Source organism: Chenopodium quinoa, unplaced genomic scaffold, assembly GCF_001683475.1.
Source record: "Chenopodium quinoa cultivar QQ74 unplaced genomic scaffold, ASM168347v1, whole genome shotgun sequence".
Taxonomy (NCBI): Eukaryota; Viridiplantae; Streptophyta; class Magnoliopsida; order Caryophyllales; family Amaranthaceae; genus Chenopodium; species Chenopodium quinoa.
This window is the reverse complement of record NW_018743979.1, coordinates 2,028,539-2,100,051: the sequence shown is the minus strand read 5'-3', so window position 1 is coordinate 2,100,051 and position 71,513 is coordinate 2,028,539. Positions and strand designations below refer to the sequence as shown.

The window sequence follows — 71,513 nt, the reverse complement described above, 5'->3', positions numbered from 1 at the left end:
AACGTCGAGTCGATTCAAGGAATCAATGAGACGATAAAATAAGTCAAACGACAAGTCAACGCACAAAGCCTTAGCCTCGCAATGGCCTAAGCCATGCGAGGGCTAGGAAAGCTAGGCTAGCAAGGCTACTAGCCATGTGCGTGCCTTGGCCGCAAGCCCAGAAGCCATGCATATGTGCTGGCTGGGCGAGCTTGCCGAGCACACTAACTAGCTGCGCTAGCCCACAAGCATGCGAGCAGACCTCGCTAGCTGCTGTTAGCACCGGGCTTCGCATCATGGCATAGTAGCGGCCAGCGCAACAAGCGACCCGCATTAATGCATGGCTTGCTGTTGCTGGTTGGCGCACCATGGGCTAGCATGGCATGCCCAGCCGAGGGAACAGGCGCCAGCGAGGTAGCCTTGGTGCCCAAGGCAGCCCGCCAGCTGGCCGCATATGGTTGGGGCCGGTTGTTTGCTTGGGGTGCAAGGGGAGTTGTGGTCTTCCCCTTGCTACCCTCATCTACTACCTCCCTTATGTTGACACTTGTTGTTTGACTATTACTTAGCTTAATTAATTTAGTTAGAATTAAATTAAAAGCTTATTTTCTCACTTTACCACTTCTCCTACATGGAAAGAATATTATGGGAAATGGGAATGCTTTGCCTCTAAATACCAACCTTGGGAGTTGGGAATTAATACACTTTGAGTAGAACTCAAAAAGGCATCTCCCATAAGCGTGAGAAAACCTTAGAATTCGCAAAACTCCAAAGTTTGGTTCCGTCTTGTCTAAGCTACGAGATAGGAACCTTGTTCAGGCACATGGGTGTGCGTAGTCGGAACATTCGCGCATGCGCGTCTAGAGATTTTCGTGGGTCGTGCTCGTGTTCAGGTGAAGCACGCTTCAAAGGTAAGATGGTCTTTTCTTCTCTCTCGCTCTCTCTCTCTCTCTCTCTTATATGTTTATATTGCTTTATTAATTGCATGTTTATTAGTTGTATTAATTATGGATGTAGTCCAGGGCGAGTTTTGGTTTCGTACGGTGCTCGCGCACCGTAAAACCCAACAGCGGTATCACGATCCTCTTGCATTTAAATTTTACAACTAAAAATTAATTAAGGTAGCACCCAGCCCGCAAGGCAAGGCTTCCTAGCAGCACCTGCTGATAACAGTAGCTCGCGCAAGCACGCTGCCAGCCCAGCAGCACGCAAGCATGCTTGGCATGTTGTGCGGCTGCCGAGTGCTTTCTGCGCTGCTAGGCTTGTGCGGCCAGCACACAGGGCCTATGGGGTTGTTAGGAAGCCCCCAACCCAAGCGTCAGCGAGGCTGCTCGGCTAGGCAGCCTAGCAGCACCCAGCCTTTAGGCTTGGGAGCTTGGCCACGGGTTGGGCTTACGTTTTATATGTTATTTTAAAACGAGGCAAGGCCTCGATTTTTGACATAATTACGTAACTTTTGACAAAATTTGACTAGATGTGCTCAATTAAATTTAATAGGATTAATTTAATTAAGATGAATGTGGGTTTTAGTGGGAGCTTCGTTAATCAGTTTTGAGATCGTTAAGCTTTAGTTATGTTTAATATTGCGTTAGTTCACATAATTGGATAAACACTTGACTAGTTTTAATTAGGCATGTTAATCGAATTAACAACCTAAGTTAGTAACTAGTGCACGCTTGTTTGATACAAGTTTTGTTTTGTTGCTCGTATTGTTTGTAAAAATTACATGGGCCATTCACTTTAGAAGTGAATGGTGAATGGAATATTATAAATGTTCTTATGCAGGTTTTTATAAAAGTGACTAGTATGGCCCGACTAGGATAGAAAATATGGAATGTGTTTCGTTATGTATTTTTGTAAATCTAAATACGAACTGCGTGCCGTTAAATATTTTTGTACTTAGTTTATTTAGATTACTCCTAGTTACTAGTACTTGCATGCTTAATGGTGAAATCAAAAGACGATGTATCTTTGGAGATGAAGCTTAATGGTGCCAATATGACCTTGAAGATTGAAGATTGGATGCTTCAAGATAATTTTCGAAGGCTCATGCTAGTTCATTATGCATTTATATATATTTTCTATATCGCTTATATATCTTGATATTTAGATGCATGTGTTAGGATTTCTTGTGTTGAATGATTAGTTAAGTTCACTTAAATCAAACCAACATAGAAACCCTAAGTCCCAAAGAAAATTGAGTTAACATTGTCATTCCAAAATGACACTTACAAAAACTTTGAAAGTAGGTGATGGGCTATGCCAAAGCAAGGCATCATCACTTTCTTAGGGACGTAAGGTATATTAGATACATGCGTTAGTTTTGCTTAAACTCAACAATATCGGTAAGGAGTCCTTAGATATTGTGGCAAACGAGATAAGTGTCATGAAAGCATTAGATGCGACGACTTATCAAACCAAGAATAGTTTGGAACTATTAGCAATTGGATTGCTTACCTTAAAATAATAAGTGTTAAGATAAGACAAAGCATGCTTAATCACTTATTGATTTTTGGGATCTTGAAATCATTTTATTCTCGCCTAAATGGGACAAACTTGGATATGTGTGAATAAAATGTTAGTAAGATTGAATATTGCAAGTATGCTTTAAATTTCAAACTTATTGGTTTATGAATGGTTATTCATTGTAATTCTTTTCATTTGTAGTATAATGTCTGCAACTAACACCAACAACAACCAGTTTGACAAGGAGAAATTGAGTGGAACAAACTTCCTTGATTGACAAAGGAATTTGAGGATTGTTCTTATGAAAGAACAAAAGGAGTATGTCCTTGATGAGGAGATTCCTCTAACTCCGAATGAGGAGGTGACACAGGCTACCATAAACCGGTGGATTGCTACCAACCGGGATGTCAAATGCATCATGTTAGCCATGATGTCCTGGAAGCTTCAAAAGACATTTTTGGAGAGGGACACAACTTTTGAGATCATATCTGAACTTTAGAATATGTTTCAAAAGCATGCTAGGACCGAAAGGTTCGAGACCCATTGGAAAATCCTTGAGAGCAAGCTCAAGAAAGGAGAACTCGTCAGCCCTCATGTGCTCAAAATGATTGGATTATTCGAGAACATGAAGAGGCTTGATGCGGGATACTCGACCGAAATGGAAATTGACATAATTCTCCACTCGGTGCATAAAGGTTATAACCAGCTCAAGATGAACTATAACATGCACAGCATGGAGAAATCCTCACGGAGCTTCACGGAATGTTTAAGTAGGCCGAACAAATGCTCAAAGATGAGGGGAAGCATGACATGCTTATGGACAAGAAGGGCAAGTCATTCAAGCGATTAGGCAAGAAGAAGGGCTATAAGGGGAAGGGCAAGAAGTCCTCTCCACCTATGCCAAAAGCTGCTAATGGGGATAAGCAAAAGAAGGCAGCTTTTTCTCCGTCCGACTCCATATGCTTCTATTGCAAGAAGAAGGGGCATTGGAAACGGGATTGCCTAAAGCTTAAGGAGGATAAGAAGAACGACACAATTGCTTCTAGATCAGGTATATATGTTATAGACCTTAACTTTGCTAGCAATGCTTCATGGGTATTAGATACCGGATGTGGCTCACACCTTTGTTCCTATTCTCAGGGACTAAGGAAAAGTAGAAAGCTAGCAAAAGGAGAAGTGCAACTTCAGGTAGGCAATGGAGCAAGGATTGCTGCCGTATCCATAGGAACACTCAGTTTGTCTTTGTCCCCGGGCCTTGTTTTAAAGTAGATGAATGTTATCATGTTCCAAACATCACCAGAAACATTATTTCAATTTCGGCGTTGGACGCCAAGGGTTTTGAATTTCGGATAAGGAACAATAGTTGTTTGTTTTATCTTGATAATGTTTTATATTATACGACACATTCAAAAAACGGTCTTTACGTGCTTTCTTTAGACAAACAAGTTTATAATGTTGAAAATACCACCAAAAGGGTTAAGATCGATGGGTCGAATACAACCTACTTGTGGAATTGTTGTCTAGACCATATAAACATCAAACGCATCAAGAAACTTCTTAACGAAGGCATTCTTGATTTATTTGACTTAGAGTCATTTGAAAATTGCGAAGGATGTTTACTTGGTAAGATGATAAAGGAACCCTTCTCCAAGTTGGGAGAAAGGGCAAGTGACTTATTGGGTCTCATTCACACGGATGTGTGTGGACCAATAAGCACGACCGCAAGGAATGGTTATCGATATTTCATCACTTTCACGGACGACTATAATAGATATGGATATGTGTAGACATCTGATTATGTCTCCCCAAAAACCAAACCCGGTGATGGGTACCTTTCACGTCATTGATTATCGAGCAAGGTGAAATGTTGAAGAGTCTTGTAAATTTCCCCTTTTTTAAAATGTTTTAATTCAAAATAATTCATTTCCTTTTTTCAAAAATCATTCATTCATGTCCTGTTTATGAAAAACGTCTAATCTAGTTTTTTCCATAATCTGGGTGCAATAATTGTGTAGTTGGATGGGGTATGAAAAGATCTTTCCAACGATATATTATAAGCCCAATTCCGAGTTAAAACGAGGAAGTTATGGCCAAAATACAAAACTGGGCCCAACCGAGCTTTATTTGCGGACCCAATGATCATGTGGAGAATCCATTAATATTAATTATATTTCTAAAACCATTAGAATTTATCTTAGGCTCTTATATAAATTTCAATATATATATATATATATATATATATATATATATATATATATATATATATATATGTATGTATATATGTTTTACGTAATTTGTTAATTCACAAATAAGTTTTACGTAATTTTTTCTAGAAGGTTCTAATTTATCCTATTTTTTGAAAATATAATGATTAAGAATTTTACTTCGGATAAAACAAGTGTTTTAATAGATATAATTATGATTTAATAAGGATATGTACGGACATTCGACTAACCCAATTTGATTGGAAGTCGGATTCCGTAAGAATCTTATCTTTTGAAAATCATCGCGATACTGCCATCGTTGTGCAATGGATCCATCTGTTGGGTTTCGTAGAGACCGTCTTTACGTGGAATAGAAACCCCCCAAGACCCGCCTCAATAATTAAAGCAATAAAGCATGCATAAACATAATTAAACAATAATTAAGAGAAGAGAGAAAGAAGTTATACCCTTGAAGTGTGCTTCGCTCGTAAACCAAGCTCTTACTTCGAAAGCTTAAAGCCTCACAAGCGTGACGGCCTCCAACGGCTCGTACCCACGACCCGACCCGAATGGTCTTCGTCTCGAGGGTTAGTCGAGACTTGACCAAAATAACACTAGAGTTTTACGAACTTAAAGGTTTTCTCAATAATTAGAGATGCCTTTTTGAGTTCCACTCAAGTTGATTTCCAAATGCCCAATCATGGGGTATTTATAGAGAAATGTAACTTGCACTCCCATTCATGATCAATGTGGGATAGTTTGCATTTCCAACTAATTTATTTAAATCAAAAATAAATTAAAAGATAATGTAATCAACAATCAACAAGTGGCACATGGAGAGCAGAGGTTAGGTGAGGACCATCACCAAAGGGGGGACCATTGCCTTGCTCCCCAAGGGTTGGCTCCAAGCCTTGGTCCCCACAACTCCGAATCGGCATCAAGGCCCTTGGCAGGTTGGCAGCCTACCTTGGCTACCAAGGCTGCCAGCTGGCGCATGGCACCAATGCTGGGCAGCCTACCTTGCCAACCAGCCAGCATAGCAAGCCTCAGCGCATGCGTGCTGCTAACGAACCACGCATGCTGCTGGGCGAGGCCCCAGCTCGCTGCTGCTAGGTGTGCTGCTAGGTGCTGCCATGCGAAGACACACGCACATACGCACAACCCATCGTGCTAGCTGGCTGGTGCGTAGCGGTGTGCTATGCTGCCACACGCAAGCACCTAGCAAGCTAGGCATGCTGCGCGCCAGTGCTAGCAAGGCCTAGCCTTGTGAGCAGCTGGGCATGCTGTGCAACAGTGCTAGCAAGGCCTAGCTGGGCACTAGCGCCTAGCACGCATGACATGCTTGGCTTGCGCCTAGCAATGCGAGGTGCATGCTACCTCGAGCTAGCCTAGCAATCACATGGCTAGGCCAATGTGATGCTACGGATTTGCTCGAACTTGTTGCTTGTTGAGTTTGCAACGCTCGATCTCGACGCTCTAGGCTCGATATCCGACGTATGTGTTCGTAATACTCTAGTGACTCATCGAATCCTTCGGATTGCTTCGTCGGTTCGGATCGGTAGTTCGTTTGGGTTCGACCCGAAGGGTTCAGGCAAGATAAAGCTGTAATATTAATTGTTCACTAATATTACTGATCGGAAGCGGCCTCCACCCTGGCATTCCGATCACTTGATCTCCTTGAAGAATTAGCTTCCTGATACTTCTGAACCCTCTATCAGAATAATACACTTTTTGGAAGGACACCATTCCTTTCACCATCACCCAAGCGATGAAACTTGTTTTATTCCGAGTTGGATTCTGACTTTCTGATCTTTTCGGTCGTTTTTCTCTATAAATAGGGGTCGTTTTCCTCTGTTTTTATTCACTAACAATCATCATCTCTTCTCTATCTAAGCTAAAGCTTATTCTTTCTCTTTCTCTCTTTATTAGCCTAGCCTAAATAAACACATACCATACGTCTTTTCCGAGACCCAGATACACCTAGCCAAGCTCGAAGTTGCCTTCGGCCTCGACGTGAAAGGTTGATAGTTATGAGGGTTTGGTCCAAAATCCATATTTTAATTAATATTACTTTGATTTATTTATTTGTTTATTTCTCTCTTGAAGTTACTAACGTGTATATTATTTTGATAGAAAGAGGTACGAGGCTTCAAAGTGAGTAATTTCATGAAATGTCACTGAGTACTTAAAAATTCACCAAATGCCATCGTGTTTTTCAGAATTCATCAAATGCCACTGACAAATAGTATAATGTCATGTCATGCCATTAATGAGGTCTGGTTGTTAGTTCTCCGTTACTGGGAATCTTAATTCACCAAATGCCACTGACTAATTTAAAATTTTCATGAAATGCCGTTACTTATGTAAATTATTGCACAATATACCTCTAAACTAATGAGTTCTAACGGCTAGTTAGTTTCTCCATTTTTTGAATTTTTTTTGGGGTGAACTAGCCATTGCACCCAATTTCTTGTATAAATGTGATACTTAGAACACAAATAGCAGCCCTCTATTTGCATATCCATTAGTTTGATATCAAACACATCCTCCTCAATACATGAGCATGCATATGTAAGAGTTCCAAACAAATTTTGCAATTGTGGTAGAAAATATGCAATTAGAATCTCGGAGTCAACATGTAATCCACAAAGGCTTTATTACAAGTGTGATTCATGTTATAGCTTCAAATGGTGCAAAGTTTTCAAGCCGGAAGAAGGTCAAAGTAGGGGAAGCTGTTATGATAAGGATGGGTCAAGACATAGCAATTTGCATGCTGAATTGAAGCAATTGAAGAAGAAAGTGAAGCAGTAGCAAAAAGTTCTCAATTCTGTTATGAAATTAGGTGTAGTGATATGTGTAATAGTTGTTATTGTAATGATAAAGTGAACTATATTGTAATTGCAATGAAATTGAATAAAGTGGTAAACTAAACATTCATTTAAGCTTAATTCTTCCTGTTTCAATCATGTGCACCAATAATTTGGTTTCTTATTCACATCACATCCCCAAAAAATTATAGAGAGCATGTCCAAAAAAAACCACAATAACACAGCACACAGTTGACTATTAATGTTTAAAAACTAGATTCCATAAACAATTCTGCTGGGACTCAATAGGAGAGGCGTTTTGGTGTTCATGCAGCTTTCTTTGCTTTCTTCTTGTTGTTTGAAGAGCTTGCTTCAGTTGCTGCATTCTTTTTCTTTGCTGCACATGTCAACATGTTGTGGCCCAACTCCTTGCATAAGCTGCACTTAACTGTGCTATGCCTCTTCCCCCTCTCCTTCCTTCATTTTGCCCTCTTCTTCTCTGCTTCTTTGGTCTGCCTGCAGATCTTTTCCCTGGTGGTGGAAGTATGTCAGGGAGGTTGAATGAAGGTCATTGACTTGGGTCAGGCATTGGGTGCATGTGCTCAGCATAAGTGCTTTTGTATGCCCTCCCTTTGAAATAAGGAGATACAAAATCTTCAGGTTGAAGCCTTTGGTGGTAAATCACCCTTAGCACATGTTTGCATGGGATCCCTGAATGTTGTCACTTCTCACAACCACAAGTTCCAATCCCTAGCTTGACAGGAAAATGCACATGTTGGTCCCTCACCTCAAACTCATCACCACCACATGGAGTTGCATAGCAGAACCTGGACTCATCAGATCTTTGTTGCAGGATCCTGGTTGCATACTCAGTGAGGTCCCTATCACCCATGGATGATGCTTTATCAAACCTTGGAGCCATCCTATTCATGCACCATTGCCTCATACCTGAAAAGTGGAAACCATTTAAAGGTAAGCAACACAACAGAAGCATTGTCAAACTGATGCTGGTAGACAATAAACCATTTAATTACCTTCAAGAAGTTTTAGAGCAGGTAGATCTCTATATGGCTTGGTGCAGGAATTGAATGATTCAACGAAATTGGTTGTGTTATGATCACAACAAAGTGTTGTATCAAACTGATGCCTTGACCAAACCTTAGTGATATTGTTCAAGTACTCAACAGCTTTTGGATTGTGGACATGAATCTTCCCCATAGCTTTATTAAAGACATATGGATTGTATGCATCAGCTGCAATCCAGAAGAGCTTGTGAAAAGATGTTCCACCAAATCCATTTGTCTTATAGTTACTATACAAGTGCTGACAGCATATTCTTCTGCTTGCTCTAGGGAATGTGTCATGAACTGCTGCATCAACCCCCTGCATGTATATTCAATCAACTGTATTAGATGAAATGTGCATGTAATTGATAAAACTTAATCTTAGTTGTAGTGATTTCTAGCTCACCTTCATCCTGTCAAAAATAAAGGTCCAATCATCTCTGTTGCAGCCCTCCTTCTGAAATAGACATTTCAAATTCCTCATAAAATAACCCCAACTGTCATAACTCTCTATATCAACTATGCCATAAGTAATCACAAATATCTCATTGTTCCCATTAATCCCAACTGTTGTTAACAAGATGCCCTTATAATATCCACTGAGATGGGCCCCATCAATGCCAATAAAAGGTCTGCACCCTGACAAAAACCCTCTAACTTGGGTAGCAAAAGAAAAAAAACAAGCCCTGAATCTAGGTTGCACATTTGCAGAGGCTTATGTCCATGTAACTAGAGCATAACTCCCTGGGTTGGTTTATTTGACCATCTAAGCATATCTAGGAAGAAGGGAGTATGCCTCTCCAAAACCACCATATATCATCTCCTTGGTCATAGCTTTCACCTTAAAAAATAGCCTTTTTTAACTTGAACTTTGAACCTTTCCATATAGAATCTTTGTAAAGACTCAACTGAAATGTCAGGGTTTGATTGAATATTTGATTGCAGATGTCTGCACAGCCAAGCAGAACTCACAATAGGGTTAATCTCCAGCTTGCCATATGTGTTATGCTCCCTTGTTAGTGTCTTAATTGCCCAGCTGACTTTGTCAGTCATTGTAGAAGCATGAATTCTCTAGTTGCATGAATCAATAGCACATCTTGCAATATACCTCTGTGGTCACTCTTTTCCACAAAAACACCAAAGCCTTCCTGTATACAGTAATCCTTGAATACATCCATGAATGATTCTCTATCTGCAAAGATCAACCAGGGCTCTAGTGTAATGGCTCCAAATTCTTGGTGAGTCCAGAATTTTCCATTCTTATAAGTCTTGTCCAAAGTTGAACTCCCATCAATGTAATCCTCAAACTGCTTCTTAGGAATGTCATCATATAAACATTAAAATTCTTCCTCTATAAAGTCAGCAAGATCAACATCATCATCATCTGGCTCACTACCAGATTCTATGTAATCATCATCATCACTGTCATCATCATTAGATCTATCATTCTCAGTACTATCATCATTGGTCTCAACCCTAGCTAGTAACTTCCTATTTCTTCCTGATCTCCTTATACTCACACCTTGCTCCTAACTTCCCTCGGCAACCTTTTTCCCAACACTCTTTTTTGTTCTGAAACCTGGGGGTCTAGATCTAGCCCCCTTCTTAGGTTTATCAGGACAACCATTTGTAGGTTTTGCACTGGAAGATGGTACTGTTGTAGAAGAAGGTACTATTTGGGTGGGGGGTATTGATTGGATTGTAGAAGATTGTGGTGTTGGTGGTGGAGATGTTGCTTGGTTTGGAGAGGGTTGTGGTGTTGGTGGTGGAGATGTTGCTTGGTTTGGAGGGGGTTGTGGTGTTGGTGGTGGAGATGTTGCTTGGTTTGGAGAGGGTTGTGGTGTATGTGGTGGGGATGTTGCTGTGTTTGGAGAGGGTTGTGGTGTATGTGGAGGGGTTGTAGTTTTCCTTTTCCTAAGTGTCATTTTCTTCCTAACAGTTTTAGTTCTGGGCTGGTTAACAGGAGAAGTGGGTTGATAATGTTTTGGTGGAGTTGATGGATGGGAACCATGTTCTGCCTGTGGCTGGGATGGGCCTGGGAAAAACTCATCAGCTAATGGAGTGTCAAAAACTCTAACATACTCAACTTCTGAGTCCTCAGCAACTACCACAGGAACCACTATAGCAACAGTGTAAGGTTGTTGTTCATCAAGCTCCCTCTGAGCTTTCTCTTCTTCAGCTAACCTCTTCTTTTTTTCCATGTCTAACCTATCCCTCTCAACTTTCTGTTTTAACCTTCTATGCCAACTAGCTTTAGCATCCTTAAACACCAAACCAAGACTTTCCCTTTCCTCCAACCATACATCTATTGTTTCCTTACCCACATTCCACTCCCACATTTTCAAAATATCACCATCAACACATAACTCCAGTTTCCTATTAGTTCTAGGTTTTTAACAAGCAAAGCAAAGTACTTAGGGAGCCATACATTTTGCTTGACAGAGTCCTCAAACATAAACTCAAACAAATCCATTAAACTAGTCCGGTCTATATCATCAATCAACACATCAAAACCACCATCTCTACAATGGACATTCAGCCACACTTTACTCATCCTATCAAAAAAAATTACCAAGTTACTCAACACACACACAATTCACATCCACACACACACACACATGCTAAATTATATAATATTCTAACACTTCACAAAATCTCATTTTAATGAATCAAAATCACATAAAACTGGTACCCTAACATACAAAAAAACACATTTGCCACAGCCAAACCCGTAATTCAGTAAAACAACATGATTTTAAACTTAACATCACAACATTTAACTCAACCAAACATTCCCTAACCCTAATTCGATTATCAAGAAAAATTAACAAAATCGGTACTCGAATTGAAGATCGATGGACAAAATGTTACCTTGCGTGCTAGTTTTGGGAGCGTAACAACACTTTTCAAGCTTTGATTGACTACCTCTGCTTCCCCTCCTTGCGAACAACTACTTCAGTTCCCCCAAATACAAGTGTAGTTACTACTTCGTGCTACTACCAATTGCTGATCAAAATTTAGACTTAGAAAAAGCTTCCACCTTGATCGAATTGCAGGGTTGACTGATGAAGACTTTGCATGAAGAACGGAGAAGGGTGAGAGGATGAAGACTTAGACTCCTTAACTTTTAATTATTTAAGTTATTAGGTTAATTCAGGGAGTCAAAAGGCTTTATGGAGCCACTAAACACGATAAGGGCAAAATCGTCAATTCCCAGTAACGGAGAACTAACGGCCAGACCTCATTAATGGCATAACATGACATTATACTATTTGTCAGTGGCATTTGGTGAAGTCTATAAAACACGATGGCATTTGGTGAATTGTTTAAGTACTCAGTGGCATTTCATGAAATCGCCGTATTTTAATTCCTAGTATCATGTTAGGATGCTTTTATGCTTTCTAGTATCAAGTTTGGGATAAAGCTTTGATTTTTATTGTTTAGTGACATGCTAGGATTTGTTATTAATCATGTTAGTATCATGCCTAGGATCTTGAATATTATTATGCTTCAATGATGATATTGATTATGATGATGATTTGTTGTGTCAATAATTATATGTTGCTTGATATTATTGTCATTTCTTGATCACGCCCTTTTCTGCAGGTTTAAAGTGAATTTGTACTTGAAATCACGCCTAATAAGATAATTAATAATTTTATTTAGGCTAATATGATTTTTATTCAAGTGATCTCCAATAATAGATTTATTTGTGCATTAATAACCAACCAACGTAGATTAAATATGCTTAGGATCAATATAATGATTGTATGTTGATCAAAAGGCGCACATGAATATGAGAAGAATTAAGTAGAGGCCTATTTAGGGCGGGTTCAATCTCTTTTAGGTTGGATTCGCACTATCATCCCCGAATATCCAGTCATTGTTCCGAACCACTATGGAGTTAGCGATCTCTGTGATCGTGAATGGGGTGTAACCTTCACACCTGTGGACGGTTTACAAGTTCCTAAAACTTGTTAGCGACTCTTTTGCTCTAGCTTCTTTCCCTTTGGACGCCACCATGCTTAAATGTATGATCATAGTGGGGCTCAAAGTTGAGTGTTGAAATATTCCCTACAATATGTCTACCTAATGTCGCACAGATCCGAATCTTTTGAAAAGTTTAAAGAATTTCAGAGGGAAGTGAAGAAACAGCTTGGCAAGAAAATCAAAGCCCTTCGATCGGATAGAGGTGGCGAATATTTGAGCTATGAATTCGACGATCATCTTAAAGAACATGGTATTCTTTCAAAGTTGACACCTCCTGGAACTCTACAATGGAACGGAGTGTCTAAGAGGAGGAATCGAACCTTGTTAGACATTGATTAGGGGGATTCTCCCTTAATCCACCTCTCGCCACGTGGACCAATCAGGGCCTTACAAGTGTCACCCAGTTGGGCTTATCAGGACCTGCCACGTGGCACGCTTCCATTGGTCCACTATGGACCTCCTATGCTGCGCCATGTGGCCCTCTCAGCCTTGCCTAAACAGGTAATAGATTGGGCCCAAATCCCAAGAAAGCCCAGTTAGTCCTAGGGTTGGCCAAAACCCTAGAACCTGGCACGCTTCCCAAGGCTATAAATACGGTCATAAATGCTCATTTATGAGGGAGAGACTGTTCACAAGAAACACTCAGATTACACAAATCCCAAGACAATCACACACCACACGGTACCGCCTGCTAGACCCGTCCTAGCATCCGCCACCTATTTACATTCTGCTTTACAAATCCTTCATCTACTAACTTGATCGTTGGAGGCGGAGCTCCCTACCCAAGGAGTCTCCGTTATCTTGCAGTTACAGGCGCGTGGTTCCAGCCTCGAAGTTGTAACTCTCCCAAGGGACACAGAAAACCCCGGAACATTTTGGCGCCGTCTATGGGGAGAGTACCTTTGAGATGGCATCACAATCTGTACCGACTAATGGTGACATGCATCCAAAGGACGACTACCAAGAGGACGAGCCTCACGTCTCTTCTGATCAGGACACTAAGCCTGAGATTGAGACTCGCACGGCCCCAGACGGGTAACTTGAGAGCTCGACGCACTACCCCTCGTGAAAGGCAGGAAAGGCAAGACCAGGCTGGTCCAGGCCAAACAGTCGGACCATCTGTCGACTCTCACCAAGCGGTCGACTGGACAGCTCCTGTCTCGAGGAATGATCTTATGACCATCATGAGAAGTTTCAAGGGTGAGATTAAAGATCTCATCAACAAGAAGACGGCTGTCCCCCAAAAAGGGCAGTCGAGCAAAAAGCCTTCCTCTTCAGGAAAGAAGAAGTCGCTGAAGGACCGTCAGGCAACCCCCCACCCTCGCCAAGAGGAGAGGCGGGTACCTCTACTCAATTTGCCCAAGCACCGTATCCCTGCCACATTGGGAAGGAAACCAATCCGCCTGGTCCATCCAGACGGATCAAAGAAATCCTACTCAGACGCCCGGCTGCTGATTCAGCAGAAAAGGAGCCAACAGCAGTCTGAGTCGACCTCCACTTCTGATTTTTTGACAGTGTACAAAACACTTCCATGAATCATTCAAGGTCAAACTATGAGATCCGGACAGGCAGTACCCACTCCAGTTCTAGCTCTCACCAACAACAGTCGGCACCATATGCTACTCAGCCGCCATATGTGCCGCAAACTCACTACTTTCTGCCACCTCCTCCTTTTGGAGGTCAGATGGCTAAGAATGTCCAGCCTTTGGACTGGCAGTTACGGCTGATCCAACTGGGAGAACAGCCAACCGCCTTCTCCAAGGAAACTTTACAAGCCGCCCAGCCGGCTAAAGTGAAAAATGTGTTAATAGGCGCCTACGATGGCACTGCTTACCTAGAGGATCATCTTATGGCCTTCACCAATCTAATGTACCTTCAAGGATTGGACGATGCCACATGGTGTAGATGTTTTCTTGCCACTTTGAAGGGAATCGCCCGACAGTGGTTCGGCAATCTGCCGGCCGGTTGTGTCAACAACTTCAGAACACTGGCCTATTTGTTTGCATCAAACTTTTCTATGAACATACCTGCCAGGAAGACGACTCTTGATCTAGGAGCCGTCCAGCAGTAAGAAAAGGAGGGATTACGCTCCTACATAAAGAGTTTCAATCTAATGAGGATACAAATACCCAACTTGCCGGATGAAGTAGCCTATACCGACTTCTTCAAGGGATTGAAGGACGGGTCGAACTTCAAGTTCGACTTAGTCAGAAAAAAAGTAGCTACTCTCCAAGAGGCAATGATGGAGTCCAAGACCTACATACAGGCAGTCGACCTCTGTCACATGGGAAAGCAAGGGGACCAGAAAAGGTCCGAGAAAAAGGAAAGTCGCTCACAGAAAGCGGCCCCCAAGGAAGATAAGAAGAGAAAAGATGTTTGGATGGTCGACTCCACTGGTCAGCCGCCCAGTAAGAAAAGAAAAGAGTTCACTCCATATTCCCCCAAGTATGAGTTCAACAAAGATAATCATGCTATTTTTAAAGAAGTTAAGGGCCGACTCTCACTTGAGAAGCCGGCACCTATGAAGGGTGATCCTAGCAAGCGCAACCAAGGCAAACACTGCCATTTTCATGATGACGTTGGGCATGAGACCAACAAATGTATTAGCCTCAAGCGTCTGCTGGATCAGTTGGCTGAAAAGGGTGTTCTGGACTCTTATGTCAACAAACCTAAAGGAAAACAGCCCCCCAAACAAAATCAGTCGGCCAGGCAAAAAAGACAGAAGCCGGCCGACAGCTCTGACACTAATGAAGTCACCATCTATACAATAGCAGGCAGCTATGCAGGGGGAGGACCGACTGTTCGGGGAAACAAGGATAGCATCAGGCAGTTGGATGTTAACTCTGTTAATCGGGGTGAGACCTCTGGTACCTCGTTTCCTGATGTTATTATTTCTGAGAAAGATTTTGGTGGTGTCCGACGGCCGCATGACGACCCAATTGTCATCGAGTGTAAAGTGGCCAACCAAAGAGTTGGCAGGATACTTATTGAGACAGGGAGTTCATCGGACCTCATCAGCCATAAGTGCTTGACCAAGCTCAAGTACAGGCCTGAGAGTATATAGCCTGTCTCCCATCCTTTGGTAGGATTTGGAGGGGGAGTCGTCCATCCAATTGGTCAAGTCGACTTGCCCGTCCGTCTGGGTGAGAGAGGTGAGGGCCGCCACATGGTCATTCGTTTTCTGTTTGTGGAAGAACTTACTGCCTACAACATGATCCTTGGGCGCCCCACCCTTAATGACTCCAAAGAAGTTATCATTCCATCCCTTATGTTGCTCAAGTTTGAGAAGGACGAAAAAATAGTCGGCTCCATAAGGGGGGGCCAGAGAATGGCCAAAGAGTGTTACCTCACTAACATCAAAACAACGGTAACTTCAGACGGCCCAACTGGCAAAGCCATTAAAGACACGTCTACCCAAGAGGCGGAGGTCCAGAAAAAGCATAAGCAATAGCAATCACTGGCTGAGGAGCGGCCGGATGAATTCCGCCCTCAGCCAGCTGGGGAGCATGTTGATGTCGCCCTCGATGACAGTCGGCCAGACCGAATTGTTAAGGTGGGGACGACTGCCCTGACTGAACTTGGCAATGACCTTCGCCAACTGCTGAAAGAGTTCCAAGATATTTTTGTATTTGAGGTGCATGAGATGCCAGGAATTAGTCTAGACCTGGCGGTACACAAACTAGCTGTCGACCCAAAAAAGAAACCGGTACGACAGAAGAAAAGGCATCATGGTGAAGAAAGAAATCAGGCGGCCGCCGCCGAGGTAAAAAAGTTACTTGACGCGGGATACATTCGGCAGTGTTTCTACCCAGAATGGGTTGCAAATGTTGTGCTAGTCAAGAAGTCGAATGGTTCCTGGCGCATGTGTGTGGACTACACTGATTTAAACAAGGCATGTCCAAAAGACAGCTACCCTTTGCCAAAAATCGACAGCTTAGTTGACTCAACAGCCGGCCATGCCTTGATGAGTTTCATGGACACCTATTCAGGCTTTCACCAGATCCCTCTATGGAAGAAAGATCAAGAGAAAACTGCCTTTGTCACAGAACAGGGGCTCTATTGTTACACGGTTATGCCGTTTGGTCTGAAGAACGCCCCGGAAACCTTCCAAAGAATGATCAACACTGTGTTTTTTGAACAAATTGGAAGAAATGTTGAGGCGTATATTGATGATATGATTGTAAAGTCAAAACTTCAAACGGACCATCTGGCAGATCTCCGAGAAACATTCGCCACACTCAGGCGGCACCGAGTCATGCTTAATCCAAAAAAGTGTGTCTTTGGAGTTGAGTCTGGGAAGTTTCTCGGATTCCTCATAAATCAAAGGGGAATAGAAGCAAATCCTGACAAGGTGCAGACGGTCATTGACATGCAGTCGCCTCGCACCATCCGAGAGGTACAAAAGCTAACAGGCTGCCTGACAGCCCTCAGAAGGTTTCTCAGTCGGGCAGGCGACAAGTGCCTCTACTTTTTCCAGGCAATCAGAAAGAAAGCAAGGTTTGAATGGGGACCGGATGCTGAGTCGGCCCTCCAAAAGCTGAAAGAACATCTGCATTCCCTGCCGAGACTCGTCAGTCCTTTACCAAAAGAAGTGCTTTACATGTATCTCGCAGTATCATATCATGCTTTAATTGTCGTCCTCTTAGCTGAAAGAGACGGCTGCCAACTCCCAGTCTATTTTGTCAGTCATGTTTTAAAGAATGTAGATTTGAGATACCCACTGGTGGAAAAGTTTGGACTCGCCCTGTACATGGCAGTGAAAAAATTGAAGCCTTATTTCCTGGCACATCCGGTGGTCGTCTACACAGACCAGCCAATCCAGCGGCCCCTGACGACCATGGAGTCGTCAGGGCGGATGATAAAGTGGGAAATTGAGATCAAAATTCTTGAGGTCACGTTGAAGCCCAGAAAAGCTGTGAAGGGGCAAGCCTTTGCAGACTTTATAGTTGAGATGACCCGGCCACCAGAATGTGAAAAATTTGACCAACTCTGGAAAGTCTATGTTGATGGGAGTTCCACAGCAAATGGTTGTGGGGCAGGTATTGTATGTCAGTCGCCAAAGGGCGACATGTATGAATATGCTCTTCGCTTCAAGTTTCAGACGTCAAACAATGAAGCTGAGTATGAAGCCCTTTTGGCTGGTATCCGCATGTGCAAAGCAGCCGGGGCAAGAAAAATAGCCGCCTGTTCTGATTCACAACTCATAGTCAGCCAATACAATGGGGATTATGAAGCCACTCATCCGGCTATGGTCAAGTACCTAGAAGCCGTGAGACAGGCGGCAAGCTCACTTGAAGATTTCCAGTTAACTCAGGTCCCAAGGTCCGAGAATAACCAGGCGGATGCCTTGTCCAAACTGGCATCCTCGGCCTCATGCGACACTCCTAGAATTGTATTCTGGGAAGTAATGGAAAAGCGGAGTATTGAGGAACACAACGTTGCAGTCCTTGATAGAAGCTCAACATGAATGAACCCAATAAGGACATACCTGACTGACGGCACCTTGTCGGATGATCATCATCAGGCGGCCTTACTAAAGAAGCGAGCGTCCAGTTTTGAAATGGTAAAGGGAGAACTCTACAAGAGAGGATACCTTAAACCCTTCTTGAAATGTGTTACCCCAGAAAAAGGGCGAGAGGTCTTGGAAGACCTACACTTTGGATATTATGCCTCTCACATAGGCAGTAGGTCGCTTGCTCAGAGAGTGAGGCGGCAAGGGTACTTATGGCCGACTCTGGAGGCAGACGCCATGGATCTAGTTAAAAAGTGCGACAAGTGCCAGAGGTTTGGCAAATTGATTCATCGTCCAGCACAGATCTAACGGCTATCCATAGCCCAATACCCTTTTCTAAGTGGGGCATGGATATTCTAGGACCCTATACGCCTGCATCAGGCGGCAGGAGACACATCCTAGTAGCAGTCGACTACTTCACCAAATGGGTGGAGGCCGAAGCAGTCAGGGGCATCAAGACTAAGGATGTCATCTCCTTCATTTGGAGGAATGTGATCACTCGATTCGGGGTGCCTATGTCCATGGTTTTTGACAACGGTCCCCAGTTTGAGACGCCTGTTCTCAAAACTTGGTTGAGAGATCAAGGCATTTCTTACTGTTTTGCATCAGTCGGACGGCCGCTAGCAAACGGCCAGGTCGAGGCATTTAACAAAATCATCTCAAACGGTATAAAGAAGAAGATTGAGAAAGCAGGCGGCCTATAGGCAGACGAACTACCACATGTTCTTTGGGCCATAAGGACGATTGAAAAGGGAGCGACTGGAGAAACACCTTTCCTCCTAACATATGGGGCAGAAGCTGTCCTACCCATTGAGCACTATGAGCAGACTCTCCGAGTTATGCTGTATAATGAAGATGCAAACTGGGAAGCAATGCGCCTAGCATTGGATTCCCTTCCAGAAAGTAGGGGCAATGCTGCCCTACGCCATGAAATATACCGCCTGAGAATGACTCGAATCTACAATAGAAGAGTACACAAGCGCCCACTCAAAGTAGGGGACTTTGTACTAAGGAAGATGGAATCAGTCGGCAGGGCCAATGAGTTGGGAAAACTAACTCCTAACTGGGAAGGACCCTACCGAATCTATGAGGAGGTCAGGGACGGCACCTACCGTCTGGAAACTCCAGAGGGCCGACCCCTACCTAGGACTTGGAATGTAGACAATCTGAAAAAATATTACTTTTGATGTAATCAATTAAAGTTTATTAATGAAAGATTCCAAGTTTATCCTCTTTTTACATGTTTCAAAAAGGAGTACACTCCGATTGTCTCAAGACAGGCGGATACCCTCCAGCACATGCTTACTAAAGGGCACGCCTGTTTGCCCACCATACGGCTAATCAACCCAGGCACCTAGCCGCTTGATTACGCTTAGTTTTTAAATTAATACGACCTGTCCTAATAAATAGCAGGCGTCCGACGACATGCCATTTGGATGAGATTCTTCGCAGAGAGCAGCTCCCATTTGGGTGGAATAATGCTCTATAAATTACTTACACGGCCCCTATACGGCTATCCACAAGGACAACGTCCGTTTTGAGACAAGGATAACTCGACACTTACATAAGTGTCAGCAGTTGACATCTGCGTCGGATAGCCGCCTGTATTACTTGGGATAGATACAGGAGGCGCCCCCTGAGTTAATTGTCAACAAAAATTGACGAATCAAGGGGATTAGTCGGCCATTGACGACTGATACCTCTACTACTCAGGATTAAGAGCAGCCACAATTGGTTAACGCCATAGTTAAACCATAGTTGTCCTCCCATACTTGGTCCGGAATCCTAAAAAGTTTAAGCAGTCCGCCTGGTCTTTGGCAAAAAGGCACTCAAACAAACATTCCTGCTAAAAAATACTAAATGAATCTGAGAAATCTAGAAGGACCTCTCGGTGTCCGACTGGATGTGATAGCACCTACTATGTCTCTCGTAAACATACTAAGGGGCTTGTGACAATCGATAAAACAGTGACTAGCCGATTGTTCTCTAAGAACTAGGCAAACCCCTGTGTCTTGAAATGCACTATAAGTTGGTTAATTCAGTCGGTACCTTACCATTGTGACTAAGTGCATTTCAATTAAGGCTAGTTATGTTTGCTACTAGAGTCCGTCTGTCTATGGCCGACTAATTACTCTCTTTTCAAGAAGTAACCTAGTCGTCCAGGGGCAAGGGCAGTCGGCATCAAGGTGCAACATCTTAGCTTAAAAGTTTAACATGGATGTGCCATACAAGCGGCTATTAAGTTGCGAAGTGCAAAATGTTTGGCAAATTCAACAAAAATAAAAAAATCGAAAAACAGCTTATGTAACAGCAAAAGACGACTCAACAGTCGCCAATTCATGTCAAATTAAAGCCAGACAAGCTGGAAAATATTCAGAATCCCTGGCCCCCTGGCCGGGTAAGGTTACATAAATACACGGTACGCAGGCTAGATCAAGTTTGAAGACAGAAAAGCTTAAACAGTGGGAGGGACCTCGCCTTCAGCAGCCGCCTTCTCTTGCTGGGGAGGGGACACTTGATTGCTCTGAACAGTCTCCTGTTCAGGCGCCTTTTTTGAAGACTCCCCTTCAGCCCCAACAACCGCCACTTCCTCTTCAGAAGAAGAAGAAGACTCGGACCCTTCCTGACCGTCGCCTCCCCCCATGACCGCCTCGTCATGCTCTTGAGTGCAAGCGGCAAACTGGTTCCCCCATGTTGAATAGTCGGCGTTTGGATAGAGGCAGTCCCGGGTCATTTTCATAATGGCGCTACAATCCTCCATCATGTCAGCGACCAGGGCCCTTTTCTCCTCTTCGAACCTCGACTTATATTTTTGGGCCAGTTGCTTTTCCTGGTTGGCCAGGCGCTGCTTCAGGCGGGCATTGCTGGTTTTCGGGTCCTCCGCCGCCTTCACAGCCTTGTCATGGGCGTCGGCCTTCCCCTGGTTCTTAGAGACTTTGAGCTTGAGCTCCTTTATTTTCTCTTTGGCCGCCTCCAGATCATCCTTGACTTGCTGATTCGCAGCCGCCTGTGCAAGCAATATGTCATTCGTCAAGACTTCATTTTGAAAAATAGAAAACATGGCCTTGTCCATGGTGGAGGCAGCGTGCTCTTTGGCAAACTTTACCTCTTTGTTCTTTTCTTGGATGGGCCGACGGAGATCGTGCACTCGCAGCATAGACTAATCAAAAACAAAAGAATAGTCGGTCAGCTAAAGGTTCGTCTCTCAAAAGTGAAGCAGAGTTTGTGAAGGCTTAAAGAATACCTCGGCCAACAGGGCAACGATGCCGTCTAGGTTAAGGGTGTCGAACCCTCTAACTGTTTCCTTCTCTTGAGAAGGGACCGCCTGCAGCATAGTCTTTGCTATGGCAACAAGGTCTGGCCGAGAACGATGATCGCCTGCAACAGGTGGCGGATGATTAATATCCGACTGGCAAACTTGAAGAAGTTCTCAAAGTTGTGTAAACAAACTTACCATCAGGCGCCTTCTCCTTGTTTTTCTCGGCAAGAAGTTTGTCCTTTTCCTGTTGCCTTCCCTTCTCTAAAGGGAAGTTGGCAGCAGGGGACGACCCATGTTTGGTCGCCACATGCTTTCGGGGACGAAGAGGGGTGCTCGCGTCCCCTCCCGCCTGCTTTCTGGCCTTCTCGGGAGGCGGTTGAGGGGTCGACCGGTCCTACAAGAAAACATCACAGTCGGTCAGTAGGGTTCACTAAAAAGCAAGAGATAAAGATATTGGATTCAATCATGAAGTCTTACCCCAGCCGGCTTGTTGGCTGGCGACTCCTTAGTTGGGCGTTTGCCCAAAACCGCCAAGCGGTACTGTGATTCCGCCTTTTTCGAAGCAGAGACCTTCTCCATTGCTTTAGCTGCATCAAGAAATCAAGAATTAGAAAAATAGACAAGTGACTAAGTCAGTATGGGAAACAGGCGGATAGCTACCTTCAGACATCTCGGTACTTAGCCCACAGGCGGCCAAGTACGTCCCATCATACAACCAGTTGTATTTGGGAACATATTGTTAGGGAACAAAAACTTTCTTCCTTGATTCAGGGTCCGCCTGAACGTCAACCTTAAACAAGCCAGCGTCTAAAATCTCGCGCTTGGCCTTGGAAGGAACAGGCGGCAGGTCTTTGCTGGCTAGGAAGGGTGAATCCCTATTCCACCTATTGTACTTAGCATTCTTGGCTTTGTCAGGGCAAGTGATAATGTAGAAGGTGGTTCGCCAGTCCTTCCACTTGTTCTCCTTACCCTGTGCCATGGCATATCCCCTATGGGATGTCAGCTGATACCAGCCGGATCCTGTTACTTTTGGAGTCCGACTAAGGTAATTCATTTGAGCAAACGCCTCGAAACTGGCGTCCACTTCATGCATTTTGCACCCGGCCACATAGCCGAGTATGTTGAACCAGGAATTGGGGGCCAGCTGCCACAACCCAATCTGGTATCCGTCTAAAATGGCCTCGACGGCCGGGTGAAGAGGAAATCGAAGGTCGGCCTTAATAGCCGCCTCATAACAACCAAAGCACTGGTCCCCATAGCTGGAACCAGTCGGCCAAACTACAGTATCTTCTCTATCGGAGACTGACACTAAGTAGTCATCCCCCATTACATGCTTGGAGATCAACTCTCTAAATCTCTCTATCATGACCTTCCGCCTCCCTTCAGGCACATGGTGAAAATAAGGGGCGTAAAAGTCTCGGTAGGATGCCATGGGCTCGGCCCAGTTCTCCCCCATCGCACACTTAAAGACTCTCTAGCTGTGTGAATCCTAGAATACATCTCTTCAGAGTCGAGAGAGTTCTGGCTCTCGCTAGTGGCGTCCGACTCGTCGCTAGAGTCCGACGAGTCATTGGGTTGCAAAGGTTCGGTTGGTGCCGCCTCTGTTTCAGAAGGCGACTCCTCAGTTTTGTTTTGGGTTTGAGAGGGTCCAGCAGGGACCGCATCCTTCTCAGGAGACGACTCCCCAGAGTCACGTAAGATTGAGTCGCCAGGTGTACTTGGGGTACCCGATCTGTGATCAGGAAGGTCATAATGTGTATAAGAGTCGTCTGAGTTGGTTATTCGGCCAGTAGTCTTGATTCTTGCCATGATGTCCTGCACAGACATGGAAACAGTCGGATGTTGTGCAAAGGACAAGGGTGGTCCTAGAAAAGTGGAGTCGGCACTCCTAGTCCTGGATTCAGCCGTCCCCGGTGACCGACTAATCGACAACCTAGGTCGTGCCGAGTGTCCTTGAGACACCATACTTTGTAAAATAAAAAGAGGAAAAAGATTCAAAGAATGGATGTTTACCTGAAGTCGAAAGTTAAAGTAGACTGGAAGTAGGCGCCCGAGAAGAAAGTAAGCGGCGGGGTACGACTGCTCCGTAAAATCGCAAAAAGCTGGGGTCCGAGAGATCTCTTTCTCAAAACAAAGTGAACAAATGTTAACTAAAGACTTGTTGACCAACCCTATTTATACGGAGAGAATGAACAGAAGAGCATTCAAATTCAAAAACTTGGGCGGGAAAATTCTCGGCCAAGCTATCCGTCGACACCTGTCGTCTCCTCATTGGACGACGCTTACCACAGGTCACACGTGCCACCTGTGAGGGGAAAATGATTAGGGGGATTTTCCCTTAATCCACCTCTCGCCACGTGGACCAATCAGGGCCTGACAAGTGTCACCCAGTTGGGCTTATCAGGACCTGCCACGTGGCACGCTTCCATTGGTCCACCATGGACCTCCTATGTTGCGCCATGTGTCCCTCTCAACCTTGCCTAAACAGGTAATAGATTGGGCCCAATTCCCAAGAAAGCCCAGTCAGTCTTAGGGTTGGCCAAAACCCTAGAACCTGGCACGCTTCCCAAGGCTATAAATACGGTCATAAATGCTCATTTATGAGGGAGAGACTGTTCACAAGAAACACTCGGATTATACAAATCCCAAGACAATCACACACCACACGGTACCGCCTGCTAGACCCGTCCTAGCATCTGGCACCTATTTACATTCTGCTTTACAACTCCTTCATCTACTAACTTGATCGTTGGAGGCGGAGCTCCCTACCCAAGGAGTCTCTGTTATCTTGCAAGTACAGGCGCGTGGTTCCAGCCTCGAAGTTGTAACTCTCCCAAGGGACACAGAAAACCTCGGAACAGACATGATTCAATCCATGATGGGTCTAACCACTCTCTTCCTATTTCTTTTTGGGGACATGCACTTCAAACCGCGGCACTAACACTGAACCGCGCTCCGTCAAAAGCTGTAAAAAAGACTCCATATGAATTATGGACGAAGAAACCTCCGCGATTTTCTTTTCTAAAGATTTAGGGTTGCGAAGCATATGTCAAGAGACTCATATTTGACAAGCTTGCACCACAATCTGACAAATGTTTCTTTGTGGGGTATCCAAAAGAATAAAGGGGTATTACTTCTACAACCAATCTGAGAACAAAGTATTTGTTGCTCAAGATGGTGTCTTTTTGGAAAAGAATCACCTTTCCAAAATGACAAGTGGGAGGAAAAAGGATGAGCAACAAAAGGAACCCAACAATCAAAGGGCTTTGGAAGCGCTTGTTGATAAAAGTCAAAGTCAAACCGACAATGTTAATGCTTAAGCTATCACCCTATGTAGGTCACAAAGGCCAAGATCTCAACCAGACAGATAACTTGGTGTCGTGTTAACTGAGAATCAAGAAATCCTAGGTATGGATGGTGATAAGTCAGTGACATACAAGCAAGTTATGACGAGCCCCAACTTTACTAAATGGCTAGAGGCCATGAAATCCGAGATGGACTCCATCTTTGAAAATCAAGTTTGGGACTTAGTTGATTTGCCCGAAGGTTACACACCTATCGGTTACAAATGGATTTTCAAGATAAAAACTGACAAAGAAGGAAATGTATATGTTTACCAAGCTAGATTGGTGGCAAAAGGTTATAGGAAAATTCACGGCATTGATTATGTTGAAATCTTTTCACCAGTCGTGATTCTTAAGTCTGTCCAGATTATCCTAGCGATTGCCGCATATTACGATTACGAAATATGGCAAATGGATGTCAAAATCGCCTTACTTAATGGGATTTTGGAAGAAACTGTGTACATGACACAACCCGAAGGTTTTGTGGTTCCAAACAACGTTGGGAAGGTATGAAAGCTTAAGAAATCTATTTATGGATTAAAGCAAGCTATTAGGAGTTGGAATTTGCGATTTGATGAAGCAATCAGTAAGTTTGGCTTTACCAAGAATCCAAATGAGTCTTATGTTTACAAGAAGGTCAGTGGGAATGGCATCGCATTCCTGGTCTTTTATGCCGATGACATATTGCTCATTGGAAACAGTATTCCAATGCTGGAGGTTGTAAAGACTTAGCTTGGAAAGTGTTTTTCAATGAAGGACTTGGGAGAGGCACATTACATTTTAGGGTTCAAGATCTATCGGGATAGATTTAAGCAGATGATTGGATTAAGCCAAAGTACTTATATTGATAAGGTACTGGCACGATTCAATATGGTGGAAACCAAGAGAGGCCACCTACCCATGTCTCATGGCATAACTCTTAGCAAGAGTCAGAGTCCGAAGACACCTGATGAGCGAGAGAGAATGAATCAGATTCCATATGCTTTTCTTATTGGATCGAACATGTACGCCATGATATGTACAAGGCCGAATGTATCGTACGCCTTGAGTGCTACGAACCAATACCAATCAGACCTTGGAGAAGCACATTGGATTGCAGCAAAAAATATCCTAAAGTACATGAAAGGAACAACAATAAATGTCTGGTCTATGGTGGAAGTAAGGGCATGGTTGTTGATGGTTATACCGACGCGAGATGACTTCAAGTCGCAATCAGGGTACATATTCTGTCTAAATGGAGGAGCATTCAGTTAGAAAAGTGCTAAGCAAAGCACGACTACAGATTCTACAATTGAAGTTGAATACTTAGCAGCTTCGGAAGTAGCTAAAGAGGCAGTTTGGATTCGTAAGTTCGTCGATGAACTTGGTGTTGTGCCCTCAATCAAGGGACCAATAGACTTGTATTGTGACAACAATGGGGCTATTGCTTGAGCCAGGGAGTCTAGGGAACATCAAAAGGTCAAACATGTCATGAGACAATTTCACATGATCAGGGAGTGGTATGCCGGAGGTGAAAACAAGATTTGCAAAGGTCAAACATGCCTCAAGTGAAACACAACAAGCACGTCGAGGCAATGGGAATTAGGATCGTTGGATAGTGGCTCTAATTTCCCTGTTCATGTGTTTTAATTAAGTTTTGGAGATCTTGATGTAAAACACTAAGTTAACCATTCATTTATGGAGTAATTTTAATTTTTGCAAAATTATTATTCCATGTCTATTTAATTGAGGTTTAGAATTAAATAATGAGTCCATTCAATTTGACAATATTTAAAATAGGGTATCAAGACAATGTCTTGGATAAAGAAAGAACATTGAATATCATATCGAAATTATTCCTAATCAAGGTCATTTGAAGGATTGGACGACTAATGACCATGTGAGATTAGTGTGTAGTATGATTTATACCACTGTTTCTTATGCTACAAGGACATGAATGTCATAAATCATTTGCAAAGGTATAAGTTTAGAACTATACCAGATCGACCTATGAGAATACTTTAAGAGATTTAATAATCGTCATAAGTATATTATTCATTATGGCTATTGGTACCTCTTTCCTCATCCATGAGTATTGTAAGTTCTCTTGTTTAAGTACTAGTCTGTTTTGATGTTGTCAAATGTCTGCCATAAAAGGGGACTATAAAGGCAACACTCAGGCGGCTAGGCCTTTTAGTAAAGGAAGCTTGACAATGCAAGAGTGGGAATGTTCTCCTATTAACAATAGGAAATATGTCTTTGTTGTTTACAAGGCCTCTCAAAGAGCGAGACTGTGAATATGCATGGTCGTGCTCAGATGGATTTTAGATATCATCTGTACTTGACAGCCGAACTCGAAATTTTGAGAAACACTTCTGGACGTAATAAGGATAACGATGAATCTTACCTTATAGTTCAATAAGAGGCATTAAGTGACATAGGAAAAGGGCAATACACATACAGCACACTTGTCCGGAAGGAAAAGTAGTAGATTGAAAGGAATGGTGTCCTTCAAACAAGTGTATTATTCCAATAGAAGGTTCGGAATTAATTATGAAAGCTTATTATTCAGTGAAGTCAAGTGATAGGATTGTCTAGCTGGAGGCCACTTCCGATCAGTAAGATTAATATAGTTAATCTTACAGCTTGCTCTAGACTATACCCAATCGTGTAACCGAATTATGGCGACGAATTAATTTGAAGGATTAAATACATCAATAAGGATTATATGAACTCAGACGTCGAATTCCGAGCTTAGAGCGTCGAAACCGAGCGTCGAACGTCGAGTCGATTCAAGGAATCAACGAGACGATAAAATAAGTCAAACAACAAGTCAACACGCAAAGCCCTAGCTTTGCAATGGCCTAAGCCATGCGAGGGCTAGACTAGCAAGGCTGCTAGCCATGTACGTGCTTAAGCCGCAAGCCTAACATCCATGCATGTGTCCTGGCTAGGCGAGCTGGCCGAGCACACTAGCTAGAAGTGCTAGCCCGCAAATATGCGAGTAGGCCTAGCTAGAAACGCTAGCTCGTAAGCATGCAAGCAGGCCTCGCTGACTATTGCTAACACCGAGCCTCGCATCATGGCATAGTAGCGGCCACTGCAACAAGCAGCCCGCATTAATGTGTGGCTTGCTGTTGTGGGCTAGCGTTCCATGGGCTAGCATAGCAGGCCCAGCCGAGGGACCAGGCACCAGCAAGGCAACCTTAGTGCCCAACGCAACCCGCTAGCTGGCCGCATATTGTTGGGGCTGGTTGTTTGCTTAGGGAGCAAGGGGAGTTGTGGTCCTCCCCTTGTGGTCCTCACCTACTCCCTCCCTTATGTTAACACTTGTGGTTTGACTATTACTTAGCTTAATTAATTTAGTTTCGAATTAAATTAAAAGCTTATTTTCTCACTTTACCACTTCTCCCGCATGGAAAGAATATTTTGGGAAATGGAAAAGTTTTGCCTATAAATACCAAGGTTAGGAATTTATACACTTTAGGTAGAACTCAAAAAGGCATCTCCCATAAGCGTGAGAAAACCTCAGAGTTCGTAAAACTCCAAAGTTTGGTTTGGTCTCATCTAAGCACTAAGATATAAACCTTGTTCGGCACGTGGGTGTGCGAAGGAGGAGGATTTGCGCGTGCGTGTCTAGAGCTCTCCGAGGGTCGTGCTCGTGTTCGGGTGAAGCACGCTTCAAGGGTAAGATGGTCTTTCCCTTCTGTAACCGTCATTCAAAGCGCGCCTACGTTAAGCATGTTGTGAATATGCTTAGCACTCATAGGAAGTGGGAATTAACATACGATTAGGGACAAAGCAAAGTAGGGAGCCGCCAACAAGTTTTTAAGGAACTTGTAAATCATTCACGGATCATTTAAGGCAACCACGATTAAGGGACAACGAAAGGCAACAACGATTGACCCGTGAAGGTTACACCCCATTCATAATCCATGAGATTACTGACTCCATATGGTTCAGAACCACGAAAGGAGGATCGGGGATGATGGTACGAAGTGAGTCATGGAGTCACATTCGCCCATATCGGCCTCTACTCGATTCATGTTGTGAAAAGTAATTCCTGCGATCTCAAAGGCATATAAACAAAGATTTAATTTGCTCCAAACTATATTAGGCTAAATTGGTTGAATGTTAATGCAACATATTATTCTAAAATATTATGATCACTTCAATTAACAACAAGATTAAAAAGGAACCTAAACTAGTCGTCCAAATTATCTTATTTGGCGTTATATTCAATTACATGTTCCCTTTAAACATGCAATATGGTGATCATTACAATAATAAAATCATCATTAACCTTGGAAGCAATTCAGCCATAATAACGTTAGTAAAATCAAATCATAATAATAGACCTGATCATGATACTAGCAATAAGAGTAATTAAGTGATTAATTACCCACGTTCCGTGCTTCTTTAAATCGCTACATCATGAATAAATTGTTAGTAACTTCAAGGAAAATAATAAATAATAATGGAAATTAAATTATTAAATTAAACTAGAGTTGACTTGGGGCCAAAACCTCAAACAGTTCTACATTTCACGCCTTGGCTTAAGTTTAGAACCTCGGGTAAAGTATGGACTCCGGGGAGTTCTTAAAGGATGTATGGTGGAAGAATAGGGTAGGCTAGTGTTTAGGCTAGAGCATAGGAGAGAAAGAGAGAATGATTTTTGGTGCCTCGAAACTGAGAAATCAGCCTCGTATTTATAGAAAAAATGTGAAGGGGAAGCACGAAACCCTAGAATAGAAATGCGGCACGGAGGAAAACCTAAAAATTGCCGCGTCACGAGAGAATTTTCCGTGACACGGCGCAATTTCACATGAAACGGCAGGAATTGCCGTGGCGTGACATTTCTTTGACGTGACACGGCAGGAATTGTCGTGGTGTGACATTTCTGTCGTGACACGGCAAATCTGTTTTCTAGATTTCCGTCCAAATTCATTTTAACCCTATTTCTTAATCATTAAGTACGTGATATTATTTATTAATCGGGCTTAATTAATAAATAACGAAATGGATTAAAAAGGGTTTGGGCTGAAATGTGAATTGGACTATGTTTGAATAAATGTTTGGACGGATCTATTGACTGATTTGCAGGCTATGTTTGACTGAATGTGGGTTTTAGGCACTCCCAAAATTAAATACTTGACCTGACCAATAATGGCAGTGAAAGGTTGTTCATCATCGGGTTTGGTTTTAGGGAGACATTTTTAGGTGTCTACACCTTCTCTCTCTCTCTCTCTCTCTCTCTCTCTCTCTCTCTCTATCTCTCTCTCTCTCTCTCTTATGTGTTTATTGGTTTATTAATTGCATGTTTATTTATTAGTTGTATCAATTATGCATGTGGTCCGGGGCGGGTTTTGGTTCCGCACGGTGCTCGCGCACTGTAAAACCCAATAATTACTACGGAAAATGGTACCCTGATTACAAATATTTCATTTCCTACCTTGTTGAAGTTGAAAAGTGTCATTGTGACTGTTTGCATATTCCATACCCAAATTATTATGTTTAGGATACCAAACAGGGAATAATTCCCCTTCATCAAGTCATCAATCTGGGAGTACTTCACCATCACAAGTACACCAACCAGGGGCAAATGGAGGGCAAGAGGAAGGAGAACTAATGGAAGAGAGCAACCATTATATAGATAGTTCCATTATGGAGATTCCTAATCCGAATCCACCCCCATCACCAGTTATTATTTACATTTCTTCTGATGATGATGAGGAGGAGGAGTTTTTCCAATTTAAACAGGAGCCTGAGACACCTGAGCCTATGGAAGATGACGATGACCTTGAATTTAATCCCAGAGTTCCAATTCTTCATAGGATTTCTAGATTTTATTTCTGGTATTATAGTTATTTCTTTTCTAATAGAGTAATAAGTGGCATGGCCACTGTGAGCCAATAAACCTATTGATTTTGCGTAGGTTATTCAACTCATTTTATTTCCAGTCATTTCCTTAATCATTAATAAAATTTACTATTCATTTCTTGCCAAATAATCCGTTTCGTTGCCAAATAATCCATTTCTTACTATACCACTCCACTTATCCATTTCTTACTCAAATACCCCAATCTTCCATTTCAAACTCTGGGAATCATGGGAATTATTTTATTTGTTATTGTTATGCTTTATTAATCAATGGTTGGTCAGCAATCAAAAACAAGTTGATTAAGCTACAAGTTGAGAGTTGTGATTCTTGCAACCTTAAATTAGTAATTTAAATTATATATGTATGCATGCTTGTTGCAATTTAAATAGGATAGGAGTTAAATGTGAGAGCTAACCATAACCTTAATTAATAGAGATCTCTTTTGTTTTAATTCAGGAGATGAAAGATGGCAGGAGCTAGTGGAGATAATAACAATGGAGGAAATGAGTTGAGTGAAGTAGTGAGGCAACTAGCTGCAGTGGCTCAACAATTGACAAGAAACTCGTCTACTAACGGGGATACTCAGGGTGAGCTATTTAAAAAGGTTGCTCAAAGCAAACCACCAACATACCTAGGGGTGTACACCGATCCAAAACCGGACTGGACCTGGACCGGACCTGTTTGGACCGGGGACCTGAATTGGGTAATTATGAGGACCGGGGACCGGACCTGAATTAACAGGTCCGGTTCCGGGCTAGACCTGAAAAATCAGGTCCGGTCCAGGTTTGGACCTGAATGGACCTGTTTTGTGATTTTTTCATTTTTTTTTTATTTTTTTTAATAAAAAACTTGTTGGACCTGCATATGGACCTGCGTATGGACCTGTTTTGTGATTTTTAGACCTGTTGCATAATTAAATAATTACATACAAACCAAAATTATTAATCACAAAAGTACAAAACTACATAAAGTCTATAAAAGTATAAAGTCCCAATTCTCAAACACCAAAAATACCAAAAAAAAAAACATAAATTCGATATGAAGTACTTTTGGCTATCTGAAACACAGGAAACACTCTCTTATTATCCTTCATGCTGCGCCTATAACACTCTGCCATCTTGGAAGCCCTTTTCTTTTCTCCAGGTTTAAGATCCCGCCTATTCGATATGAAGTACTTTTGGCTTTGAGGAAATTTTCCTGCATCATGGCCATCAAATTATAATACAGTAATACATACATGAATTCAAATTATAGACAAACTCTAATGAGGAATGACTAGTTTGTATTACCTTCACTTGAGCTTCCTCTTCTCTCCCTCTTTTCTTTCGTTATTACATGACTTACATCCTCAGTCTCTTCTTCGTCTTCCTTCCACAAAGAATAATCCTCTGATGATGAGTCACAAATCTCAATTTCTTCTTTAGCCACACTACCATGGTTGATGTGGAGATTACTTGTACAAGAGAATCTTCTTGAGATTGAATTGGAATTAATGGAAAAGTGACAACCCTCTTTCTCGCAACCACTCTTGTCAAACACTGACACCTCAAACGAGGAGTCTCCAACAAAACGGAACACTAAGAAGTCATTTGTTTCCACTCCATTGTCACGAACAAACTGTTTCCATCCATCTGTAAACACCAATGGCCTTTCATCATATGTACTCGAGAGTCTGATTTTCCATTTGTGTTTACTTGGCGCTATAAGTGTACACCACGGGGAGAGTTTCTCCTTGAAACACTCCATGAACTTCTGAGGAATATTCTGCAAGAAATGTTCACCAAAAAATTCAATCAAGTGAGCTAATATATATTAATAATATAAGTGCAGTTGCTTTCATAACATATTTTCCTACCATTTGGTGCTCAAAATCGCCATACATGACCTTGAAGAATTGGTGTTTTGTTGCAGGAAGTTCAAACCAATAATTATAATTCTCCGCAATTTTACAGCCTTCGCATTTCTTCCCCATAACTGCAGTGATAAATTTAGGTGACACCGAACATAGAAATAACATAGAAATTCAGACATTATTCATGTTCCCATATTATATGTCAGAATTTACTCAAACTCCTGAAGAATTGGTGCTAAATTGTAAGGAATTCAGACCAATATTTATAGATCTGCTATTTCTCAACCAGTGCATTTTTCTGCAATGATAAGTTTATGCAACAACGCTTATATAATGACTAATAACATAGAATTTATGCATCCGAATGCATAAAATCAACTATTCAATTTGAAGCCATGCCAAAGGTCAATGCAAAGTACTAGATAAACACTAGACTACTAGATGTTTACAATCTAATCACTACTTTCTCTGCTCTTCTGATTTTATTAAACCCTAAAACCCTAAACTTTAAACTAAAAAAAACCAAAAAAAAAAACATAAATTCGAAGATAAACCATACTTGTTATCAATTCTAAACATTAAACCCTAAAACCCTAAACTTTAAACTAAAAAAAAACCAAAAAAAAAAACATAAATTCGAAAGAAATTCGAAAATAAACCAAAAAAGAAAAAACATAAATTCGAAAACATTGAAGTAAAAAAAAGAAATTCAACATGCAAACATCAAATAATCATTATAAGCAATTGAAACATGAATAAACATATAAATTCTAACACTTAATTCATTATTTCGAATACAAAATACCCAAACATAATTAGATAATTTAGATTTACATTAAAAAAAAAATAACTTACCGGAGAAATGGAAAATCGCGCAGTAGCTGTCTCATGCGGTGGTCGGTGGGCGCCTGGGCTTCGCCTGAGAGAGTGAGGAAGGCAGGAGGTGTCGGCGGTGGGCGTTGCCGCGTTGGGCTGAGACTGGAGACAGTGAGCGTGACTGCGTGAGGGAGAGGGGGAGACAGCCTGTTTGTTAGGGTTAGAATGAAATGAAAGAGAACTGAAGCGTCACTCAAGCAGCAGCGTTATTTTGATTTTTGAATTTTTTTTTTTTTTTTTTTTTTTTAAAATACAATTTTTCCGGGTTTCAGGTCCGGACCTGAAAACCCCGGGTTTAGACCGGGTCCGGACCGGAACCGGGAACCTTGATTTTTAAGGACCGGGACCGGACCTGAATCAACAGGTCCGGGTCAGGTCCGGTCCGGATCAGGTCGGTTCAGGTCCGGTTTCAGGTCCGGTCCAGTTTTTGTACACCCCTAAACATACCAAGGTGAACCTGACCCCACTGTGTTAGAGAATTGGTTAAGGAAGTTTGAAAAATTATTCGAGACGGTAGGATGCCCAGAAGCCTCGAAAGTTGGTTGTGCTACTTACTATCTGAGGGGTGAAGCTGACCTTTGGTGGCGGCAAAATGAAGCTACCATTAAGGCACTACCTAGTTTCAACTGGACTATGTTTCAGGAGAAGATTAAGGATACGTTCTACCCTAGTTTCCTACAGAAACAAAAAACTAAAGAGTTTTGTAACTTAGCAATGGGAGAGATGTCAATGACTAAGTACTATATAAAGTTCATTGAGTTATCGAGGTTTGCTAAGGTATCTGTTGCTATTGAAAAAGCAAAAGCTAGAAAGTTCGAGAGTGTATTGACAACTGATCTTCAACTTAAGTTGTGTGGACAAGTGTTTGATACTTTGGATGAGGTCTATGGAAGGTCTGCACACCTCTACGCTTTAGAGTTGAAGAAAAAGAAGGAGTTAGTTGAGAAGAAGGGAAGGACAAGAGAAAGGAGATAGGACAGGACTTTGGAAATCATTAAGGTAACCAGAACAACTTTAAGAAGCAGAAGTACAACCACAATAACAGTAATAACTTCCACCACAACAATAACTTCTACAACAACAACTGTTAGGGTGGAAGAAACTTTAATGGAGTAGCTAAGAACTTTAACCAGGGAAGCAATAGAGCACAGAGGCGTTATTTCTATAAAAGATGTAAGAATGATCACCTTGGTAAAGACTGTGAGGGTAATTTGGTTATTTGTCGTGCTTGCAACAAGTTAAGCCATAGAGAATATGAGTGTTTCTCTAAGGATATTAACCAAAACAAACAAGGAAACAACTAAGGGGGCGCTTGGATTGGGAGTATTAAATTAAGGGGTAATAAAAGTCAAACTAAGCAAAATTAAAGTAAACATAGGAGAAGGGGAGCTAGTGATGATGTGATTATAAGAAGATTTATGTTGTGATGGTGTGTTGATAGGTGAAGAAAGGGAACTATTAATAGGTTACACTAGGGGGAGGGTGGGTAACCTATTACCCTCATTTTGAGGGTAAAATTTCCTCCACCCTTCTCTTTTCCTTATGTCACTACAACCTTAATTCATTCATAAACACCTTGTCTCCCTACAAGAATACCTCTAATCAACTATAATTTACCTAGTTTGACTTTTATTACCCCCTTAATTTATCACCCCCATTCCAAGCGCCTCCTAAGAGGTAATATAATAGTACTGAACATTCTCAGTCGTACTATGTGTTTCGGGGTTTTCTGATGTCCTGCGGGAGAGTTACAATTCCGAGACTGGAACCGGACGCCTGTACCTGCAAAATAACGGAGACTCCTGTGAGCTCCGCCTCCAACGGTCAAGTTAGTACCTGATTAAGGAGTAATTAATGCGGAAATTAAAGTAATAAGGTCTCTCTAGGTGAGAGTGTTTAATGTAGGTAATCTGCTTTGTTAGCGAGATCAGCCGGTTATTAGTGTGTTCCGTAATGTTTCTGTTCTGTTCTCCCCCTTAATGAGGATTAAGGGAGGTATTTATAACCTTGGGAAACGTGCCCATCCTAGGTTTAGGTAAACCTAGGGCCGATTGGGCTTCCCTCGGAAGTTGGGCCTGAGTGGCCGGTTTCTCCATTAGGCATGGAGTATGCCACATGTCGTGACATAACAGGTCCAAGGTGGACAAATAAGCGCGTGCCACGTGGCAAGCCCTGACAGTTCCAACTAGGGGACACTTGGCAGGTCCTGATTGGCCCACGTGGCGCATTCCGATTGGTAGGAGCAAAATCCCCTAATTACTATGTATGCTTCCAGTATAAAAGACTCTTAGTAGTAGTTAAAAAAATTCTAAGTAGTACTATTAGAACTTTCAGTAGTATAAAAGGTTGTTATGCAATTTTGCTTGTATCTAACAGTAATGTATTAGGACTCCCTCCTCTAAGCTAACCAAAGTTTTGACATTTTAAAAGGTAAAAAAAAAGAAAAAATGCTGCCAAAAAACGCAAGAAATATTTCCCAATCGAAACCATATATCATCATCATCTTGGGACACAGAAAGAAAGAAGGGGTTTTGGTTTTACAGAGTAGCAGAGAGGCCAATTTGATCTTGATCAACAATGGAGCAATGGGACACTACCACCAAATCAACCCTCACTAAAATCCCACTTCTCACCACTAAAGCCGGTCCTCGCGACGGCGCTGCTTGGACCCAGCGTCTTAAGGAGGAATACAAGGCGTTGATCGCCTACACTTCCATGAACAAAGCCAATGACAACGACTGGTTTCGAATTTCTGCCGCTAATCCTGAAGGCACTCGTTGGGTTGGCAAGTGTTGGTATGTCCACAATCTTCTCAAGTTTGAATTTGATCTTCAATTCGATATTCCTGTCACTTACCCTGCTACTGCTCCTGAGCTTGAACTTCCTGAACTCGATGGCAAGACTCACAAGGTTAGATTTTGTTGTCTACCCTTTTTTTTTTTATTTGGTGCGAATTGATTTGGGTATGTGTTGGATTTGGGTTTTTCATTTTGATCATGTTCAATTTTGTTTGTGAATTGATGGGTGTTTGTTGGATTTTTGGATTTGATTGTGAACATTTTAAATTTGGGTTTTTTTTTTTTTTTAATTTTGATCATGTTTTATTTTTGGGATTTTCTCTCCTTCCTTTTCGTTTTTGTTGTTTTGATGGGTGTTTGATGGATTGTTAAGTAATTGATTGTGAACATTTTAATATTTAGGCTCTTGTCCCCTTTGTTATTGTTTTGATGGGTGTTGAATTGCTGAATCTTGTAGATGTATAGAGGAGGGAAGATTTGCTTGACTGTGCATTTCAAGCCGCTTTGGGCCAAAAATTGGTACATTTATCTACTCTAATCTTCTTAGCTGTTTGTGTTTTGTTTGTGATTTCTAATTTACCTTTATGTTGAGTTAGAAACTGAATTAACTGCTTGCATTTTGATTATATCCTTTTTGTATCCCAGTCGGTTGGAATCATACTACTTTTGTGTAGAAACTTGCAATTGGTTTACTCAATTGGCTGAATAATCAGTTTGATGACATTAACTATGATGGATACTTCATTCGTTTAGTTAGCTTAATAGAATTTTAGTTGATGTGGACTAGGGCTGGAGCATTGTATTTTGGTTCATATTTTTTATGGGGTTAAATTGAATGTGGAAATTACTTCAAAGCTACAATCGCTTTTTGTATTTATATATTCTCATTACTCATAATTGATTAGCCTTCTTAACCTCTAAATGGCCCGTTTTACAATCACCTGTTACATGGCTTTCTTAGTTCTAAGGAAGATCTATGTTGTGTACATGTTTAATTATTTTAAGTACTATGAATGTGATTGTACAAAGCTTGATGATTTAAATTTCTTTTTTTCTGAGGAAAAGCTTCATGATTTGAATTTTTTTTTTTTTTTTTTTTTTTTGAAATAGTGAATGGCATATTCTTTGACCATACCTTAACTGATGGGTATATCACCTTTGGGTTAGATTGTTGCTTATTGCTTAGCATGGTTTGTTCTTCGATACTTCAAATGTTCAATCCCTTTATATATATGTCTCTTTCCAAATACATTTGAAAGACAATCTTCCTGTATTGCCATGCTGTCTTTTGATTATTTAGAAGGAAGGATGTTAGAGGAAAGAAATACGAAGTAATAAAAGAATAAAAGGACCATGAGAGGAGAGAGATATATAATAAAAAAGTATATAGGATTTCCAAAGTTTCAAAGTGTTACACTTAAAATCAATTGTTGATTTAATTAAAAAAACAGAGGGAGTATAAAAACTTTTGTCTCAAAAGCCTTTAAACTTCCATCTTTGCTCTAAACTTGCTTAGAAATAACTTGTTATGCCCTACTTTTGCACTGTTTAACTTGACTTTGTGCTAAATGTGCATAAATAAATGATGAAATAAACATAAATTTGAACGAAAAAGACAAAATCTGCTCAATTACAACCCTCCTTATAAATAAAGTTACATCCCTGTAACTTACCTCACTAAATGGCTCATGATAATTCTTTCTCATGCCATCTTTGGCCTCGTAAGAGGCGTTTGCGAACAATTGGTTTAACCATAAAACTAGCAATGTTCACAAGTCCTTATTGTGAGTACTAGGAACCTTTTAGGTTGCAATTGAGATTTATTATGAATATACTTTTTAAGTTGTGAGATATGAAATACTTCATTAACTGACTTAAATTTATAGGTAATGCTAGTTTGCCTAGTATCTTTAAAATCTCATAATGACCTATAAACTCCGGGCTTAATTTTCTATCTTCTCCAAACTTCATTACTTCATTCATGGGCAAAACATTAATAAAACTTTGTCATTGACTGGTACAAGTCCTCTTCGTCTCTATGTTTCAAGTTTGCATAACTCTTTTGTTGATGTGGAGAAGATTAAATCTTATCCTCCCAAAGCTTATTAATGTTTTCTAAGATTAATTTAGGGCCATTATACATTTTCACTAGTATCTAATCAACATAAAGGTATATGACACTAACATTTATTTAAGGCTTTTAACGGGTACCATGCCAATACTTGCATGTTTGATATGTCAATAACTCAGTGAAATCAAGGGAATCTTCCCATGATCCTTGTACACAATCTCTTAACATGTCTTATAAAATCTATATAGTATGCTCAACATGATAATTTTTCGTAGGACAAAATACAATAGTCATCTACAATTTGGTTCCCATTGCTCTTTCCAAAAAATTTCAAAAGTTTGAAATGAATCTCGAATCAATATTAGACACAATACTTTATGGAATGAATCTCGAATCAAAGATTAGACACAAAACTTTATGGAACACCATGAAGCATCATCTCATTTTCGTCATAGACCTATGTTAATTGTTCCATCCTTTTGAATATTTCTTAGGATATACATCGTAATTTTGGTTACTATATCAACTATAGCCCAAATGTGATAATTTCCATTCTTAATTCTTGGTAATCATATCACAAAATCGTTTTTCGTTCATGTAGGAGGAAGATTTTTGTGGATGACTATAAGGAATAATCACTTTTGGTTCATTTAGTCGACACCACTTATGAGATTAAGGCTTTGATTGATTAATTGATTGACATCACATAATCCATTTATATAGAATGTCATTTCCACTTGAATATATCGAATGGTTGCACTTTTCTTTGTGGTCTCTTGTACTCACTCTTTATCACCTTCTGACGTGTAAGACACTTTGACACCAACAGTATCATGCTTTATTTTTGGCCACCAACCACCTTTTTTAGATCTTTATATTGCATGTCATTATCTGGCCTTTCTCTATCACTCTTTGTATTTAGTTATCACTTTTTTTAAAAAAAATTCTTGTACCTCAAAACTTTTATCTTCGTGAATCTTGAGGTTCATATATGCCCCCAAAATAACCCTAGTAGAGTTAGTCAATACCCTTAGTGCTGTAGATTAAAGGAGATCAATGAGGGAGGAAGAAAATGGATAAAAATAATCGAGAGGCCTTTACTAGCTAAATCTTCATTTTCAAAAGGGAAAGGTAGTAAAGTAAAATGCGATAATTGTCAAAAGATCAGTCATGTGGAAAAAAATTGTTGGCATATGGGAAAGGCAAAATCGGCATAATGCTTCAAATGTAAAAAATTTAGGCATATGGCTAGGAATTGTAGGTTTCATGCTGATAAGAAAGAATCTATGGCACAAGTGAAGTGACCGTGGAAGAAAATTTGTTCTAGAATGGCGGGTGATTATGTGCACCATGGAGATAAGTGCTCTAATGTCCGAAGAGTATGTTGGTGAGACGTGCATCACAAAGTTGAGGAGATGTGCTTCAATACTATTGAATTTCGAAGCAAGGGAGTGTGATGAAGATAGTTGTGCTTCAAAGTAGCTTAGTATGTTAGCTTAATTCTAGGAATAGTTGTTGGCTTAGTCAAATTAGTTTGTTTTCAATTAAGATTGTAGGGCACTTATTGAGGCATGTGGTAAGCCACCCTCTAAGCACAACTCTACTCTAGGATTAAGTTGCCTTATTTCAGGAATATTTGATCATCTTGTAGCCTATTTAAGAGACACTTTTAATTCATGAATATGAGAATGTTGTAGTAGCTGTTTAATTCCAACGTCAACTATACTTGTTTTTCTTTCTTATTCTCAAACACTATCCACCACTTTTACTACTTCCAAGTTGAACCACTCAAAATCCTTGTAGTGTTTATCACTAATCACTATGTTCTTTGCCTTGTGGGTGATCTTTCGACTATGCACATCGTTAACTACACTTGCCTTACCCTCGTGGTATTAGTTATCCAAATCAATTCCTTTATCAACTATATTCAAATCCTTTTGAGTAAATATTATACTTTAATTATAAATCTTTCAAAGTCCGTTCTTAAATATAATGGCAAAGTATTTTCAAAGCAAATACGATGATAACTAACTTCAAATCATGAATGGGATAATTTACCTCAAACGTTTCATTTGTCATGAAGTATACGCACTAACCTTTGTGGTGTGCATCAATACACAACCTAAACAATTTTTTGAAGCATCACTATATACTTTTAATCCTTCATTCCCTTTGGTTAAAGACAATACATCACGTAGTGTAGTCAATTTGTAATTTTGTATGTTAATTGTTTTCCGTCGACACAAATGTTCTCCTTTTTCAAATAGTGGTCATAGGTGCAATGCTCAAAAAATTGTCCACAAAATGTCCATAATAGCCAGCTTAGCTTTGAAATCGAACATAAAGTACATTCTTTGGTGTAGGCCATCTTTCTTATGACACTAATTTTTGCAGGTCCACAAACACACCATCTTTTGAGATAATGCAACCTAAAAATGCCACTTTTTCTAGTTACATTATTATTAAAATTCCTCTTCTATGTAATCATTCTAATCAAAGTCGAGGCCTGCATAGCCATAGTTATTATTTTCATCCAAAGCATGATCCATGTAGAATTCACAGTTTGTTTGGGTAATGTTAAGGGAGGGAAAAGAAAGGAAGGGAGGTGAAGGGGAGGGAAGGGAAAGGAAGGGGAAGGAAGAAGGATGAGTTTTCCTTTCAAATCGCTCCATTGTTGGAGGGATCATTTTCTTAGAATTTAGTCCCTCCATTTCTCTCCCCTCCAATTCCCTTCATCCCTAATTTATTATCCAAATGAAAGAAACTCCCTCCCTCCATTTCCCTTCCCTTCCTTTCCCTCCATTTCCTTTGATCCCAACACACTCTCAGTGGCAAAATTTGGCCCATCATCTTCCATGTCCTCTACTTGTTATATAGGGAGAGGGTGTAACTCATGCCTCATTTGATATAATCACGGGTCATCAATATTAGGAATATTAAGTGCAACTCTAACTTAAAAGATGTGGAGATGCTTGCATAAGCTCTCCTTCCTCTTAAGACTGGGGTAACTAATGGTTCAACTTGCTGAACAGGCTCTGGAGTAGCGTCCTCCTACACTTGTGATATAGTTGGCATCAGCCTCTTGTTGAAGCCCAAATACATATATAATTGGTGTCTTTGTGTCCTTCCCGCCTCTTGATATTGTTGAATTAATTATTTGTTAATTGTGATTTCTTTTCTCAGAATGACTTTTGTTTCTTTTGCTGGCTTCTGTATACACTTGCTGCCCTGCCTATATTATTGTGCATTGCTGGTAAAGAGGCATTTAGTGTGTGTTTATAAGAATTTGGATTGTGTAATAAGCAGGCAATAAGATACCTCCCAATTCTTTGAGATTGCAATTTGCTTTACTTGTAGCTTTGTTCATGTTTTGCTAATGGTTTACTCTGTAACAAGTAAAATAGATGCATCCCCCCAGGCTAGTATTTCATGGATGCTGCAATTACTGGTCTTCAGATGGCTTTTGTACTAAATTATTTGTTTTGAAACTCCCTCCTTTTTTTCCACTGTACATCTTTTCTACTGTCAATTTACTTTGGATTTTTGCATCTTCAGTCCTCGGTTTGGTATCGCGCATGCTCTGTGTTTGGGCCTTGCTCCATGGCTTGCTGCGGAGATTCCCATTCTTGTTGATTCAGGTATGATCAAGCACAAGGATGATGTTGCCGCCTCTTCCAGCGACAACAGTTAGCTACTCAACTCCCAACTATACAAAAGGGGTTTGGCTGATCACCATAGGTAGTGGAATGAAGAAGTATCAGGAAACTGTTTATATTTGTTTAATTTAGATAACTTTGAGGAGCTAAACTATACTTGGATTGTCACAATGCACAACCAATTTGTTGAGATTTATGCAGTTGATGCAGAGATTTAATATTTTTTTCGCTGACACAGTGACGCTGTCTGTACTGCCTCACCCCTCATGATTCACAGCTGTGAAATCTGTAATTGTGTTTTGTGTGTATGCTTCTGAAGCTTTTAAGTTATTTTCTTTTAAGTATACTATAAAGACCTTCATGGGTAAGATGGAATGGGGGACCTTTATATAGTATATCTTGGAGTGGTTTTTTTTTTGAAAGCATCTTGGAGTGGTTTAATTGTTACCAATATGATGCAAGTTACGAGTTTGTGGGTCGTCGACTGATCAAGTGGTTGTCAATCATTGACATTGGTTGTTTGGAAAGACTAGTAGTAAAGCAAGAGTTGCTGCACTTACTAAAAGTCACCTTTCTTTTTAACTAATGGGTGATGGGTTGGGGATATAATGCATAGTTTTAAATCTGGATGCTGTTGTGATTGCGGTAATGCTCCCTGAACTATTTTAGCAGGGAATTCAGGTGGTTAGCGGCTGCTCAAACCCTATTATATTGGTCATAGTTATATCAGAATATCTTAAAACTTGGTTGCTAACTTGCAAATGGGTGATGTGGCCAAGATTTATCTGAATTCTGCTTGCATACAGATCTTTTGGTTTGCTTTATAGGTATGAAGCCCCATCTTCATCCGAGTTTCTGTCTTGATGGATTATGCTTTGGTAGTTCTCTTCTCGCTGGGGAATAATGCGCTGGATGATTCATTATGTTGTGATTTCTTTTTTTTTTTTAATTCCCTCATAATCAGAGCCTTCTAGTTCTAGACCCCGATTGGTTTGAGATTTGAGGCGAGTTGGGTAATAATCAGATTTGAGGCGAGTTGGGTAATAATCTCCCAATGTGTTGCTGTGTTTCTAAGTTTGAAACCCAAGACGTAGGTTAAACTAGAACAACTTTAATCGAAGCACTTGTTGGTAAGAATGTGTGGTATAATGACTATAATCAGTTAAATTTCTAAGTTCTTGACTTCTTGTTGCTCATCACTTTGCCACTCTACTTGTCTTTATTTTATTTTTTCACGTTTTTTCCTGTCTTAGTTAATATTGTATCTTCTCTTTCGCACAAAATAATTCATTTCATTGTTACTGTTTGTCTCATACAGGAGTAATTTTTTTTAATTTCTCCACTTGGGTCCACATAATGTTTCACACCTTCACCCATATTGTTTTCACTTCCTCCTTTATCTTTTTACATCCATTTTTTCTTTACTACCTTTAACCTCACGACTACCCGTTAGACGATTAATTAGTAAGGTACTGATGAAATGAATTTTAGTGCAATTGTGCAAGTAAAATAACATCCTAGTGTCATAGTAATGCACTTTCTTCCCTAACTTGTAATTTTCTTTTTACCAATACCACTTCAAAAGTTCAAATGAAAGTGATATTTAAAAAAAAAAAATTGAAGAAAAAAGAAGAATTGGGGATTGTAATCATGGGATTGGACTTTGATTTCTCATAATTTCATTTTCACAAGGAAAATTTAAAAATTCTACCATATATTGTTCATATTTTGTACAATACCACCTCATTTTTTTTAAATTGTATATTACCACCTAGTTTTCTCAAAAATCTAATGACTCCCCTATATGACGTCACGGTGGGTCCCACTACCAATTGTTCCTCTCTTTTCCGTCGATTCTCACCTCCCTCCTTCCTTCTTCTTACTCTTTGTCTAATTTTAATATCAATTACAGATCTACTAGGCGTTATTTAGGGTTTTTATTCGCTAATTTGTTCTTCAAGCCAAATGACAATGTAAAATCGAGGATATAATTGGTTAATTAGGATGATTAGGGAAGAAGAAAGGTGATATTCGAAGGAAAATTGGTTAGTAGGATCCACCGTGACGTCATATAGGGGAGTTAAGCAAAAGTGGTGAGAGTTTTTTAGATTTTTGAGAAAAATAGGTGGTAATATACAATAAAAAAAATAAAAAATAAAATAAAAAATAAAAAAACTTAAGGTGGTATTATACAAAATATGAACAATACTGGTATTTTTCAAATTTTCCCTTTCATAATCATCTTTTCTAACTTCTTACCAAATAGGTAGCCTCATCATCTCTATCGAATTTTAAATCATTCATTGTGGGCTTCCATTAGTTCGATTTTCTCATTAAAGAATTTGTGTAGCAATGTTAAACATGTATTATTACACTTATAATATTTGTGAAAAGAAAAAGAAAAAACCACTTATATTGTAATGCTTTAAGTAAATTCTGTGATGCAGTAAAATAGTTCCAACCTTTTTTAATTTGAGTCTTTGAGATTTCATGAGATACCTCAAATATACTACGAGTATAAAATGGGTGTTAGACTTGTAGAAATCCTCTATGATCTCATTCTATGTTTTAATCTAGTATCAATAGTTGTAAATTCTTTGCTTCTAACAACTTGACTCATTAATAAATCTAATGAAATTTTTGTATGGTATTTCATAATCACTTAATCGGCTAATCCTGATATGTAAAATAAGTCAAAAATTAGGAAGAGTGAGGGGGGTGGGGGGGGGGGTGTTCATCGGATCTTCATTTCATTATTAGAAAAAAATTGATTGCACCATGCGTTTTTTGAATGTCAAACTTTATTTTTGATCATTAATTCTTACTAAGTTACTATAATATATAGAAATTAAAAAGTGAGTCAAGAGAGATTTTGTTAGAAGTGTTTCTATATTTTTTCAATGTATTAATTTTTTTATAATTTTTAACAATACACAATTAAAATAGGAAAATTTGGTTTTAATAATCCCAACTATCGCCCATTTACTTTTAATATCCCAACTTTGGGAGTCTCCTCTTTCCTAAACTCTAGCCTCCATTGTTAATTTCGAAGGTACTTCCATCGGATTTCACCGATGGAAAGCCCACAATCTTTGTTTCTTTCAAGTTTTTTCCTTGTTTATTAGGTTATATATAACAATGTCTCCCTCAAAAGAAAGGATTTATCTCCTTCGAAAGACAAGGTTTTTTCGATTTCCTTCGAAAGACAAGGTTTTTCGAACTCTTGCGAAAGACAAGTTGTTATTTGCATTTAATTTGGTCTCCAGTTGTGCGGGGCTACGATTGATTATTGCTCGGATTCGGGTTACAAAATCAGCAAAAGAATTTTCCTTTTCACAAAATTATGAAGCGGCGACGGATCCACTCAAAAAGTCGTATGAGACAACGAATCGAGAATTTGTCGAATTGTTATATTTATATATTTGGATTCTTAGCCCTTCCCTGAACAATTCTTGTTTGATTTTGTTAGATCTACTTTTATTATCGTTGATTGTCAATTGTAGATGTCGTATGGCTTTAATTAATGATATATAATGTCCTTTAGGAGTTCTTTAAAAAAAATAATAAAAATAAATAAAAAATAAATCCCAACTTTAGATTATTATTGAATAATCTCAACTTTAAGGGGTATTCGCTTTTATTGGTCCCAACAGGTCACCTAACTTGCTATAATAGGTTATTAGACATGTGCCATCACCTGATTGGTAAAAAAAATGAATAATCAAATGAATAATAAAAATAAATAGATAAATAAAAAAACAAAAAAAACCAACCCCAATTCCCAGCATACCAGGCCACCTCCGACAGGCGATAGCCCCCCACCTCCGGCAGCCCAACCCCCCGAATCCACTGCCCCTCCTCATCCAACCACCTCGGAACCGCCTCTCCTCCCCTAGACTATCACCTAACTGACTTTCTCCCCTTCCCTAGCCCTAAAACCCAATCCCTTCCCATTCCCATTCCCATTCCCAAGCCCCAAAACCCCATTCCCCCCCTCCCCCCTTTCCAAGCCCCGAAACCCTTTGAAGCTGGCATTTAAAGGCTAAGAAAGGGAGAAGGGTGGTTTTTGTGGTGGGAGAAAGGGGAAGAGGGGTGGATTTTCGTGGGTCGAGGTGTGAATCAAATCGGTTTTCATGGGTGGGGGCCGGTGGGAATCTGGTCGCCGTGGTCGGTTTCAAGGGGTGAAGGTGGGGACGTAGTGGTTGTGGGTGGTTCGGGGTTGCCGAAGGTGGGGAGGGAATGGGGTGGTGGCTGAGTTTTTTTTTTTAATATTTATTTATTTTTTAACCAATAACTTGCTTACACGTGTCCATTGAAAAAAAAAATACTTAGCAAGTTACCAGTCATTTAAAACTAGTAAAAATGAATACCTCCTAAAGTTGAAATTATTCAATAATAATCCAAAGTTAAGATTATTTAAAGCGAATAGGCGAAAGTTGGGATTATTAAAACTAATTTTTTCATTAAAATATTCATCTATAGTCAAATTAGTACATGAGAGAGACGAAGACCATGGAGATGTAAATGGTGCAACTATTTAGTAATGGGTCGGAAGAACTATAAGATAATGCAAAATTATCTTAATATAGGAAAAATGGAAATAAATAATCCCACCTTTGCGTGGTCCGACAATAACGTAACAATCCCACCTTTTGGTTATTACGAGGCAATCCCACCTTGGTATGTCATCGTTTTTTAATGGATCTTGACTTGTTGGTGACCGATTTTTGTAGGTTATATGCCACGTGTCAAATTTTAATTAGTTCATTTCATTTTTTTTAAAATAAAAAAATAAAATAAAAACTAGAAAACAAAATTATAAAAAAGAATAAAACCCCAGCCACCATCTCAGCACCGTGAAACCCTAACCCCTACCCCAGCCACCACCAAAATCGGCCTGCCGCCCTCCTTAACCTCCAAACACGGCCGGTCGACACCCACCCACCAGGGAAAGGGTGGAGTTTTCGCGGGTTTTCAGCAGTTTTTAGAGTGTTTAAGGGGGATTTTCGGGGCTGAGATGGGGATTTTCGGGATGGTTAGGGAGGTTAGGTGGGGTTTTTCGAGGCTAGGATGGAGGTTTCGGGGGTTAGAGGGGGTTTTCAGTGGCTGTAGTGGTTTTCAGGGTGGTAGCTGTGGTGGTTTTCAGGGTGGTAGATGTAGTGGTTATGGTGGTCTCGGGGGTGGGATTTGGGTAGGGGGTGATTTTGGGGGTGGGATTTGGGTAGGGGGTGATTTTGGGGGTGGCTTTTGGTATTAGGGATTCTGGCAGGCCATTTTCGGGGGTTTAGGTGGCTCTCGGCTAGTTTTTGCTGGGGCTAGGGTAAAGGTTAGGGTTTCATGGTGGGTGGTGGGTTTTTTGGTTTTTTTTATTTTTTTACCTGTTTTTGTTTTTGTTTTATTTTGATTAATTATTGAGCAACACGTGGCTTTAAAAAAAAAAATTAAAAACAAGCATTTCAACCTGTTTAACAAGTTGTAGGTAAAAAGGTCCATTAACAGAAAATGACATACCAAGGTGGGAATTGCCTCATAATAATCAAAAGGTGGGATTGTTATTGTTAGACAACGCAAATGTAAGATTATTTATTTCCATTTTTTCGTTAATATATTTAAAGCATAATTTGAATGTCTTTTTCATAGAAGTGAAAACAAATGGCATTTTCATAGGATTGCAATCATAAATCACATCTTGTATGAGTATTGAGTATGAGTAACAAGAATAGAACCACAAGTTTGGAAAAGGCCAAATCTAAAAGTGTGAGTACATTTGGCCTCCACGGTTTTTTATTAAAGTAGTGGTGAATAGAGAGTATGAATGAAATCTAAACTTGTGATTTTCCCCACTCTCTTTCTTCCTATCCTTATCTCTTTCATCTCTTTGCTTGTACTCGTATTATTAAAAAAAATACCTCATTGTTTTTTTCTTGTATCATAAAATCATAGTAATATCTTCAATTGCTATCATTAATCATATTTGGATAGACATGGAATTTTATTTACGAATCTAAACATTTTAATGAGATTTGGCAGTATATATTTGTGATCATGGTATTTTTACGTTAGCAAATCACTGTTTTATTATTATAATAATATTTCCAATTTTATGGAGCATGTATCTCTCTACGTCACTACATGAATGAACATATTAACATGTTTGATGCTGGAGTTGCATTAGCATGCATATATATTGACATGAGATATTTCTTACAAATTAAAATATACGAATACCGTATAACATGCTTTGAGATACGTGTTTATGAATTAAAAGGTTCGAATGACCGAATGCTTTGGTTGACTTTCGCATTTATTAGAAGTTAAATTAAACTAAATAATGTATTAGATTGGTGGTGTATAGTGTGCATGATACACCCGGATAAAACTGACCATTACTGTTAATTTGTGATTACTGAGTACTAAATATTGATCAAACTGACCATTAGAATCTCCTACTTTTTTTTTCTTTTAATAATGGATCATCACGATCATAGATTATCATGCAAATAGCTTCAAACATAAACATGTACTCCGTTGACCGTTGTTCATATGATAAACTATGAAGACATTTGGATGGAGAGTTACAGAAATGTATTAGTATTTTAGAAACAAAGATGATTAAATGATCTGAGATGATGAGATAAGGAGCGTTATAACTACCATTATTCCTTTCTATAATTCCTATTTGCTAGAATAATTATAATAACATGTTCAACAATTCAACTACGACAAAGTTTTGGTTGGCATGAAATTGTACTATCTAAGTCAATCATCTCTCTTTCCTGCTCTTTGCTTAGTATAAAGTGAAAAAAATTGATGATACTAAAAAAATTCAAAGTTGGAAGTCTATTTAAATACTCGTATAGAGTTTTGACTTTATATTTTACAATAATTAATGGTCAAATACTCAAAGTAATAAATTATTAGTATGGAATATTTTTAGATACGGAGTACTAAGAAATCCCTAAACAATAAATTCACATCATTTGCATCTAAAAAGTGCGTAATTTATGTTTAACTCATTACCCGGTTTTTTGTTGCATCACTTGCATGCTTCTTATTACCCCTTCTCAAATAAAAAGAAGGAAAAATTGCTAAAAATAATCCTAACTTTCATGTATTCGCTTTAAATAATCCCAATTTTAGACTATTATTAAATAATCCCAACTTTAGGGGTCATTCGCTCAAAACAATCCCATGTGACCAGTAACCTGTTTAACAGTTTTATTTTTTAAAAGTTAATTGACACGTGTCATCGCGTTAATGGCTGAAAATAAATTTAAAAAAATAAAAAACAAAAAACCCAACCCCAACCCCAAGCGCTCAACCCACGACAACCACGCAACCACCAGCGTCGGGCCTGCCACCGGCCTAGCCCAAGTCCCCGGCTTCAACCAGCTGCGGCCAGACCCCCTCCCCCACGCCGACACCGCCCTAATCGGCGCCCCTTTCCCTCAAACAACTAATCCCGCAGCCTAAACCCGCCTAAAATCCCAAAATCACCTCCCCCACCGCATAAAAACCCCCAGCGGCTGGGGGTTTTTAGGCAGTGGGGGAGGTGATTTTAGGTGGTCGTGGGTGGGATTTCGAGGGTTTAATTTTGGGCTGCGGGATTGGTGGTTTTGGGGGAAAGGGAGCTACCGGCGCGGGGGAGGGGGTTCTGGCCAGCGCGTGGTTGTGGAAGGGGGTTCCGGCCGCCGCAGCTGTTGTGGGGAAGGTGGTTTGTGGGTGGTGGGGAAGGTGGTTTGTGGGTGGGGCTGGGCAATTTTTTTTTTTTTTAAGTTTTTATTTTTTTTTTCAATTTTTGTAAGTTTTTTTTTTTAATTTTTTGTAAAATTTATCAACCAATCACATGGTGACACGTGTCACCTTAACCAATTATAACAGGTTAGTAACCGGTTAAGGACTGTTTTGAGCGAATACACCCTAAAAGTTGGAATTATTTAACAATAATCTAAAGTCGGGATTATTTAAAGCGAATACGTGAAAGTTAGGATTATTTTTAGCAATTTTTCCCAAAAAGAAAAGGTTTATCAATGATTTGTTTGAGTTCTTTCTTCTCAAATTTAGTTCTTGGGCTTTTAATGCTCAAGCAGGGTTGACAAATTGAATGGAAGAATCGAAGAAGTCCATGTAGACATGTAGTATTACAAAAGTGAAATATAAAACGTGGAGCTATTCATAGCAATTTGCACAATTTAAAAGTATTTTCTTTTGATATTAAAAAAAAAAAAAAAAAAAAACAAAAAAAAAACAAAAAAAAAACCAAAACCTCTTTTGGGTAGTGTAATACAGAGAACTCTGCCTTTATCCAAGAATAAATTCAAGGTTCTACTACATGGGATGAATTGGAAAATGGAATTTAGTATTTTCTCCATTTCTTTATAGTTGCAACACTTTTTTAAAATTAAAATGTCACAATAGTTGCAACACACTGTAAAAGAAAGTTTTTACAGTGAAAATTGTACTATTACATTTATTTAAATCTCATGGCCCATTTGATTATAGTTCTAACAACCTCTTAACCCGACCCCATTTTAAGTGTATTATATCATGTAAGCTTCACTTTTCTTTAATACTGTGATAAAGTGTGTGTTGCAACTATTAAGAACGGAGAAAGTATAATTTATTAAAATTTGGAATAAAAATTATGCTGTGTATTCCACAATCATCTTTTATAGTACAAAGTAGTATTTTTTTTTAACTTTTTATTTTTTTTTCACAATAATATACATACTTAATAATAATCCATGCAATGATAAGTCTTCCAAAAATTATAAAACGCTAATGTAGACATAGCCAAGAGCATGACCCAAACTTAAAGATGATTCATTCCAACTGAATTTGAGAGAAAGATTCTTTGAAATCATCCTACATTTGAGACAAAAGGGAAGTAGTTTTAATCTTAAACTACACTCGTTAATATTTTATTCAGCTTTCAATAAAATAGATACTTATTTTATTTTTCTTCCTTTGAGATATCCTATTTTTGTTTATCTAGGAGATTAATGGGGGTTTTCTCTTAGAAATTAGATGATGATAGAGCCAATGTAAAGATAATCAAAACCTAAAGATGACTTGCACTTGAAGGGATTTATTGATAATCCATCAATACATAACTTAAACTGAATCTCTAATGGATACACCATTCAAATTAATTCTAAAATCGAACTAATTAAACAAATACCTAAATTACAAAGACAACTCATTCCGAACCACTAAACATCATCAATCAACTAAACCCTACATTAATATGACCCAACGATTTGAACCCAACTAGAACCCTCGCTCTAATTTCAACAACAAACAAATGTCAAAGTATATCTAACACGAAGTACAAAATGGTATTTTCCAATACACACCATTCACCTTGACTCCTATTTCACCAACTATTGAACAACTTGGTCCACATTTCACATGCTTAAATGAATCTCAATGAAAAAAATTACACCCCTTTGAAACTTCCTCCTCTCCGAGTAAATAAAAGAACCCAACCAGCCAAACTTGACTTTATTAAGAGGATTGGTTGCATTGGGTAGGCGTTGGGGGGGGCCAAAAGAGCTAGTCGTGTGGATAAAACGTGTCTTCCTTCAACCAATCAAATTCCACAATTCACAATTCCCCCCCATCTCTAACCCACCCTACTATTTCTACATTACATTTTCTCTCTCCTCCATTAACGAACAACAAAACAATACCCTGTCTTCACCTCTCCACACGCCAATTTTTTCCTCTCCTAGGTCTCCCAATTTCAACCTCGCTCGAAGGTCTCCAATGGCGGTTTCCAGTGGTTTATCCACCTCTTTCGCTTTGGAGACTCTTCTTCACGCCGCATCTCCCACCGCCGCCGCCGCGTCGTCCTCGTATTCGCCGTCGTTGATCAACTTTTCCGGTCGGACTCACCGCCGTGTTCAGCGCCGATTTCCTTTGGTTAGCCCTAGATGTGAGGGTTCCTCCGATATTGCGATTACTTCTGTTGATTCTGTTCGGTCTTCTAGTATTTCTGCTCTTGAACAGCTCAAAACCTCTGCTGCTGATCGTATGTTCTTCTTCCTTCAGTCTCGATCGTGATTGGAGAATGTTGATTTTTGCTTGTAGTTGAGTTTTGATTTCATGATTTTTGTAAATTTTGCATCTCGCATTGGATTTTGTGCAAAGAGCATCATGTTCGTTTTATTTATTATGAATTTGATATTGTACTTTTAGGATTTTTTTTCCCTAAATTATTGCCTGTTTTCTGGATTTCATAGTTGGAGTACAATTGCAGTCTTTCTAATTTTGGTAATTTTTGGAAAAAATGCTAAAGAGTTGACATAATTGCTCAAAAATGCTCTTTTTTCTTCCCAGATTTGCGCCTTTTGTAATCACAATTAAAGTTCTGTCCTGCTTTTTTCAGTTAATTTCTGATTTTTTTTTAAAAAATTTGTGTTTTTTCTGGAAAATTGTTTACTTTGTACTCGTATATGTAATTTTTTTATTTATATTCTGTGAACATATGTTTGTTTTGCTCATCTGTTTTAATCTTTGCAGTGTTCTGGAAATTGATTTAGTTGATGTTTAGCTATTAGAAAGAAGAAAGTGACTGAGTTTTCTTAATTTTGATCTTCCAGGGTATACTAAGGAAAGGAGCTGCATTGTTGTTATCGGTCTCAGCATTCACACTTGTCCGGTTGAAATGCGTGAGAAGCTTGCCGTTCCAGAAGCCGAATGGCCTCGAGCAATAGAAGAATTGTGCAACTTAAACCATATTGAGGAAGCTGCCGTGCTTAGCACATGCAATAGGATGGAGATATATGTTGTTGCTTTATCACAGCATCGTGGAGTTAAGGAGGTCACAGAGTGGATGTCTAAGGTAGTTTAATTAAAGCTCAATTTTGTCAATCTCAATTCGTTTCGTGATTTTAGTTTATTGATGGCTTGGCCTGTTCTATCAAGCCTTTCCATCATTATTCGTGGTGATGTGGAAATTGGACAACATGACGAGCTATAATTTGGAGCTGTATTTTTTCTGAGTCTCTATATGTTAATATTACCATGGAACTTGTATGAGTGTCATGTCATCTTGAATGGTTATTGTAATTCTTGGTGCTGAAGATCAGTTTTCATTGGCCTGCCACTATGCCTTTAAATCAGATTAATTTTGGTGAATTATTTTCTGCTAAAGCTGCTTGATTCTAATCGTATTCTCGTCTTCTCTTACAATTTGTTGTTTCTTGTCCTGTTTTTCTGATAGTTGGGTTTCATTCATGAAACTTCTTTTAGTTGTTAGTTTTCTCTTAAAGTGTGTATAGCATTTGCATGTTGAAACATTGCTGAACTCGTTACTTATGAACCTTAGCCTTCTTGTTAGCAGACTAGTGGAGTTCCTGTATCTGAGATCTGCCAGCACAGGTTTTTGCTATACAACAGCGATGCCACCCAGCACATCTTTGAAGTATCAGCGGGGCTAGACTCTTTGGTTTTGGGCGAAGGTCAGATTCTTGCTCAAGTCAAACAGGTTGTTAAAGTTGGACAGGGAGTTGTTGGCTTTGGAAGGAACATCAGTGGTTTGTTCAAGCATGCAATTACTGTTGGGAAGAGGGTCAGGACTGAGACAAGCATAGCTGCTGGAGCTGTTTCTGTGAGCTCGGCTGCTGTTGAGTTGGCCTTGATGAAACTTCCGGAATCTTCCCATGCTAGTGCCAAAATGTTGGTGATTGGAGCTGGAAAAATGGGTAAGCTTGTGATCAAGCACTTGGTAGCAAAAGGGTGCACAAAGATGGTGGTTGTAAACCGAAGTGAGGCGAGAGTTGCTGCTATTTGTGAGGAACTGCAGGATGTGGAAATTATCTACAAACCTCTGACTGAAATGCTTGCCTGTGCTGCTGAAGCAGATGTTATTTTCACCAGCACGGCCTCAGAGAGCTTATTATTTAAAAAAGAGGATGTACAAGCTCTTCCTTTTGTAGGCTCAGAAGTGGGAGGTGTTAGGCGATTTTTTGATATTTCTGTTCCAAGGAATGTTGGTTCGTGTGTCTCAGACCTTGAAAATGCACAAGTTTACAATGTCGATGATCTCAAAGAAGTAGTGGCTGCCAACAAGGAGGACCGTTTAAGGAAAGCAATGGAAGCTCAGGCTATCATTGCAGAGGAATCCAAACAGTTTGAAGCTTGGAGGGATTCTTTGGAAACAGTCCCCACCATCAAGAAGTTGAGGGCGTATGCTGAGAGAATCAGAGTTGCAGAGCTTGAAAAATGTTTGTCCAAGATGGGTGATGATCTTCCAAAGAAAACTAGGAGAGCAGTTGATGATCTTAGTAGAGGAATTGTGAACAAGATTCTTCATGGTCCAATGCAGCACCTTCGATGTGATGGTAGTGACAGCAGAACTCTGACTGAGACTCTTGAAAATATGCATGCATTAAACAGAATGTTCAGCCTTGAGACAGAGATCTCTGTGTTGGAGCAGAAAATTAGAGCCAAGGTGGAGCAGATCCAGAAGTAACGTCTTGTGCAGAAATTTCTTCCACAATTCTTCATCCCTCATTTCTGAATAAGGGGAGAGCTTCCTCATCTTGTCAAGAGAAATATTATTATGTAAACAGGAAGGAAACCTGAAGGTTTCTTTCCATTCATTGATTTATCACTCACTTTTTTTAACATTGATGTCGGATCCCTTTCAAATTGTATGCTCTTCGTGTCCGGCCCTTTCATGATTTCATGAAATCTGAGGATGACATCTTGGTTATGCATTCAAGTAAAAACGGCTCAGTTGTAATATTGTAATTTTTGTAATTAATGTATGTATAATGATTATTTTTGGTAGTACTATAAATTTCCCAACCTTGATCTGTTGATTCTACCTAACATAGCAACATGTAGTATGCTAGTCAGGTTGCAATTACAAGAGATCTGAACTTTGTGCTTTAGACAGTTGGACATCCGTTTTTCTCTAAAATGTGCTTTAATTTCCTTTTACATTTGTGATTTAATGCTCTGTTTGTTTTTTTAGAAAACATTTTCCCCAAAAATGGTTTCCTTCATTTCTCCATTCTCCCTCTTTGTTTTATTAAGAAAAAATTGCCGGGAATAATACCTTTACTTCATCTGCCCAAATTAATCCCACCTTTCGATTATTTTTTAATAATCCGACCTTCATACCCAATCTGCTCCCAATGATCCCAAGTGACCGGTTATCGGTTAAAAAGGTAATTTTTTATTTTTATTTATTTTTATTTTTTATTTTTTTGGGTTTAAAGTACAATTATCACCATAATATGTGTCTAAAATTATAAAATAAAAAAAAAGGCAGCCAGCCAACAACCTCCTCCACAAGTGCCAGCCACCGCGTCGTTATCGTCCACCAGCCTCAGCCACCTCGTCCATCAGCCCCAACCATCAGATCGGAGCTCACGTCGTCGTCGTCGCTGTTGTGGGTGGTCTGGGCGGCCAAAATCGAGGCAGGGGAAAGTGAGGAAGGCTGAAATCGTGGCGAGGGAATGTGAGGGAGGCAGAACTCGAGGCGGGGAAAGGGAAGGGAGAACGGAATAGGGACGGGGGAAGGGGAGAGTTGTCGGAATCGGAACGGAGGAAGGGGAGGGGGCTGAGATCGGGACAGAGAAGGCGTTTTCGAGGGTTAGGGGATGGTTTTAGTGGATTTCGTGGCGGTGGGAGGGAGGTTGGTGGTTCGAGGGAGGGGGAGGGGGAGGAGAAGGGGAGGGCGTCGGTGCTGGGGTAGGGGGTCTGGGCGGTCGGCGCTGCGGGGTAGGGGAGTCCGGTAGCTGGGCCGGTGGAAACGGGCGGCGAGGAGGTGGCTTGGGCTGATTGGGGGCTTTTTCAAAACAATTCAACCAATTATTTATTTATTTATTTCTTAAAAAAAATTAAACTTTTTTAAATTTTTATTTTTTATTTGTTTTTAACCAATCACAAACCGACACGCGTCAAGTAACTAGTTATAATAAGTTAGTTGGCCGATTGAGACCATTGGAAGCGGATTAGGTATAAATGTTGGATTATTAAAAAATAATCGAAAGGTGAAATTAGTTTAGGGGGATGAGGCAAATGTCGAATTAGTCCCGACAATTTTTCCTTTTATTAAAGGATGGAAATTTCTTTTTCCTTAGGTGGAAAGTGGAATTACTTTTTAGATAAGGGAAACTATTTTCGCTATGTAAAGAAGGTATGTCATATTTTCCTCTTTACTCCTTATTCTCTATTATTTCTTCTTTACCTTATGAAAACACAAATTAAACTTATAACATTATTATTGATATTAGCTAGGTTTGGTTAAATACCTTTCTAACATATAGAAAATTTTGAATTTACCACCAAAAAAAAAATTAGAAAAAAAAACTCACTTATTTGCTTTTACCACCTCTACATTTAAAGTTTTATTTTACCACCATATAAAAAAAATTAAAGTTGGCTTTTACCACCAATCACCCCCAACTAACGGATTTCGTCCATGTATCCATTAATGGCGCCTACCATGTACATGTGTCACCATATTATTGGGTAAAAATTAAAAAAAAATACAAAAAAAAAAAAAAAAAACAACCCATCCACCAACTGGCAACACCCCCACCGCCGGATCGGCTCCTAGTCCCACCGTCGGTATCGGCCATCGACTCCCCGCCCGGCCCAAGCCAGCCCAACCCACCCCATTCGTACCCCTAGCCCCGACACCCCCCTCCCCCACCGCTTTCTGAGTCCCTTCCCTAGCCCCACCGGATTCCGACCCCCCTAACAATATCTGACCCCAAAACCATAGCCACCGAATTTCAACCACACCTAAAACCCTTTCATACTGAATTTCGACCACCCCTAAAACCCTAGCCACCACCAAATTTCGACCCCCTCCCTATCCCCCATCTAATTCTGACCCCCTCCTTAGGCTAAACCAAATTTTCGACCCCTTCCCTAGCCCTACACGAAATTTCAACCAACCTAAAATTTGTCCCCCCTCCAATTATTTCTCCATTGAGTCAGCTGGTGGTTGGTTGCACGTGCTATTGGCGGCTGGGTTTCACAGGCAAGGGTGGCGTTGATGTTACTGGGTGGTACTCATGGAGGATTATCTAGGGAGGTGAAGGAGGAAATGCCAAAAAGTGGGCTCCACTAACGCATTTAGGGACGGAATCCATTAATGGGTGGTAAAAGCTAATTTTTGGAAAATGTTTTGGTGGTAAAATAAAACATTTAAATGTGGAGGCGGTGAAAGCCAATAAATGTTGAGTATAATTAATCGGATCGTGTTGAGTATTTTCAACCTGTTTAATGTTTTCATTATAATTTCAATAAGCATTTTTAGCTTTTATTGCTTACAAAATTAACAAATTAACAATTGCAATTAGTATTCAAATTACTTAAATAAATCACAGATATTGAAGATTTGGGCATCATAATATTACAAACCACTTTAATTATTGTTCAAAGCACCATAATATTAAAAAATGCAAAAAATAAAAAAAACAGTTACATTATCTTTTTAGTTTGATCTTCCAAATGCTCAAATATCATCTACTTTAAGTGAATTCGGGTCTTACAAATAAGAAGAAAGAAGATGTAGACCAACTTCTAGAGGAGACCGATTGCTCAAGATCAAGATTAGAGAACTTGAGAGGAAGTGACGAAAGGAAGTGAGATAATAAGGGTTAGGTTTTGATTATTTGACTCATCAACGTGTCATTTTTATATTATAGCTGACCTGAGGTATTAGGTTTTTAGGTTTTTGTTTTTGTTTTTGTTTTTTGTTATTTTTTGTTGGGCCGATTTTAAATCAGGTTTCTTAGCTTGTTGGGCTTTAAATTTCATTTAAACATACCTATAAAATTTGATTTATTATTTTTAAGCGGGTAAACGGGTTTAATATGACACAAATCAAACCCACTTGATTAAGCGGGTTGGCTCGTGTCAGATTCATTTTGAATTTTCAACACCAACCCAACCCACTTAATAATCGTGTCATATCGTGTTGACCCGTTTATCTAAACTTGTCGAAAACCCTCAACATACACTAACCCATTTTTTTCATGTCTGGTTTGTATCATGTTGCTGTGTCATGTCAACTTTTGCCAGCTCTACTTTAAATACGGGTAATAGTGAAATTAATTTTTAAAAAAATAAACTTTCCAACTATAGTGTGTCGTAGTATTGTGACATTTTAATTCTAGAGAAAAAGTTGCAAATATTGAAAAACGGAGGAAATATGAATGTACTTTGTCTAAACTTATTTCATCTTAAATTATAATGACAAGCAATACAAGACTAAAAAGGAGAGTTAGTATATCCACAATAATTTAAAAAATAACATGAATTGCGCTGAAAAAGAGTAAAAAGTGAGGTGTGTTGCTGTACAAATGATCCTTGGTGCCTATTTATTAGCATTCATCTTAGCTAGCTAGTCCTTAAATTCATAAAGTTCCTAACCTCAGCTTCACTATGGAGGGTTCTACACACTAACCTCTTAGAATCTTTCAGGCATTGCATTGTTATGTACATAAATAGAACATCCTAGATACATTCTACAATGTAAAACATGACTCTTGGTTATTCTAGAATCATCCTTACTAGAATCTCCACCAAAATTAATTTCAGAGCACTCTAGAACCTTCTAAAGATCAAGCTCTGTAGACTCCTGATTGTGTCTCCCCAAAACCAAATCTAGTGATGAGTACCTTTCACGTTTTGATGGACGAGTTCAGTAAAGAGTTGAAGAGTCTCACAAAGTTTTCTTAAGCCTTGACCATATTTCTAACCTTACCTAAAATATTTTAATCCAAAATCATCCATTTCGTGTCCTTAACCTTAAATAATTCATTTCGTATCTTAAAATCATTTATTTTGTGCCCAAATTATAAAAAACGTCCAAACCTGATTATTTTGGTCCATGCTCTCAGTCGAATTATTGTTTAGTTGGATGGGGTTTGAAAAGAGCTTTCTAACAATATATTATAAGCCCAAATCCGACTTAAAACGAGTAAGTTATGGCCAAAATAATAAACAGAGCCTAGGTCCATCTTCGCTATGACCCATTGATTATATGGAGTCCAAATATTTTATTTACGCCCTATATGATCATATTCCCAATCTTAAATTAGTTAGGAACTTCTAGAATCCTCTAGAAGGTTCTAATCTACCCTTTTCTAAAAGATAAAGATTAAAGAAGTTTGAGATTGAATAAAACTTCTCATAAATAATCCTTGTTCTATTCGAATACAAAGACGTTCGGATATCTTCTGCAAACATAATTCCCTTAGAAATCAAAATCTTTACGACTTTGCTATCTTTTAGAACCAACGCGCAACGTCAGGACCATCGCATTGCGACATTCCTGACGTGGCGCGACAATATCCAACGTGGCACGACAATCCTGTTGTAATACCCCGTATTTTTGAAACGTATTTTCTAATTAATTAATTAATTAATATTTTCTAAAAAGGGTAATTTAGTAAATTATTTTACTATTTGAATTGAAATTTCTAAGCCAAAATGATATTTGAATTTTGGCGCCAAAACCATTTAAAATTTAATTATTATTTTTGGATTTTGGATAAGATTTATTATCCATTTATTTTATTTAAAAACCGGATTATATATATATATATCAAATATTTTAACTAAGCAAATTATATTTTCTTATTTATTTAATTAAGGTTGAATTTCCTAATTAATTAGCTAGGAATTTTCGGATTTTTTTAGTGAAAAAAAATCTTATTTTTCTTAGTTAATTTAAATGGTGAATAATTGGTATTTTCCTAATTAATTATTTATACAAAATATATTATTTACGTAATAGTTTTTATTCCTTAAAATCTAGCAAATATAATGCCTCAATATAAATAGGGAAGTTAGAAAATATGAGCTTAGGAAAGCTCAAATTTTCGGCCACCATATGATATCTTTGAGCAATTTATTTTGGTAATTTTTGTATTTTAATTATCTTCCTTGATTCTATTATTTTCTTAATTCTTATTTTCCATCTCCCAAATATTTGATCATCTTATTTCCTTACCTTAAACCATTCTTGATTATTCTCCAAGCAAAGCCATTTGCCAATTATTTTTCATAATTAATTATTCCTTAATCACCATAAAACTAAACTTTGCTTAATTCTTTAGCTCACCTTTCTAAGTAATTCCTTAAATCAAATTTGCCATAATTCTTCCTACATTTCCTACCATAATTCTTGCATGAGCTAGCCTATAAATTCCCCTTGAATCATAGCTAAAAACTCACACCAAAACTCTCTTATTTCTCTCTAAATTCTCTCTAATTCTCTCCTTTTTTTTCTCACTTCCTTGCGCCAACCACCACCACAAACCACCTCCCATCGTCGACTGACGCTAGTCCCCGATGCCAGCCACCCCTCCCGCCGGCAGCAGCCACTTTCCGGTGAGCTGCTGCCGCCTTGCCGTGCCTCTCCTTCCTCCTCTTCCTTGGTTTTCTCCATCTTCTTCTCTTGTCCTAATTAATTCTATTATTATTATTATTATTATTATGGGGGGTTTTATAAAAAATTATTATGAGTGTTTTTAATTAAATAAAATGATTCAAGTTTATGAAAAATAATTTTTTAGGGTTCATGTACATATAGTTGAGGGTTTTATTTTAATTGTTGCGATTATTTTTTAACCTTATATTGATTAAGGTTATATTTATTTGTAGGGTGTGTTTAACAAGAGTTCTTAAAGTTCTTTTTGTGTGCTGCTAAGCAAGGATCAATGTATGTTTAGGTGGCTAGATACCTTTGGAATTGATTGAATGAATAAGCATGTTTGTGTGATTTTAATTAAATTGATTTGAATTATGATTTATGAAATAAAGTACGCTTAAATAAATTGGTTTTAATAATTAAATTTGAAGGATTGATTATAATATCATGTTTTGAATAATTGAATTATTTATCATATTTTAAAAGGTTTGATTTTGAAAGCATGTCGAATTAAATAAAAAGGAGTTTTGAATTGTTTATTGTAAAGATTGGAATTATTGATTTAAAGAAGATTTATTGAGTTATTTATAAAAGCTTTACAAGCATGATTATTATATTAATCCCACTATGTGGATTCATTGAAGACTATGGACTTTGTATGACCTAGTCTTTCCTCAAAGACAACCTTTCAACATAAAAGTATTAGCTTGGGGGTGTGCACATTTAGAGAGGAATTGAGTTTTTGAAAAGAATTAATTTTAATAATCACTATTATTGAATTATTGAGTTATTGGAATTTATTTGAGTATCTTGAGAATTGGTTTTGAATAATGAGTTTGGAATTATTGGAATTGGTTTTAAAAGCATGTTTGCTAATAAATTGAATTTACTTATCTTGAACTTATCGTACTTAGCATATTTTGCTAATCCGTATTTCTTTTTTGTTTTGGTTCGCCTTGTTTACCTTGATGGTAAACAGTGTTGACTATTTTTAGGTGGAGTCAATAAATGAGCATTTGGGAGTCCTGGCATATTCTTCACCTAGTTTAGGAATGTTGGCCGTTAATTCTATTTTTGAGTACTCATGACATTGGTTACGATGTATATTAAGTATTAGTAAAGAAAGAGTTTGAGTTTCCGTTGCGAAGTTGTGGTCTATCTCTAAGGTATAATTGTACGTATTATACTAGTATATCCGTAGAGGGAGATTTGAGGGTGTTACAAAGTAGTATCAGTTTTCTGGTCTTAAAAAGATTAAAATGGGAAAAAAAAAATTGTTGGTAGACTTAAGAGGGCATACAGGACAGAGTTTCACATTTGTGTGTGAAAGTCAAAAGCATTATTTTTTTTAAATAAAAACTATTTTCTTATTTGGAAAGATGATTGAGAAAAGGATTCTCAAGTACGACTCTCTGTCTAGGCAAGACTCTCCTCGATGCTGTAGGTAACTTGCCTGGGAGATGCGTGCTTGACCGTCTAATATCATGATTCAAATACATTATTATTATTTTCGAAAACAAAAAGAATTGAAACAACGTGAAAGCTTGAGTTGTGTGATTATGTGTGCATTAAAGTTGGTGTTAAAACACCTTAGTCTATGGTCAAGAGGTTCGAATTTTTGAGTCATTGCCCATGGTTGGGTGATCTTGAGCTATACTTGGTTGATTGAGTTATGAATTTCTTATGCAAACGATTTTTGAATTGAATTGCTTATATGAATTGGCATTGAATTGATTGTTTTGCATGTGTATGTGAAACAGATGGAAAAGATTGATGAAATGAGAAAGAAATACTTTAACTTGCATTATTTGAAAGATGATGGAGTCAGTGTTAGTGAGTTTGTGACTTACATAGTTACTTTTTCCATATCCCTCTATGAACGATATGGATTTGAAGTGTTGACCCAACCACCTTGGATGATTTTCTTGCCCTTAGCCCATTTGCCTAGAGTTCTCAATATAAACCTATCTTTGACAAGTATAAGGATGTAATCAAGGATAATGGAATGTGGAATGAAGAACACCATCATGAAGGGAAGTGGTTAGCAACCATGTCTAGCTTCAAAAGAGACTTGCACTATGTTGAACGTGACTATGAGCCTAGGAGGAGAATTGTGAAATTTCCCAAAATTTCAAAGAATGCTACCTTGAGAAAAGATGACCAAATGTACCACTTAAATGCTCAAATACCTTTATCATACCGAAAGCGTCGTTATGAATTTGAGTCCTCCAGTGATGAGTCCATACCACCTCTTGGAAGGAGCAAGAACTACCCTCCTCCTTCACATACTCCAAGCTATGAACCTCCAAGGCGTCCAAATCCAAAATCCATTTTCATATTGCAACAAGGCCCAGAATTCGTAACTAAGAAGTTAATCAAAAGCCACCAAGTCCAGAATACCATCCATCTTCACCAAAAGTTCAACAAAAACCCAATGCTTCTTCAAAGCTAAATTGTGGTTGTGCTTGTCCACACAAAAGCCCAAATTACAGCCCAAATTCAAGTTCAAGCCATACTCCAAGTTACAGTGGATATAACCCAACTTTCACGACTAACCCAAGTGATAAGGGAAAGGCTAAGTAAGATGATCCTGACTATGATCCCGATGAGGATGACTATTCTAAGAGTGTTGCTTGAATGATTGAGCTATGCTATGTTTATTGCTTTCAATAATTGCCTAAGATGGCAAAGTTGTACTTTTAATTTGATTCTTAATGAAATGAAGTTATTTTTATTGAATTTTTCTTATGTTATTGAGTGAATTAAATGCTTATATGAGTAGAACTTGTTTCAATTTTCAATGTATGGTAATTATACCCAAGAAGTATGTCTGCAAGGATGAGAAACCAAATGGGAAGTAGGCGCACTGGTTCCAAAGTAGGGAAGATCCTTAGAAAGTTAACCCATATCACTGAAAACATCACGAAAGGGGTGAACCAAGGAAACCGTAATTCGGACATTGACTCTTATAGCGAAGTTTTTAAGAGAGTTGCTGCAGCCAAACCACCTGTTTACTTGGGGAAAGAGGACCTAGCTAGTCTTGAAAACCAAATTAGGGAGTTTGATTAGTTGTTTGATACTATCAATTGCCTGAGTAAGCTGAGAGTGAATAATGGTGTTTACTATCTGAGGGAAAAAGCTGATTTATGGTGGGCCCAAAGAAAGGATGAGTTGTTGACGAAACCAAACTTTGGGTGGGATGAGTTTAAGGAAGCCTTGAGGGAGAAGTTTTACCCTTCTTACCTGAGAAAGTAGAAGTGTATGAAGTTTACTAACCCGAGAATGGGGAACATGTCTATCAATGAGTACTATAACAAGTTCATTGAGTTGATGAGGTTTTCCCCAAAAGTAGTTCCCACTGAAACCATCAAAGCTTAGAGATTTGAGCAAGGCCTAACCTTGACCCTCCAAGGGAAACTAGGGGGAATCACTTTTGAGACCCTAGATGAAGTCTATGGACGTGCAGCCCACCTGTACAGGATCAAGGGGAGAGAGAAGGAGCATTCCGGAGAGAAAAAGAAGAACTACGTATTTTTTCATGGGGGTGAAAAGGGGCATAAGACCAATGGTAACCACCAAGGGAATTTTGGAGATAGGAGGGACAACAAAGGGAACTTTGGAAAAGGGAATGGAGGCTAGACGACCAACGCTAGAGGGAATGGAAACCAAAGGGGTGAGAAACCCTAGCAGAAGTATTTCTGCAAGCGGTGTGAGAAAGACCACCCGGGGAGGAACTGTGAGGGGAAACCGGTAACTTGTCGTTACAGTCAGAAGTAGGGGCGCCGTGAGTTTGAGTGTTTCAAGAAAGAGTCTAGTGCTCCTAGCAAACCATCTCAGCCTAGTGGATTTACACCCAAGGTTGGAACCAGTAGCGTTGCGAGAGGTTCCCCAAAGGGTTGTGTGTTCGTGATGAACAACCGTGAGGCTGAAACTTCTAATGATGTGGTTATTGGTGTTTTCCTTATATGTTCTTTGTCAGTGAAAGTTTTGTTTGATTTGAGTCCATCTCATTCTTTTATTTCTAAGAGAGTGGTTGAAAGTCTTGGGTTAGGGAGTCCTGAGTCAGTTTCTCTAGATGTGTCTATTCCGTATGGGGAAGTGAAAAATTGTTCCAAGTTGTTTAAGAGTGTACCTCTTACCATTTTTGGGTAGAGTTTTCGTCGGATTTGATCGAGTTCGATTTGAAGGATCTCGATGTGATTCTGGGTATGGATTGGTTGGGAAAGTTTGAAGCCAAGATTGACTGTGCAGCTGAAAAGGTTACTTTGAATAGCCCAAGTAAAACTAGAGTGACTTACTAAAAGGAAGGGAAGAGTTCAGGGTTGAGAATTATTTCTGCAATGCAACTACAGAAGTTTGTTAAGAAGGGTTATCCTCTGTTTATGTGTAGTGTTCAAGAAGTGGGAAGTGAGGAAGAGAAGAGTAAGGAAAGTATTCCGGTTATAGAAGAGTTTTTTGATGTATTTCCAGATGAGATTCCTGGTATGCCACCAGTGAGGGATGCGGAGTTCACTATCGACCTAGTGCCTGGTACTGAAGACTCCATATAGGATGACTCTAGCTGAGATGAAAGATTTGAAGACTCAGTTGGATGCTTTGTTGGTGAAAGGCTACATTCGACCTAGTTCCTCACCCTAGGGAGCCCTAATGTTGTTTGTAAAGAAAAAGGATGGAAGTATGAGGTTGTGTATTGATTATCGAGAATTGAATAAGGTTACGGTGAAGAATAAGTATCCATTACCAAGGATCGATGATTTGTTTGACCAGCTCAAGGGGGCTGGAGTGTTTTCGAAGATATATTTGAGGTCAGGTTATCACCAGTTGAGGATTGCGGAGCAAGATATTCCAAAGAGTGCTTTCAATACCCGTTATGGTCACTATGAGTTCACAGTTATGCCATTTGGTTTGACCAATGCACCAGTAGTGTTCATGGATTTGATGCATAAGATTTTTAGGCCATACTTGGATAAGTTTGTAGTAGTGTTCATTGATGATATTTTGATTTATTCAAGGGATAAAGATGAGCATGAGGAGCATTTGAGACAAGTACTATCATGTTTAAGAGAGCACTAGTTGTATGCTAAGTTGTCAAAGTGTGAGTTTTGGTTGGAAAAAGTGGCATTTTTGGGCCATGGGATTTCCAAGGAAGGAGTTTCAATTGATCCAAGAAAGATTCGAGTTGTCAGTGAATGGCCAACCTCAAAGAATGTGTCGGATGTGAGAAGTTTCTTGGGTTTAGCAGGCTATTACAGAAGGTTTGTGAAGGATTTTTCAAGGATTTCAAGGCCCATGACAAGTTTGATGAAAAAGGAGCATAAGTTTTCATGGACCTAAGAATGTGAAGAGACGTTTCAGACCTTGAAAGAAAGGTTAACCACACCACCTGTGTTGGCTTTGCTTGATGGAAGCAATCTATATGAGTTGTATTGTGATGCATCGATGTTTTGATTGGGGTGTGTTTTAATGCATAATCGAAGAGTGATTGCGTATGCTTTAAGGTAGTTGAAACCACATGAGGTGAATTACCCAACCTATGATTTGGAGTTAGCTGCAATAGTTTTTGCTCTGAAGATTTGGAGGCATTATTGCAACAGAAGCACCAACTTGTGCATTGACAGGAGCAACTACAGGTTAATTAGTAGGTGCACTACTAGGGGACTTCTCCTGAGAATCAGTTTGTTGAGAAAAGATTCCTAACCTGAATGTAGGAGTTCTAGATCTTTTGGCAACTGAACTTCTTAAACCATATCTGATACTTGAGTCTCCAAGTTTTTTAGACATATGTTTAGCAGCCCTAGGCACGGACGAACATTCAACATCAGCGATACCACTTGCTATGTGAACACATTCAACAGAAATCTTAGTAACATCAATGGGTTCTGATTCATTTAGATGAACAACCCTTGCATTGATTAAAGATTCAGCATGCTTGTCGTTGCGTGAAATCTATAAAAACCTATCCCAAGCTTCAATTACTGCCGGATCTTGCCAATACCGTTCATCTTGGCTAAATGAAAAGAGTAAATATGAAATGAGCAAAGTGAATATGAAATGAGCAAAGTGGATATGAAATGAGCAAAGTCATATGAAATGAGCAAATTGAACTTTATATGAGCACTGAAGTTTTTGCTCATTTGAGAAATGAGCAAAAAATTAATTGCTCATTTGACAAATATTGGTTTCCAGAAAACTCATATAAATACCTTCTTTAAATCTTGTTCAGTTTCTTCATTTTTTGTACGAATTGGATCAGATTGTTCCTAAAATCAAGCAAAAACAAAACAAAAAAAAAGAAAAAGAAAGTTAGAACAAGTTGAAAGCAAATATCCTAACAAATATAAACCAAGCTTACTTATAAGACATAACCAATTGCATAATTTGCTTATCTGTCAAATGAGCAAAAAATTATTTGCTCATTTTAAAAATGAGCAAGTAATTGCTTGCTCATTAGCAAATGAGCAAAAATTAGTTGGTCATTTCCAAAAAGAACAAAGAATATTACAATACATATGATTACCTTATTGGCACCTACTTGAGTTTCCATTTCAGAAGGAATAAAATTTTCCTAAATAAAAAACAAAAAAGTTAAAAATGTAGAATAATAAGGAAAAGAATAAAATAAAAAATTATAGTTAAATACCATTTTAGGTTGTGTCATGCTAGAAGAACCAGCATCAAGCTTAGCTTTTTAGCACAAATATTTCCAATCCCCCCGTTAAAGAGTTCCAATTTCTCATGTGTTGACAACATAGCTGTTGTCCACCCTTTCAAGATTGGAATTTCACTTGCAGCTTGAACTTCCTCAAGTACAAATTTATCAACATACAATAAATACAAACAAGTAAGAAAAAAAAATTAGTAAATTAAAAATCAACCAGTAAGTAAGAAATACTACATCAAAAATAAACAAAAATTATAGTAATACCATAAGAAACAATAAAGACCCAGGAAAAGAACGAGTTGGACGTTCTTCCCAGAAAAGCTTGCCTTTCACGAGAGAATCAAGGATATACTTTGACCAATTCAAGTCCTTGATTTTATCAACATCAGAATGAAATGTAATAATATCAGAATTACTATTCATGTTTTGTTTCCCTTACAAAAAATGAGCAAAACAAAAGAGAAATGAGCAAACAGAAATTTAAATGAGCAAAATAAAATAGAAATGAGCAAAATAAATTGAAAATGAGCAAAATAAAAATAAGAAGACTACCATCCATTAGTGTAGACACACAAAGAACTACAAAGTTCCGTTTGAACATAGCACCAGCTGACTTATGCTCCTTCAAAAACTCTTTAAGCTCCCCTATTTTGATAGAGAGTGAGTTGCTTTTGAATTGCTTTTTCCATTGCTGAATGACTTTCTTATTTCTGGGAAAATTATTTTTATCAATCTCTATGCCCCCTATTGGCAACCCAAGAACTTCATGCACATGGTCTTCAGTAATACGGAGAGGATCAGAAGCAGGAATATTTAATGAGCACGTCTTAGCATCAAAGTGCTGCACCAACCATATACCCAACTGCAAAGGCAGTTGAATCACCTTCAAAAACTCCATCGACCCCAAATCCTATAGCTCTAATTGCTTTCAACTGATTTTCTGAAAGTAAAATTGATTCCATAACTTGAACAATGGATGAGGGTGACATCTGACTATGCAATGTCCTATGAATGTGAGACTTCAAACCTTCCACTTCATTGCCTGACTTCAAACCTTGCAATTTGTTGCTGGATTTCATCTCCTCTAGCTTAATCATCTGTTTTTCTTTCTTTAATGGTTCCTTTAAAACCTTTTTTCCTTTGTCCTTAGAAACAACTGTCTTGATGCTCCTTCCCTTACGTTGAGGCTGTGTAGAACCGCCAACAACTCCTAATTGTGCTGCCCCTGCTGCATCTTGGTCACCACCAACAACGGCTGCCCCTGCTGCATCTTGGTCACCACCAACAACTCTTAATTGTGATGCCCCTACAGCATCTTGGTCACCACCAACTCCTAACTTTGCAGCCTCTGCTGCATCTTGGTCACCAACAACATTAACAGCAGAATCTCTCTCAATAGATGTCCTACTCATACAAAATGGGTATCATTGATGTCAAATGAGCAAATAGTTAGCTGCTAATTTAACAAAATGAGCAAAAACTTAGATGCTCATTTCTCAAATGAGCAAATAGTTAGTTTCTCATTTGTCAAATAAGCAAACATTAATTTAATCATTTGGGAAATGAACAATCAGTTTTTTGCCCATTTAGCAAATAAGCAAATAGTTAGTTGCTCATTTGTCAAATGAGCAAACATTTCTTTAATAATTCATTGAATCAACAAGCATTAATAAGAAAACATAAAATGAGGAAATAAGAAAACACGTACATTATCCTTTCCAAAGGTACATCCGTAGAATCTTTAGCAGATCCATAACACCGAACAATTCTACAATATAAAAAACCCGAAAAAAAATGTAAGCTAACTAAAACAAAGGAAAAATCAAATGAAGAAGCAAATTTGTAAGAGAAATAAAGAGGGGAAAGGGGGGATTCACCACATTTCAAACAAGAAGCAGAGGATCCTAAATGTGAGAAAATAGTGTAATATAATTCATTTATAGTCTATTCATAACATGAATGAAAGAGTGCTTATGTTGTCCTTTTGTTCATGTTCGAGTTTCAAAAGTAGAACACCCACCACTGGTAATGACACTGTCGAGGGACACGATAAGAGCATAGAATTATAAAGGAAAATTAATCCTATAAAATTTGGTAACAATCAAATGTGGAGAAAACACTTCATAATGCATATGCATGGAGTTTCTGAGAATATGAGGTAAAACATGGTGCCTTCAGATAAGCAAATTGAGCCAAACACCTCAAATCTATCATCCTAACACAGCTTGTTACACTGCTGCAGCAAACCAAACCAAACAAAACATCACAGAAAGTTGATAATGGCAGAAGCTATCACCCACCCCCCCCCCCCTAATCAGCCCGTTCTCCACATCCTGATCCCTGAATTTGTTCCTCTCTCTCGTTCACTTCCACTTCAAAGATACATAAATTAAATTATAGGAGCCACGAACATTGATGAGAACTCATTGAAGGGCTTATTAAAAGACATTCTAAACAAAGCATAACATGACCTCCATGTGCTATCCTTTGTTTAAATTTGAGAAGCCAGCAACAAAAGATGACAATCACAAGAGCCGCAACATCAAAAGGATCAAACAAAGGCGAACATAACATACACTATTGACAAAAGGTATGAACTTCACAGAAAATTATGACATAATATAACACAGCTTGAAAGGAGTGAACAATTCCTAAATGTAATTGACTAGTACCACAAAATACCTCAGACTCGATTAATGCCTTTGTTTAAAAATAAAAGCCCTAGTTTAACCCATAAATTTGCTAATAAGGAACTTTGACTAATAATATTTCTAATTATCAATGAGCATAAATTTTAACAAGTTGATATTTGTAAACTACACATTGAAACGATTCTAACAACGAACTACATGGCTATATCCAATCCTACTCTATATGTATACTGCACAAATGGAACTAATGGAAGTGGTGTGAATAGTGCAAAAGTCAAATTGGGGTAGTTATTTTGAAAAAATAGAGTACATTGAAAGAAGCACTGTTCATACAAACAGTCCTATTCACAAAAGCACTGTTCTGTAACCAAATTAATTGACCATTACCACAAAGGATTTCAGCAACTCACCACATACAAACATATATCTCATAATATGACCTATTATGCTAAATTTTGAAACAGAAAAGGAAATCAGTGAGATAAGCATATAGAACTAAAACCTGCTTAAAAGGACTTCACCAATCCTTCACAACCATAACAACAACGATTTACTACTAGTTCTAGAATGGATTATATCTTTGATCTTGAATTTCTTACCAACTTGCAGTATCATATTATCTATTTCCTGAGCAACAGAAACAAATGGTATATAACAAATCTCATGATTCCAGGACACCTCCACTATAAACATTCAAAATACAGGGACATATATCTAAGCTTATGAATACAATACAACAAATTAACCAATATAGCAATTCAAGAAAAAAAGCAATTAAAATAAACCTAAATCACAAACAGTAATTAATGAAACCACAACTGATCAAAAAACAAAAAGCGAACTATAAAAATCGCAGATTATAAGTATTCCAAAACCCTAATTAAATAAAATAGAACAAAATAAAAAATTACACAAAATAAAAAAAATCAATAATATAATTCTACAAATTAGACACCTAATCGTGAGAAATGTCAACAAAAATCGGCAAAAATATCTTAACAATGATAATCGAAACCATAAATCGCTGAGCATTAAAGAGCAAATTCATAAACTAAAAAAAAAAATTGAATAAATAACAACAAAGAAAGAAAACTCAAATACCTTAATTATCCAGAATCAAGGTATATGAAGATTGAAGAAGATTAAAGCAAGATCGATGCAACAATCGAAGAAGATTAAACTCAAATACGAATTCCCAGAGAGAGAATATGAAGGAGGAGAGAGAAAATGTAATGAAGAGAGAGAAAGTGAAAATGAAAAATGAGAAGATTGAGGATAGTCATTCAAGCTGTGAAATTACTCAGTTACCCTTAATTAGGCGGGTTAAATAAGAGCCATCAGATGAATCTAATTCAAGGGTCTAGATTTATTCTCACATAAGTTAGGGTTCTCACATAAGGAATGTGTTCTCACATGATCCTAGGAATGTGTTCTCACATGATCCTATATATATATATATATATATATATATATATATATATATATATATATATATATATTGAAAGAGGGTAAATATATTAATTAATTAAAGTCCATATCCGCTAGCGTTATAAAGCTATTCGAAAACGGATCAAGCCAAACATGTTCAACCTCATTAATCGGGAAAGACCTGGCGACCAAATGGGCTATAGTATTACCCCCCCTCTCTTAACATGACTACAAAATAAAAAACTCAAAGCAGAAATTAAACTACGAAGACGATTAACAAATATAAATCTATAAGAATTACCCCCACACTTCCTTGAAATTTTTTGAACAATACTCAGAGCATCACATTCTTACCAGACCCTTGTATACCCCATGCGTGAGGCCATCTCAATTCCATAACAGCATGCTGCTGCTTCCGCCACCTCAGATTCCCAACTTCCTCTCCTCCTCCTAGCTGCTGCAAACACGAGCCTTCCATTCTAATCTCTGGCAACCACACCCAATCCCACCTCTGATGTAGAGAAGAGTGCTGCATCCATATTTATTTTAAGAACACCTTTTGGTGGCCTCTTCCATGCTCCTGCTGACAAGAAGCCCTTCCTCTGCTCACCACTAAACACCCTGGCAGA

At 39.0% G+C, this 71,513-nt stretch overlaps 6 protein-coding genes across 7 annotated transcripts; 3 read left to right on the top strand and 3 right to left on the bottom strand.

Annotated features, from left to right (window-relative positions):
• Positions 1-14,749: 14,749 nt before the first annotated feature.
• On the top strand, positions 14,750-15,571 carry LOC110690073. Its single transcript, XM_021866899.1, has one exon. It carries the CDS (start codon positions 14,750-14,752, stop codon positions 15,569-15,571), a length of 822 nt encoding a protein of 273 aa, XP_021722591.1.
• Positions 15,572-20,474: 4,903 nt separating this feature from the next.
• Positions 20,475-23,087, bottom strand: LOC110690072 (nucleolar and coiled-body phosphoprotein 1-like). The gene is made up of 3 exons (XM_021866898.1): positions 22,742-23,087; positions 21,756-21,865; positions 20,475-21,026 (listed from the first exon to the last, which is right to left on the bottom strand). The coding sequence occupies exons 1-3, from the start codon at positions 23,085-23,087 to the stop codon at positions 20,475-20,477; spliced, it is 1,008 nt and encodes a 335-aa protein (XP_021722590.1).
• An 8,354-nt stretch (positions 23,088-31,441) lies between these two features.
• Positions 31,442-32,113, bottom strand: LOC110690071. Its single transcript, XM_021866897.1, has 3 exons — positions 32,101-32,113; positions 31,772-32,059; positions 31,442-31,679 (listed from the first exon to the last, which is right to left on the bottom strand). Exons 1-3 carry the CDS (start codon positions 32,111-32,113, stop codon positions 31,480-31,482), a joined length of 501 nt encoding a protein of 166 aa, XP_021722589.1. The 3' UTR covers positions 31,442-31,479.
• A 3,543-nt stretch (positions 32,114-35,656) lies between these two features.
• On the top strand, positions 35,657-42,103 carry LOC110690007 (ubiquitin-fold modifier-conjugating enzyme 1-like). Its single transcript, XM_021866831.1, has 3 exons — positions 35,657-36,120; positions 36,466-36,527; positions 41,635-42,103. Exons 1-3 carry the CDS (start codon positions 35,788-35,790, stop codon positions 41,768-41,770), a joined length of 531 nt encoding a protein of 176 aa, XP_021722523.1. The 5' UTR covers positions 35,657-35,787; the 3' UTR covers positions 41,771-42,103.
• A 9,178-nt stretch (positions 42,104-51,281) lies between these two features.
• Positions 51,282-54,641, top strand: LOC110690006 (glutamyl-tRNA reductase 1, chloroplastic-like). Its single transcript, XM_021866830.1, has 3 exons — positions 51,282-51,768; positions 52,340-52,581; positions 53,083-54,641. Exons 1-3 carry the CDS (start codon positions 51,504-51,506, stop codon positions 54,211-54,213), a joined length of 1,638 nt encoding a protein of 545 aa, XP_021722522.1. The 5' UTR covers positions 51,282-51,503; the 3' UTR covers positions 54,214-54,641.
• Positions 54,642-61,044: 6,403 nt separating this feature from the next.
• LOC110690005 lies at positions 61,045-70,831 on the bottom strand. 2 transcript variants are annotated; one of them, XR_002504983.1, is made up of 5 exons: positions 70,558-70,831; positions 68,514-68,573; positions 66,662-68,209; positions 66,348-66,404; positions 61,045-66,151 (listed from the first exon to the last, which is right to left on the bottom strand). XR_002504983.1 is itself a non-coding variant. In XM_021866829.1 (3 exons), coding segments are annotated over exons 2-3 (573 nt in total). In that variant the 5' UTR covers positions 68,516-68,573; positions 70,558-70,831; the 3' UTR covers positions 66,413-67,638. The 2 variants fall into 2 exon arrangements, 1 of the variants encoding a protein (XP_021722521.1); XM_021866829.1 differs by lacking the exons at positions 61,045-66,151; positions 66,348-66,404 and having other exon boundaries at positions 66,413-68,209.
• Between the last annotated feature and the right edge of the window lie 682 nt (positions 70,832-71,513).

Coding starts and splice junctions, on each gene's coding strand:
- LOC110690072 (XM_021866898.1), bottom strand. CDS start 23,087: ATGGCAAGAATCAAGACTACTGGCCGAATAACCAACTCAGACGACTCT. Junction 21,866..22,741: donor CACAGCTAGAGAGTCTTTAA/GTGTGCGATGGG, acceptor TTCTTGATGCAG/CTAAAGCAATGGAGAAGGTC. Junction 21,027..21,755: donor CAGCCAACAAGCCGGCTGGG/GTAAGACTTCAT, acceptor TTGCTTGCACAG/GCGGCTGCGAATCAGCAAGT.
- LOC110690073 (XM_021866899.1), top strand. CDS start 14,750: ATGGAGTCCAAGACCTACATACAGGCAGTCGACCTCTGTCACATGGGA.
- LOC110690071 (XM_021866897.1), bottom strand. Junction 31,680..31,771: donor AAGAGGAAGCTCAAGTGAAG/GTAATACAAACT, acceptor GCCATGATGCAG/GAAAATTTCCTCAAAGCCAA.
- LOC110690007 (XM_021866831.1), top strand. CDS start 35,788: ATGGAGCAATGGGACACTACCACCAAATCAACCCTCACTAAAATCCCA. Junction 36,121..36,465: donor TCGATGGCAAGACTCACAAG/GTTAGATTTTGT, acceptor TGAATCTTGTAG/ATGTATAGAGGAGGGAAGAT. Junction 36,528..41,634: donor CCGCTTTGGGCCAAAAATTG/GTACATTTATCT, acceptor TTGCATCTTCAG/TCCTCGGTTTGGTATCGCGC.
- LOC110690006 (XM_021866830.1), top strand. CDS start 51,504: ATGGCGGTTTCCAGTGGTTTATCCACCTCTTTCGCTTTGGAGACTCTT. Junction 51,769..52,339: donor CAAAACCTCTGCTGCTGATC/GTATGTTCTTCT, acceptor TTGATCTTCCAG/GGTATACTAAGGAAAGGAGC. Junction 52,582..53,082: donor TCACAGAGTGGATGTCTAAG/GTAGTTTAATTA, acceptor TCTTGTTAGCAG/ACTAGTGGAGTTCCTGTATC.